The sequence below is a fragment of the Chlorocebus sabaeus genome, chromosome 11 (genome assembly GCF_047675955.1).
Source record: "Chlorocebus sabaeus isolate Y175 chromosome 11, mChlSab1.0.hap1, whole genome shotgun sequence".
Lineage (NCBI taxonomy): Eukaryota > Metazoa > Chordata > Mammalia > Primates > Cercopithecidae > Chlorocebus > Chlorocebus sabaeus.
The window spans coordinates 63,366,059-63,433,933 of record NC_132914.1 but is presented as its reverse complement, the minus strand read 5'-3'; the positions used below and the strand labels follow the sequence as shown (position 1 = coordinate 63,433,933).

General features: G+C 39.4%; 2 protein-coding genes across 3 annotated transcripts; both read left to right on the top strand.

The window, feature by feature from the left end:
• The first annotated feature begins 15,874 nt into the window (after positions 1 to 15,874).
• On the top strand, positions 15,875 to 49,456 carry TMBIM4 (transmembrane BAX inhibitor motif containing 4). 2 transcript variants are annotated; one of them, XM_073020922.1, is made up of 8 exons: positions 15,917 to 16,077; positions 29,744 to 29,885; positions 32,989 to 33,097; positions 34,060 to 34,165; positions 38,502 to 38,535; positions 40,425 to 40,542; positions 47,588 to 47,633; positions 48,191 to 49,456. In XM_073020922.1, the coding sequence occupies exons 2-8, from the start codon at positions 29,798 to 29,800 to the stop codon at positions 48,395 to 48,397; spliced, it is 708 nt and encodes a 235-aa protein (XP_072877023.1). In that variant the 5' UTR covers positions 15,917 to 16,077; positions 29,744 to 29,797; the 3' UTR covers positions 48,398 to 49,456. The 2 variants fall into 2 exon arrangements, with proteins under 2 accessions (XP_008002117.1, XP_072877023.1); XM_008003926.3 differs by lacking the exon at positions 29,744 to 29,885 and having other exon boundaries at positions 15,875 to 16,077.
• A 3,921-nt stretch (positions 49,457 to 53,377) lies between these two features.
• Positions 53,378 to 60,410, top strand: LLPH (LLP homolog, long-term synaptic facilitation factor). The gene is made up of 3 exons (XM_008003925.3): positions 53,378 to 53,467; positions 54,822 to 55,039; positions 60,031 to 60,410. Exons 2-3 carry the CDS (start codon positions 54,829 to 54,831, stop codon positions 60,207 to 60,209), a joined length of 390 nt encoding a protein of 129 aa, XP_008002116.1. The 5' UTR covers positions 53,378 to 53,467; positions 54,822 to 54,828; the 3' UTR covers positions 60,210 to 60,410.
• The last annotated feature ends 7,465 nt before the right edge of the window (positions 60,411 to 67,875 follow it).

Sequence of the window (67,875 nt, the reverse complement as noted above, 5' to 3'; positions counted from 1 at the left end):
TCTCCCCGACTCCAAATCCTTCTCCTCATTTTTAGACTCTCTAGCTCCTGGCCCATTGTTGCTCTCTCCAGTACTAATCCTGTCTTAGTTCTCAGTGATTTAAAATATATGTAGAATAACTATTCACAATAGCAAAGATATGGAATCAAGCCAAATGCTCATCAACGACAGACTGGATAAAGAAAACGTGGTACATATACACCATGGAATACTATGCAACCATAAAAAGGAATGAGATCATGTCCTTTCCAGGGACATGAATGGAGCTGGAGGCCGTTATCCTCAGCAAACTAACACAGGAACAGAAAATCAAACACTGCATGTTCTCACTTATAAGTGGGAGCTGAACCATGAGAACACATGGACACATGGCGGGGGAACAATGCACACTGGGGCCCGTCAGGGGAAGGGGTAGGGGAGGCAGTGAATCAGAAGGGATAGCTGATAGATGCTGGGCTTAATACCTAGGTGGTGGGATCATCTGTGGAGCAAACCACAATGGCACATGTTTACCTATGTAACAAACTGCACATCCTGCACATGTACCCCGGAACTTAAAAGCTGATGAAACAAAATTAAATACTCACACACACACACACACAGAGATATATGTAGAATAGATGGTGATCTTTCCAATGCCTGGCCTCTCATTTCCTTGACTCCTCTCCTCTAGTGACATTATACTCAACCCAATGCTCCATTTCAGCCACTCAATCCCATGAGCTACCCTAGAATTTGTCATTATCAATAGCTGCATCCCATCTATACTTTCTTTCATGAATCCACTCTCTGATCATACCTCCTGTCCTTCTAGCACATTCCCTCTAGTACTCTGACCCCAACAATCCTTTCCCTTCACCAGGTATCCAATCCAAAATATTGCTGCCTCTTTTCTGGCTCCACCCTCTTGACGTCCTCACTTTTCTGCTTCTCCATTAGGTCTGTGGTCAATTAATATATTCACTCCTTTGCATATGCTCTACATTCCCTTGTTCCTCTCCCACTTTGTTGAGCTCTCTTGGCAAGTCTAAAATCCTGATTAAATCCAATTTTCTAAGTTGGCTCTGCACCCATGCACCTGAGTGTTTTCCACCCTGTTGGGAAAACCAAATCCAGGTTGGAAAACCAAAACAGGGTGGAAAACCAAAATCCTGTTAATTGAACTCAATTTAAAATCAAGGCCAAGACTCTCAAGTGGGTCCTTTATGTCACTGGGCAAGCATACTATGCACCTTTAGCCAATGCAGTCTTCTGGTCTCCTTGAAAGCTATGCTATGCTTTCTTTTTTCTAAACTCCCATCATCCTGTCCTCCACAAATGATCTTGAGGATATTTATTGAGAATACCGATGCATCAGGAAAAAAAACTTCCATGGAATTTCACCACAACATCGAACTATCTACTAGCATCTGTGCCAACATACTCTTTCTTCTTGTTTTCCATGGATGAATTATCTAGGTTCCTATGTAAATCATTAGACTTCATTTGTGCACTGGATCTTATCTCTAGTACCAATTCAAAGGCATCAAGGGCACCTGCTTTCCCTGGTCCCTGTTACATTATGAGTTTTTCACTCTTTACCACCTCAATTCCATCAGCATACAAATATGGTGTTGTTTCTTTCAACTTAAACCAAAATTTTTGATGCCACTTCCCCCTTCTGTCTTTGGTCCCAATTCTTTGCTCCCCTTTGCAGTGTAGAGCCGAATATTCTCATTGTGTCCGATGTCCTCTTCCTATCTTCTCTTAAACCAACTCTAATTAGAGGCACCCCTCCCACCTTACTCCACTAAGACTACTGTCTTCAGGGTCACACATGTCCACATCATTGCTAAGTAAAATAATTAATTTTCAGTCCTCACTTACTTGACCTATCGGTATTTTTGATACAGTTGATCACCCCCTCCTTCTTGGAAACTTTATTCATTTGATTTTTAGGATACCACATTCTCTTATATTTTTCATATTTTTCACTTACCTCATTGGTCACCCCTCAGCTTCCTTTGCTGTTCCTCCTCTTCTCCCTAAATTCTAAATGTTGGAGCAACCCATGACTCAATCCATGGCTCTTCTCTATCTACACCCACTGCCTTGCTGATCTTAATCAGTTTCAAGGCTTTAGGTACCATCCATATACCACAGACTACCAAATTTATTTTTAGTCCAGACCTCTCTCTTAAATTCTAGAGTCATGTCCAAAATTGAATTCTTGATGAATTCTTAAACCTACTCTTCCTGAATTCCTCCATGTCTAGGTTAACAGCAACTCCACCAGCTGGGCACAATGGCTCAGGCCTGTAATACCAGTACTTTGGGAGACTGAGGCAGGCAAGCTGCTTGAGCCCAGGGGCTCAAGACCAGCCTGGGCAACATGGCAAAACCCTGTCTCTACAAAATAATAATAATAATAATAATAAATTAGTAGTAGTTGGGTGTGGTGGCGCACACCCGTCGTCCCAGCTACCTGAGAAGCTGAGGTGGGAGGATCACTTGATCCCAGGAAGCCAAAGCTTCAGTGAACCATGATTGTGCTGCTGCACTCCAGCCTAAGTGACAGAGTAAGACCCTGTCTCAAAACACACACACACACACACACACACACACACCCCCCAAACAACGCTCCCCCGGCAACTCCATCCTTCCAGTTGCTTAAACTAAAATCTGTAGAGTCATCCTTGACTCCTCTACCAGTTCCCAGCTACCAGTGTAATCCCATGTTCAATCTACCAGCAAATCCAGTCAAGGCTATTCAAAATCTAGAATCTAATCAATTTTCCTCACCTCCACTGCTGCCATTCTGGTTTGAGCCACCATCACATATTGTCTGGATTGTTATAGTAGCCTCTGAACTAAGGATAGCTTCCACTGTTGCTTCCAACACTGCAGTGAGATTGATTCTTTTAAATCCTATCTAACGGTGTCTCCCCTTTGTTCAGAAGCCAGCAATGGCTCCTAATTTCAGTCAATAAAAGTCAAACTCTTTATATAATCTGCATTCTTTCTCCCCTTCCCATTCTGCTGCTTTGCCCTCTGATTTTGTTTCCTTGTTCATTGTTCATTCTGCTTTAGCCACAATATCTTGTTGCTGGTCTTTGAACACAAATGGGAGAGCCCCACATTGGAGGCTTTGCACTTGCCACTCCCTTGCCTGGTATGCTCTTCCCAAATGGCTAAGGTCTACTCAGACCCCCATAATTAAAATTGCCATGGTTCGTGCACTCAGATTGGGGCTAAGATATGACTGAAATTGGTCCAATAATGTATGACTTGGGGAATCATATTTCATTCAGCTATATCTCTTCTGGATCAGAATAAGAACATGTAGCAGCTCTGGTCATGGCCGGGAACCATCTTGCAACCACATAGACCTCAATATTAGAATGAAACAAGTCCTGGGAATCATGAGAGGAAAAACCTAGTGAGAGGAAAAACCAAGTCCTTGCTAATGTCATTGAACAGTTCATTCATTCTAGGCCTGGAGTGTGTCCTACTTGTGGTCTTATAACTATATGAGATAAATTTCCTTTTTAAGCCAGGAATCTTGTTATTTGAAGCCAAATGCATCCTAGCTGACGCACTAAGCAGGCACTTGGTAATACTCTCTGGTTTGTTGAGCGCCTATAAAACCTATGGGAAGAAAACTAATCCCTGTCTAAACCTGGAGTTCAAATGTGTACACTGTATCTGGTGGGATGTGAGATGTGTATGAAAACCAGATTGCAGAGAGAGGCAGCTGAGACCCTGAGATAAAATAAACGTTGGGAAAGAATGATTCTGGCAGCATGGGCAGAAGCAGTCTGAAGTTCTAGAAGTGCATGAAACTGGACTAGAACCCATGTAGACCCAGACACTTCAATCCCATCCTACCTTCCCACTGCCAGCATACATATTATCTGGAAAGAGGACTATGGTTAAGTCACAAAACTGTGTGACATAGCTCTTTGCTGTGGGATCCTCTCCAACATCCCCCTGCCCCCAAGTTTTGGATACCAGAAGAATAAAGTATTTTTATCCCAACTGGAAAGAAGATAACAGTGAACTGCAAAGACTAACAAATGGAGATGCCAAGGAAACCCTGAAGGCCATGGTGACAATGGCACAGATACAGAGTAATATCAGTGACCAAGCCCTAGCTAAGCACAGGCACAAATCCTCAGAAATCTAGAAACAGGTGAGGGAGAAAAGAGGTGAGGCAGACAACAGCTCTTAATATAGATGAGACAAGTATCTTGGTAGTAGCTATTTATACAGCCACCCCTAGAGATGGATGTTCAAAAGACTCTCAAGCTTGTGGGACCGATGATATTTTGTGGTTTGGGAAGTAATTTCAAAACAAAGATCAAGAACCTATCCCATATTTGAGCTTCATCCTTTACCTATAACCTACGACCTTACCCTAGAGAGTTATATATACATTGGGGTTCAGGGATAGAGTAAAGATTAGGAATGGGGTGAAGACATTTGTGGTACGTTGCTTGGTTATTTTATTTTATTTAAAAACTGTTTTGGTAGAGATGGGGGTCTTGCTATGTTGCTCAAGCTAGTCTCAAACTCCTGGGCTCAAGCGATCCTTCTACCATAGCCTCACAAAGTTCTGGGATCATAGGCATAAACCACTGCACCTGGCTACTTAGTAATTTAAAAAAATGAAGATTGAATGTTTCTTAGGTTTTCATCAAAATGACCTCATGAAAATAACATGTAGCCAGGAACCATGGCTCACATCTCTAATCCCAGCAATTTGGGAGGCTGAGGTGGGAGGATCATTTGAACACAGGAGTTCGTGACCAGCCTGGGCCACATGGCGAAACCCCGCCTCTACAAAAAAAACACAAAAATTGGCCAGGCATGATGATGTGTGTCTGCAGTCCCAACTACCTCAGAGGTTAAGGTGGGAGGATTGCTTGAGCCCAGGACTTTGAGGCTGCAGTGAGCCGTGATCATGCCACTGCACTCCAGCTTGGGTAACAGAGAGAGACCTTGTTTTAAAAAAAAGGAAGAAAACAAAAGAACATGTGCTCGTTATTCCTCCAGTTCTATATGCGTGTGTGTATATATGTATTTACATAGTATATCACAGAAAATATATAATATTTTAAAATAACATTAGGTTTGTGTTCGCTTATAACTCAATTTTTTCCTATATAATAAGTGAAAAACATTTTTTCTAAAAATCAATTATGTCACAACATGATATATACTAGGATTTTAACAATTATCCTCTTAGGATTGATGGCGGAAAGGAGTATTCAGTACTTCATTTTCTTACTTGAGATTTTTGTGTTTTCAAAACTTTCTGGCCAGGCGCGGTGGCTCAAGCCTGTAATCCCAGCACTTTGGGAGGCCGAGACGGGCGGATCAAGAGGACAGGAGATCGAGACCATCCGGGAGAACACAGTGAAACCCCATCTCTACTAAAAAAATACAAAAAACTAGCCGGGCGAGGTGGTGGGCGCCTGTAGTCCCAGCTACTTGGGAGGCTGAGGCAGGAGAATGGCATAAACCCAGGAAGCGGAGCTTGCAGTGAGCTGAGATCCAGCCACTGCACTCCAGCCTGGGCGACAGAGCAAGACTCCGTCTCAAAAAAAAAGAAAAAAAAAAATTTCTACAGTTATTATGTATCATCTCTGTGATTAGAAAATCCTCAACTCTAAAAAATAATTTCTTCCAACACTTTGTGATTAATCCCATTTGATTGTTTTCTTTCTAAACCATTTTCATGGCATTTTTCAGTTTAGGTATGTTGCTGTGATAACTTTTGCCTAGTCACCACTGACTTTTAAAAGTCTGATTTTTATGTTTGAATAACTTTCAGCCAAGGGCTTTTTATGATAATTTCAATATTAACTAAAGTTTTGTTTTTGAAGCAAACATTTATTTACCCCTAGAAGAACCCCAGACATGTGGGAAAAAAAATCTGAGATTATGGCTAAACATTTTCTCTTTCATTAAGATATTTACTCGGATTGCTTACAATTTGAGACTGGAAAAGGACTTAGAGGCCCTTGTCCAACTACTACAGTTTACAAATGACACAACTGCTGCTGGCTATAAGAACTCTGGGTGCAATATTTATTGGAAAAATACTTACAAAAATGTTTACACAATAAAAATATTATTTAAGATATCCAACATTTCTTTGGCATATAATGAACATAAATCTTGTGTATTTTTCCTCTGAAGGATCCAACTTTCTGTCCAGGCATGGTGGCTCACACCTGTAATCCCAGCACTTTGGGAGGTTGAGGCAGGTGGATCACCTGAGGTCAGGAGTTTGAGACCAGCCTGACCAATATGGTGAAACCCTGTCCCTACTAAAAATATAAAAATTGGCCAGGCATGATGGCATGCACCTGTAATCCCAGATACTTGGGAGACTGAGACAGGAGAATCTCTTGAACCTGGGAGGTGGAGGTTGCAGTGAGCCAAGTTCGTGCCACTGCACTCCAGCATGGGGAACAAAGCCAGACTCCCTCTGAAAAAACAAAAACAAAAACAAAAACAAACAAACAACAACAGCAACAACAACAACAACAAAAAACAGTATTTGACTTTCTTTTCCTTGTCACTGAATAAATCCGCCAAATAAACCCTATCTTAGTCTCAGGCTGCCATAACAAAATCCCACAGACTGCATGGCCTAAAAAATACAAATTTATTTTCTCACAGTTCTGGAGACTCAAAGTCTACAATCAAGGTGTTGGCAGGGTCCAATTTCTGGGGAGGGCTCTCCTTCTGGTTTGTAGATGGCCCCCTTCTTGCTACACCCTCACAAGGTCTTTCCTTGACGCATGCATGTGGCAAGTGTGAACTAACTCTAATGTCTCTTCTTATGAAGACATTTCATATAAAGACCCTAATTCTATAGGATCAGGGCCCTACCCTCATGACCTTATTTAACCTTAATTACTTCCATAGGTGTCCCATCTCCAAACACAGCCACTCTAGGGGTTTGGCCTTCCACATAAGAATTTGGGTCAGGTGATAGGGCTTGCAGGGTGTCAGAAACATTCAGTTTGTAACAAACTGTACGTAATTTCAAGAAATAATGTTACATCATCAAGTTTCAAAGTATACATCCTAACGACACTTGGTCATTCATTATCCACATCTTCCGGTCTTTCACAGCAGTTATGGTTCCTCTTGTTCTTCTTGTACAGAATTTATTACATTGTTCTGAAATTTTATAGCAGAGTAAAGCTTGGTTGTAATCTGGTGCCTTTATAAAGAAGACAGTAACAAAGGTCTGTATGTGCAAATACTCGGCATATTTAGGTTTAAAAATCTTAGTAATTGTTCAGATCAAATGTCCTTAAGACTCCTTCTGACAATTCCATAGCATTTACCCTCTCATTACATACCATCTTTCTTGAATTTTTGCCTTTTTTGTCCTCCGTGATTACACTCAGTATTTTTTTTTCCTACACACTGTTTCTTCTGTTTCCTTAACTAGCTCTTCTTCTGACCTGTATAATGTACCCATAGGCTGAATTCATTGATCCTCTTATTCTGGGTCTTAGAGGTTTCATATAATCTCATTCTTCATCTATCAATCTGTAAGTCATCTACTTTGATATTTGTGTCATCAGCCCTAACCTGCCCTGAAGATTCTCGTCTCACCTCCTGTATTTATTGAACAATTCCATTTGGATTTCTTGCCTCTATCAAATCAGTATGTCCCAAACTGATTATTTCCTAGAAAATAAACTTCCTTGTTTCTGATCACATGGGCCAAGGCACTTCTGAGTAATTTTGACTGACTGATTTATACTATATTCAGAAGGATTTACTGGGCACCTTGTGCTAGGTACCTATATCTAATAAGTCACCAAATCTTGTTCTTCTATAGTATTTCTGATATGTGTCTGGGTCTTTTCCAATTTGTCTATTACTTGATGTTTGAGATTTTGCAATGTCTCTTACTTGGTGAACCCCTACTTATTCTTTAATACTCAATTGAAAAGTCACCATTTCTGTGTTGCAGGTTGAATTGTGTACCCCCAAAATGTATCTTTAAGTCCTAACCCTGACTACCTCTGAATGTGACCTTAATTGGAAATAGGGATGTTACAAATGCAATCAAGTTAAGACAAGCTCATATTGGATTAGGGTAGCCCCTAATTCAATGACTAGTGACTTTATAAGAAGAGAGAAATTTGGGCTTGGAGACACAGAGGAGGAAAAGGCCATGTAACAACTGAGGCAGAGATGGCAATGATGCAGCCACAGCCAAGGAATTCCAAAGATTGCTGGCAACCACCAGAAGCTGGGAGAGGCATGGAATGGATTCTTCCTCAGAGCCTTTAGAAGGAACAAACCATACACAGACATCTTGATTTCAAACTCTGCCTTCCAGAACTGTGAGAGAAGAAACTTCTGTTGTTTCAAGTCACTCTTTGTGGTAACTGGTTACAGCAACCCTAGGAAACTGAAACGCTTTATAATCTCCATGAAACCATTTATAATCTCCCCAGAGTTAACCATTTCTTTCTAGGTTCCATAACATTCAGTACTCCTTTCCATCGGAACTCATTTTTGGGTATTGTTTTCCTATGGGCTTGTGAAGGATTGGTGTGTAGCAGAGGAGTCAGTCATCTTTGTGTACCTGGTATGCTGCTTGGCAGAGAGTAACTTCCCAATAAATGTCTAATCAATGAAAGAAGTGATGACCTTGCCTTCAGACAATAATAATTACAACTACCATTCAGTGAGCACTCACCGTTTGCTAGGCACAGTGTTATTACTTCACACGCTATGTTCTGACAACAATTCTCCAACACCAACTGGGTGTCCTGCAATTCATCCCAATTCTAACACTAACTACTGACTTAGTACAGATTCCACAAGTTAAGGATAAGGTCCATAATTTCTAACACTAACTACCCAGAGTTAATGCAGACCCCACAAGGTCTCAGTTCCATGAAACAGCCCCCACTTCAGATGCCAGCTGCCAGACTCAGGTACCTCCAAGCTATCTGCATCTCTGCCTAGCTAAATACAAATTTGAGAGTCCCCATGATTCCCTCCAAGTTGGATAACTCACCAGAACAACTCACGGGATTCCGGAAAGTGCTATGCTTATTATTACCATTTTATTATAAAGGACACCAATGAACAGCAAGGTAAAGAGATACATAGGGCAGCAAGGTCTGAAAGGGCACCCAGGACACAGCTTCCATTCCCTCTCCAGATGCTCCACCCTCCCAGAATATCAATGTGTTCAACAACCACGAAGCTCCCAGAGCCTCATTATTTCAGTTTTTATCTGGGGTTTCATTACATAAGCATGATTGAATAAATTGTTGACCATTGTGATTAAACTCAATCTCCAGGATGGGGTGGCTGTTACTCCAATCCACTGGTCATGTGCTTGGTCTTTCTGATATGGCCATCCCCTTCCTTGAAATTATGTAAGGGCCCACCATGGGTCACCTCCTGAGTTAGCTATATATTCAAATATGAAAGGGGCTTATTATGAATAATAGAAGACATTCTTGTGGCTCTAGAAATTCCAAAGGTTTTTGAAGTTCTGTGCCAGGAAATGTATTTGATCTTTGTGCCAGAAAAATAGCCAGATAGATTTTTTATTATACCACCTACACACCACACACACACCAGCTGGAAGTAGGTATCAATGCTATCTGCATTTTACAGATAAGAAAACTGAGGCCTACCTAACCACAAAATAATGCTATCTCACTAGCCCAGCTTTCTCTCAATTCATTTTATCTTCAAATTCGTCTACATTAAACAGAGTTTTCAACACACTACTTCCTCAAAAAAATCTTTGGTGGCTCTCCATTACACAATCGAGTCCTATCATTGAAGGCTCTCTAAAGTCCAGGTCAAGGTGGTTGTGTTCATTCCTACCTCTGGCCATTCCCATTCCATTGTTTTCCTCCCTTCTTCTAAGGGAGGAACATATTTATTTCATTCTTATAAGCACTGTGGGAGGCTGGGCATGGTGGCTCATGCCTGTAATCCCAGCACACTCTGGGAGGCTGAGACAGGAGGATTGCTTGAGCCCAGGAGTTTGAGACCAGCCTGGGCAATATAGACAGATCCTATCTCAAAAAAAAAAAAAAAAAAAAAACAGAAAAGAAAAGAAAAGAAAAACAAAAGAAAGAAAAAAGAAAAGAAAAGAAAAAGGGAAAAGTCACGGAAAACTAAATCATTCCTCATTCCTTAATAGCTGTCAAATCTTGCCTATCCTTTAAGGTTCAGTGAAAGAGAAAAGTAAACTTTATTGAGCACTTACTATCAGTATGTGCTTTACATACTGACTCATTTAATATTCCAACAACCCTGCAGTTTAGGTATTCCAATTTTAAGTTTACAGTAGAGAAAACCTAGGCCTGGAGATATTACTTAGATGCCCAAAAATGGGTGAGTGAGCTAAGATTCAGATTCTAGTTTATTTGGCTGTAAAAGCCCTTGCTCTTTTTAAGTAACCTATGAGCCTTATAAATCTCCACTATTCTGGCCACTAAAGTTGAGCTGTAAATAAAATTTTAAAGATAAAACAATTTTAAAGATAATTGCAACTTATATCTCCACGACCTTTAATGTTGAATGTAGGTTATTATCCAAAAGCCAAAACCAAAAATGTTTTGTGTTTTCTAGGCAATCCAGAAATAAGGACAGAATTGTAGTTTGAGAATAGTCCAGATGATGTTTTAGCTTGGGGTTTGTAGAGCAAACACAGGTGAAAAGGAGGTGAGAATGATGAAGAGATGGTTAGAGGGAAGAGGAAGCATGCAGATAGGTCTTTAAAAATCAATAAAATTTCCTTTAGATTAGTGATTTTATTTACAAAGCACTTTCCTTGAAATTGTAGCTTTAAAATAAATAGAGAAGCATTAGATTACTGAGTTATTGGATTTCATGTCTATAAGTAAATGTTTTATTGTCATAAGATAGCTTTCTTATCTAAACCGAGAGGGAGCAAATAATTTTTCACTTTTCTACGACAATTTTTAAAATTTAAGTATAATATACAGATTTAAGTATAAAATACACACAAATCCTAAGTATAAATAGCTTGCCTCATTATCAAGAAGTGAACATATGTAATCAACCAGGAGACAGAACATTACTGGAATCCTGGAATTCCTTCTAAGTACCTCCTCCCTATGATTATCCCTTCCTCCTCCCCAAAGATAAACAATTTCCTGATGTGTAAGACCACAGATTACTTTTGTTTGCTTTTCAGCTTTACATTATTCTTTATGTTATTCTACATATTCTTTACTTTTGATTTCTTTTGCTTAGCACTATGTTTGTAAGCTACATCCCATGAACATGCCAATTTGTTCATTTTAATTATATAGGGTATGTGATTATATGAATATACTATAATTTATTCATTTTTTCCAATAGTGGACAATTTGAGTTGTTTCTAGTTTTTGGCTATTAAGAATAACTTGGCTATGTATATTCTTGGTTATGTCTTTCGTAAACATGTGCATGCATTTCTGTTGAACATATACTTTATTTAGGAGTAGAACTGCCAAGTCATAGAACTTGCAGTGTATGTTCAACTTTGGTAGATACTGCCAATTTTCCAAAGGAATTGCTTCATCTGCATAATTTGTGGGGCTCAGCAAGAAGTAAAAATGTGGGACCTCTTGTTTAAAAAGCAGGAAAAAACCCTATTAAAGATACTTAAATATAAAGCTTTTTCATTTCTTTTGCAATCTCTTGACTTGCCATGATGCTTTTTACTTTCTATTTAATGTAGTAAATAAAAAATCATTTAAAATTATTAGCACAAATTTTGCCATTGCTCTTTATATTTTGCAATGCTAGTTTTAAATACAAATTTAAAAGGGGGGTTAATGCATATGTGGAATCACCAAAATGACACAATTTGTGTTTCATGGCTTGTACGTATTTATTTCATTCTTATAAGAACTGTGGAAAAGTCACACAAAACTAAATCAATTATTTTTATTTCACTTCTTGATACATGCAAACTATAGCAACACTCTAACTTCAGCTTATTGCAAAGGATAGCCTGAAAAGAAAAGGAACTATGATTGTCATATTTTTCCTTTTCCTTCTGTGTCTTCATTTTGAGTGTAAGTGGTTGACATTTACAGGGAAAGCACACAAATAAAAAGTGATGTGGGCCGGGCGCGGTGGCTCACGCCTGTAATCCCAGCACTTTGGGAGCCGAGGTGGGCGGATAACGAGGTCAGGAGATCCAGACCATCCTGGCCAATATGGTGAAACCCTGTCTCTACTAAAATACAAAAAAATTAGCCGGGTATGGTAGCGGGTGCCTGTAGTCCCAGCTATTCGGGAGGCTGAGTCAGAGGAATCGCTTGAACCCACGAGGCGGAGGTTGCAGTGAGCTGAGATCGCCTGGCAACAGAGTGAGATTCTGTCTCAAAAAAAAAAAAAAAGATAAAAAAAAGAATGTGACAGCCTGTAATCCCAGCGCTTTGGGAGGCCAAGGCTGGAGGATTGCTTGAGGCCAGGAGCTCAAGACCAGCCTGGGAAACACAGAAAGACACTGTCTCAAAAAATTTAAAAACTTAGGGCTGGGCACGGTCGCTCACGTCTATAATCCCAGCACTTGGGAGGCCGAGGTGGGCGGATCACCTGTGGTGAGGAACTTGAGACCAGCCTGGCCAACATGGTGAAACCCCGTCTCTACAAAAAATACAAAAAAGTTAGCTGGGCGTAGTGGTTGATGCCTGTAATCCCAGCTACTCGGGAGGCAGAGGCAGGAGAATCACCTGAACCCAGGAGGTAGAGGTCGCAGTGAGCTGAGACCTGTGCCATTCCACTCCAGTCTGGGCAACAAGAGGGAAACTCCGTTTCAAAAAAAAAAAAAAAAAAAGAGTTGGGCATGGTGGTATCATCTGTAGTAGGAGGCTAAGATAGGGGGAGCCATTGAGCCCAGGAGTTTGAGGCTGCAGTGAGCTATGATTGCACCACTGCCCTCCACCTTGGGTGACAGAACAAGATCCTATTACAAAAAAAAAAAAAAAAAAAAAAAAAGATGTGCAAAGATTCCTTGGTCATTCACGTTTCTTAAAACGTCATTGCTGGCTGGGCACGGTGGCTCAAGCCTGTAATCACAGCATTTTGGGAGGCTGAGATGGGTGGATCATGAGGCCAGGATATCGAGACCATCCTGGCTAACGGGGTGAAACCCCGTCTCTACTAAAAAATACAAAAAACTAGCCGGGCGCGGTGGCGGGCGCCTGTAGTCCCAGCTACTCCGGAGGCTGAGGCAGGAGAATGGCAACCCGGGAGGCGGAGCTTTTAGTGAGCTGAGATCTGGCCACTGCACTCCAGCCTGGGCGACAGAGCAAGACTCCGTCTCAAAAAAAAAAAAAAAAAAAAAACCCCCCAAAAAAAAGTCATTGCCTTCTTTCTGCATTCAAAGTAAGTTCTCGTCGGTAAGGAAAGCTAGGCCTCTTGGGGCTCTCAGTGTCTTCTCTTCTCTTCCCTTTACTAAGTTGCAGGTGTGACATGCTTATCTTTCACTAGCTTTGAGTCTAGCTTAAATCCCATGCATTGCAGGTCTAACAGAATTCTGTGCTCAGGGGGCATGCTAAATGATTAAATGCAAATGATTGGCAGGAAACAGTGGACATCCACATTGTGCATACCTCTATTCATGTTCATATTCCATTGTACTTTCAGACTTCACTTACAAAACACATGTTCGAAGGCAAAATTATTAAGTATTTCAAAATGGTGACAGCTGTGCATTAAACCAAGTGCGGGGTCCTTCTGAGTCCAGGGCTCTGTGCAATAGCATAGGTTGCACACCTTTTAAGTCAGCTCTTATTTGAGTTCTACATAATCCAGTCTTGCCAACACTTGATATTATCAACCTCTTAATTTTAATCATGTGGTGGGTACTTAGAGATATCTCATTTTGGCATTTATTTACATTTCTCTGGTCAACTTTTCATATATTTATTAGCCACTTGGCTATGTGTGTCTGTGCATGTGTGTGTGTGTGTTAGGTTCCTGTTCCAATCTTTTGTCTATTTTTCTATTGACTCTTCTTTTGGTCTGGATTTGTAACAATTGTTTTCATATTCTGAAAAGAAGCCTTATGTAGGTTATATGTATAGCAGATATCTTTCACTACTCTATGGCTTCCTTTTCACTCTCTTATGGTATATTTTGATTACTAGAAATTCCTAATTTTAATATAATTTAATTTGTCAATCTTTTCCTTTGAAGTTAATGCGATTTTGTATTTGGTTTCAGAAACCTTTGCCTTCCTCCAAATTATATTCTCCTGTATCATTTTCTTTAAGTTTTATTGTTTTGCCTTTCACATTTAGATCCACAATCTATCTGGAATTTATTTTTTTTGTAATTGGTAAGAGGTAGAGGATCAAACTTTGCTGATGCTGTTTTTAGTCAATACAAAAGTGGGTTCCCAATGTAGCTCCAGTTTGTCTTCTATAAAAAATTTCCATTATTATGGCAGGGCAGAGAAAGAGGGGATGGCTTCAGGTTAGGATGGGAGAGAAAACGGATTACATTCCCAGTGTCATCTGAAGTGAAACTTATCTCAGATTTTTCTCAACAAGCGTTTTAAGTCCTCTCACCTGGAGAGTGACTAAAGTGATAGAGGCCATATCCCACTCACCTATCCATTCAACAAACTAAAATGAGGGGCTGGACGCAGTGGCTCATACCTGTAATCTCAGCACTTTGGGAGGCCGAGGTGGGGGGATCACCTGAGCCCAAGTTCGAGACCAGTATGGGCAACATGGTGAAATTCTGTCACTACAAAAAACACAAAAAATTACCCGGGTGTGGTCACCTGACCTCAGGAGGTCCAGGCTGCTGTGAGCCTAGATAGCACCACTGCACTCCAGCCTGGGTGACAGACTGAAACTCTATCTCAAAACAAACCAACAAAAACAAATTAAAATGATGTGCTTGTAAAATGTAAAATCATAAAAGATAAAGTTTTATTTTTGTTTTGTTTTTCTTGTCATTATGGAAGTGAGGTTAGTTATTTTGGCAAAGGCTTCTGAGGACGTCAAGTTTAAGGATTTAGTTTCAGAATAGACTGTTCCACAACTGTTCTGAATTCCACTTGCTAAGTGTTCGGGTGTTGTGGTTAAGGTGAGGACTGGGCAATGTGGGTAGCTCAAAGTAAACTCACCAAAACAATTCCAAGGGACCTAGGATGACACTACTCTGGGTATGTCTACACCTCTTTATATTGGAATGACAACAATATCATGAATACTCACTCTAATTCATTGTATTTGCCACCATCATCTCTCTCTTAAGAGTAATAAAACTTTATCCCCTTTTCTCTGCCTTTGGTCACGGCCCTCTTCAATGTATTCTACTTCTGGCATAGGATGATCTGGCCTTTGCTTATCTCTATCTCTCCAGCCTCATTCTTTGCCACCTGTCCCCTACACCAGCTGAGCTTCACCGTCTCCCTCTTTGCAGAGGTTGGTCACTTGAGGACCAGCCTACATTACTGCTCTTTCTCTGGTTGGCCCCTACTTGCCTTTCAGGATTAAATATTACTTCATTCAGAAAGCCTAGTTTATAGAAAGTGCCCAATAAATATATATTATTATTATTTTAAAATAATAGTAAAAACGCATCCTCGGTGTGATTATTGAAAGAGTGGATGAATGAGATGGGTATTTGTTGAGTGGATGGGTGACTGGGACATGGGTTCTATCACTAGCAACTCTCCAGGTGAGAGGACTTAAAAAGTTTGTTGAGAACAATCTGAGAAAAGTTTCACTTCAGATGACGCCGGGAATGTAAACCATTTTCTCTTCCATCCTAACTCGGAGCCATCCCCGCTTTCTCCGCCCAGCTGGAATTTTTGAGGCGAGAAAATCGACTCGCTCGGGATTCGCCCGCCGACGCCGCTCGACTTGTTGGGGCTGGGCTCTTCTTCGCGGAAGAGGATAGAAGGCGGTTGCGGTTGCTCGTCCAGGGCGGGTAGGGGTGCTGTTGCCGTCATGGCTGACCCTGACCCCCGGTACCCTTGCTCCTCGATCGAGGACGACTTCAACTATGGCAGCAGCGTGGCCTCCGCCAGCGTGCACATCCGAATGGGTACGTTGTCCCCTCTCCAGTGCCTCCCAGCCGCTTGTCCGCAATGCTCGGCCTTTAAAGCCGACTTCCGGCTTCAGAGGGACAGCGGCCATCTCCCGGGACTCAGGAGAAAGAGGGCTGAGCTCCCTGCCCTCTTTCTCCGGGGACCGGAGGACTGGCGCCCTCCTCCGGGAGTCGGGAGAGGCGCTCCCTCCCCTCTTAGCGGGTGTAGGAGGGCCCAGGCTCAGAAGACTTGCAGCTCCCCTCTGTGCGCCTCGGATCTCCAGCGGGCGCCGCGGTGTAGGAAGGGACGGATGGAAACCGCCGCAGCCTTAATTTGGCATCTTCAAGTGAAAAGAAACGTGGTGGAAATGAGTCAGTTGATCACTGTGACGTACACACGAGTGAAATCAGCGGCCTAATGCTTTTGTTCTGTGGGGTGCCGCGTTACATGTTTATATTTACCGTCCTATGCTAGGCTGTAAGCTCCCTGACGGCACTGTTTCCTGTCCGCAGGGCCCAGAATGCAACAGGTCTGAGTATTATTGAGGAAGTTGCTGAACACAGAAGCTTCCTAAGTCAGTATGAATGTTTTAAGTTATTACGTAGTAGCCAATGGGCAGAAACTTTTGAATTTAAAATCCTTAGCTTCATCTACGTGGAAGCCATTGTCTGCTCTAGTTTGGTCATTTGATCACCGAAACTGCCCCGGACTTTCAGCCTGTCTAGGCAGCTGGAACTTGTTCTGGAAAAGGAAGGATGAAGATAGTTCTGATGTGCTGAGAATCTTGGTGCCTAGAACTTGTTCTGGAAAAGGAAGGCTGAAGATAGTTCTGATGCACCAAGAATCTTGGTGCCTAGCATTTATATTTTTGGAATTGAATTTTGAAATTATTTTGGCAAGTGAATTCAGCTTTAAAAAAAAAAAAAATTGTGGTAAAATACAGGTAACATAAAATTTACCATCTTAACTATTTTTAAGTGTACAGTTCAGTAGTGTTAAGTTATTCACATGGTTGTGCACTGTTAAAAGAAAAGCTTTAGACACATTAAATCTAACGGAGTTTAAGCACAGAATGATTTGTGAATTGGGCAGGTCCCGGAACCAGAATAGGTTCAGAGTGACGAATGCTGCCCCTTGGTGGGAGAAAATTTATGGAGAGAAAAAGTAAAGTGATGTACAGAAAATGGAAGTGAGGTACAGAAACAGTTGATTGGTTACAGCCTGGCTTTTGCCCTGTTTGAACATGGTTTGAACACTTGGCCGTCTTTGGTTGGCTGAAACTCAGTGATTGGTTCAAGCATAGGTTACAGCTTGTTTACACATTCAGTTAGGTTATAGTTCACTATATACCGAGAACCCCTAGGCCGAACTTAAAATATCTAAAGGGATAACTTTAGACTAAACTTACACACCATCGAATATCCAAAACTTTTTAATCTTGCAAAACTGAAACTCTGTACCTATTAACTCTTCATTGCTTCCTTCCCCCAGTCCCTGGAACCACCATTTCACTTTCTCTCTTTATAAATTTGGCTTCTCTGATACGATCAGTATTCGTTTTTTTGTAGTTGGCTTATTTCAATTATCATAATGTCTTCAAATACATCCATGTTGTGGCATATGTTAGAATTTCCTTTTTTTTTTGAGACAGGGTCTCACTTTGCCACCCAGGCTGGAGTGCAGTGGCGAGATCACTGCTCACTGCAGCCTCTACCTTCTGGGCTCAGGTGATCCTCCCACCTCAACCTCCCAAGTAGTTGGCATTACAAACGCAGGTCACCATGCGTGGCTAATTGTTTTGTATTTTTGGTAGAGGCAGGTTTCTCCATGTTGCCCCTGCCAATCTTGAACTCCTGGACTCATGTGATCCTCCCACCTCAGCCTCACAAAGTGCTGGGATTACAGGCATGAGCCACTGCACCTGGCTGCAGAATTTCCTTTTTAAGACAATAATATTACTTTGTATGTATATACCAAAGTTTGTTTATTCATCCATTGATGGATATTTGTGTTGCTTCTACCTCTTGACTTCTACCTCTTGACTGTTTTGAATAGTGTTGTCATGAATATAGGTGAGCACATACCTCTTCAAGACCCTGCTTTAATTCTTTTGAATATATACCCAGAAGTGGAATCACTGGATTGTGTGATAGTTCTATTTTTAATTATTTAAGGAACTGCCATACTGTTTTTGATGGGGGCTACATCATTTTACATTCTCAGCAACAGTGCACAACAGTTCACCTTTTTCTACCTCTTTGCCAACACATTCTGTTCTTTTCTTTCTTTTTTAAAATGAAAGTAGCCATCAGATGAGTGTGAGGTGATACGTCCCTTTGGTTTTGATTTGCATTTCTCTAATGATTTAATGATGTTGCACATTTTAAAAATATGCTTGTGGGGCATTTATGCATTTTCCTTAGAGAAATGTTATTCAAGTCCTTTGCCCAATTAATTTTTTTAAAGCAATTTTAGGTTCATAGCAAAATTTAGCAGAAAGAACAGAGTTCTTATGTACCCTTTCTGCTTTTCCCCAAGCCTCTTGCACTAATAACATTCTGTACCAGAGTGGTACATTTGAAATTTAAGACTTCTGTTTATCAAAGAACACAACAGAGTGAAAAGGCCTATAAAATAGGTGAAAATATTTGCAAATCATATATCCTATAAGGGGCCAATATCCAGAATACATAAGGAAATCCTACCATTCAATAACAAAAAACAACCTGATTTTAAAGTGAAAAAAGTCAAGAGAATAAGATAGACTACATACTGGGAGAAAATATTTGCAAAAGAAATATCTAATAAAGGACTGTTACCCAAAATATACAAAATAACTCTTAAAACTCAACAATAAGAAGACAAATAGCCTGATTAAAATGCAGGCAAAAGACTTGAACACATACCCTACTAAAGAAGATTCAGAAGGTTGAGTGCAGTGGCTCACACTTGTAATCCTAACACCTTGGGAGGCCAAGATGGGAGAATTACCTGAGCCTGGGAAGTTGAGGCTGCAGCAAGCTGTGAATGTTTGTGCCACTGCACTCCAGCCTAGGCAACAGAGTGAGACTGTATCTCAAAAAAAAAAAAAAAGGATCATATATACCAGGATTTATTATTGGAGCTCTGTTGTATTCCATTGGTCTATATGTCTCTGTCTTTATGCTATTACCACACTGTTTTGATTACTGTGGCTTATGTAATAATAAGTTTTGAAATCAGGAATGTGAGATCTCCAACTTTGTTGTTCTTTTTAAATATTGTTTTGGCAATTTGGGGTCCCTTGACATTCCTTATAAATTTTAGAATGGACTTTCTATTTCTGTGAAAGATGCCATTGGGATTTTGATAAGGATTGCATTAGATCTACCCAAAGTAGGTTACTTTGGGTAGTATGACCATCAGTTTTCCAATGTACAATGATGGATGTATTTCCATTTATTTGTGTCTTCTTTAATTTCTTTCATCAGTGTTTTGTAGTTTTCAAATTTGTCTTCTTAGTTTATTCCTAAGCATTTTCTTCCTTTTGATGCTGTTGTAAATGGAATTGTTTTCTTAACGTCTTTTCCAACCTTCTCATTATTAGTGTATAAAAATGTAACTCATTTTGCACGTTACTTTTGTATCTTGCATCTTTGCTGAATTCATTTATTCTAACAGTTTATGGAATCTTTAGGGTTTTCTATATGTAAGGTCATGTTGTTTGTGAACAGAGATAATTTTACTCCTTTCTTTCCAATATGGATGTCTTTTCTTTTTCTTGCCCAATTGTTCTGGTGAGGACTTCCAGTACTATGTTGAATAGAAATGGCAAAAGCAAATATACTTGTCTTATTCCTGATCTTAGAGGAAAAGTTTTCAGCTTTTCACCACTTAGTAAGACATTAGCGCTGGGCTTTTCAGATGCGGCTCTGGAGGCCAAAATAACTCCATCTGGGTTGCTAATCTGCCTTGTTGACTTCTGACTAACCCCAGTTCCAAGAAACCTTCTAAGATTTCCAATTTATCTGTGGTTCCTTGTATAAGAGTATGTACTTACTATAAATCCTGCCCTTAGGTCAAAACAACTTTGATGTTATCTTCCTTCAGTTGTCCTACAATCCCTTCTGAATCACCCTTTCACTCTGGTGTATAAACCTCTAGGTTGGGGGATTTATGGCCCATAGATCCACCATCTTTTCTCTGCCCAAGACAGAGACACAGAGATGGCTTCTGTTCTTATGTCCCTATTAAATGTTTTTTTCTAAAAAAATGGATTTGCCAGCCTCTCAGCTTTCTTGGAATTTGGGGGTAGATTTGCATAGAACTGCTACCATGGAACAATGGCCTTTAATATGTTGAGGTAGTTTATTTCAATTCCTACTTTATTGTTTTTATTATGAAGGGTTGTGGAATTTTGTCAAAAGCTTTTTCTGCATCAGTTGAGATGATCATGTTTCTTTTCCCCCCAACATTCTGTAAATGTGCTGATTACACTGATTAATTTTCATGTATTGAACCATCCTCACAGTCCAGGAATAAATCCTAGTTGGTCATGATCTGTAATCCTTTTAATATGCTATTGAATTCTGTTTGCTAGTATTTTGTTGAGGATTTTTGCATCAGTATTCATCAGGGACATTGCTCTGTAGTTTTCTTGTAGTGTCTTTGGCTTTGGTATCAGGGTAATGCAGGCTCGGTAAAATGAGTTTGAAGGGTTCCCTCCTCTTCAGTTTTTTGGAAGAGTTTGAGGATTTGTGTTGAAGCTCAGCCTTCTAAAGTATATGTCTCTTAAACCAATAAGGCATTCTTAGATTCTGTCTGATAGGATGTGGCTCTGTGTCCCTACCCAAATCTCACCTTGAATTGTCATTCCCATCATCCCCATGTGTTGTGGGAGGGACCAGGTGGGAGGTAATTTAAGCACAGGGGCAGTTACTCTCATGCTGTTCTTGTGATAGTGAGTAAGTTCTCACAAGATCTGATGGTTTTATAAGGGACCTTTCCCCCTTTTGCTTGGCATTTCCCCTTTCTGCTGCCATGAGGAGGACATGTTTGTTTACCCTTCCGCCATGATTGTAAGTTCCCGAGGCCTCCCCCTGCTGTGGAAATGTGAGTCAATTAAACCTCTTTCCTTTATAATTACCCAGTCTCGGGGAGTTCTTTATAGCAGCATGAGAACGGACTAATACACCATCCAACTGTAAAATGAACAGTGACAATGTGATACATTAGAGTAATTAACAACTGGTACTGCAAGAAATAGGAATGCATGAGAACTGTCTAACTCATAGATACCCCAAGGAGAAAGAGAGTCCCTGCTAGTCCCAGAAATAAGGAAGAGAGAGAATGGGTCACTTCAGGAAAGGACAGGGATAGAATATGGCAGCCACTGCAGCAAATTAAATGACTAGAGGTGGTATCTGGTGTGTGAATAGAAGGCATTCATTAGAGAGGCCTTGGTGACTCAAGGTACTGCCATTAAGGAAACATTTGAACCATTAACATAACATTTAATAAATAAAAATATTTTTTGGACAACCCCTTTCTAATGTATGTAAAGACAGTGAGGTAAATAAAAGTTTTGGAAGTCACAGTTACTGTTCTTAAGGCATTAGTTAGGTTGGCCACTAGCCAAACTAATCTATGCTAGCAGCTTAATTAAATTCTAAAGTGCCAAGTTTGGAGGGTGTTTGGGGAAGGAATCAAGGGTGTGTTGTTGAAGACACAATAAAATAAAGAGACAAAGCTGTAAATTAAACATTTTGTTTGGGAATAACAAAATTGCAACTTGGGGTATACATACAGATGGTGGTGGTCTGAGGAACAAAGAGAAGGTTGAGGATTTTATTAGAAAGAACAATGTTACGTGTTGCTTTGCAAGAACCTTCATTGGCACTAGAGAAGCATTCGGGAACTGGCAAACAACTATTTTGATAGTCACAGCAGGTTGTTTCAGCAGCTGCTAGGTAAAACTGTGCTATTCACCCCGAATGAGTTTTCCCTCAGCTCCTTGACTCTGATTTAGTTGGGTATGACATATAATCACTTTTACAGTGTGAACTGGAATAATCTGAGAGAGCTGTAAGAGGAAGTGAAATCCCAGTGGAGGACTGAGTTTGCATACAGTAGTCCCTCTTTATCTGTGGCAGATACATTCCATATTGTGTTAATACAATAGCTATTAATTTAATAAGATAGAACAAATATAACAATATACTATAATAAAAGTTATATTAAGTGGTCTCTCTCTCTCTCTCAAGATATCTTATTGTAGGTGATATTTCCAGACTGTAGTTGACCATGGGTAACTGAAACCTTGAAAAGCAAAACTGCAGATGAGAGAGATCTACTGTTTGTGAAGGGAATTCACGGGGTGGAGATAGGGGAGACAGAATTTGTGATGAGGCATGGAAAGGTGAGAATGACATGCCATACGTCATAGTGAGAAGAATGGCCTTTTTTTAGTGATGTTGGGGAATAGTACAGTGTAGTAGAAAGAGCCCTGGATTTAAGGGTCTGAAAATTAAACACAGTCCTGGTTGACAGCAATGTAGAGAGGCAGGTTACTTTGCCTTTCTGATTCTTAGATTCCTTATCTGTAAAAGAGGCATAATTGCTGCTCTTCCAACTATACCAAGTGGTTTTAAGGGTCAGGCAATTATTTCATTTTAAATACTCCTCCAGTGTTGGCCTCCCAAAGTGCTGTGATTACAGGCATGAGCTAATGCGCCTGGCCTATAGACTGTTTTAAGGAAAGAATTAATTTTATTCTTGATTTGCTTCTACATCCCTCACGTCACTATAACAGAGCTGATTGCAATACCAGATACTCAGCATTTGTTCACCATAAATATTTAAATTATGCAGGAGCATTTTACTTAGGAGTTCTTATCACTAGGTTGGTAACTTAAGCTGACTACACCGGTACTAAATAAGTGGTTCACATTTGTCTTTGGTGCGTTACTACTGAAAAGGTTAAAAATGCTCTACATAAATAAATAAATAAATAAATAAAGCGGCTGGGTGCAGTGGCTCACGCCTGTAATTCTAGCACTTTGGGAGGCTAAGGCTAGCAGATTGCCCGAGCTCAGGAGTTCGAGAGTAGCCTATGCAACACGGTGAAACCTTGTCTCTACTAAAATACAAAAAATTAGCCAGGCGTGGTGGCGTGTGCCTGTAATCCCAGCTACTCAGAAGGCTGAGACAGGAGAATCACTTGAACCCGGGAGGTGGAGGTTGCAGTGAGCCCAGATCGCGCCACTGCACTCCACCCTGGGCGACAGTCCCCGACTCAAAAAAAACAAAAAACCAACAAACAGAAACTAGCTGCTTGTAATGTGGATATTTTCTGAAAGATACTTTTTGAATAATATACATCTAAAATGTCAAGGTTCACTGGTGGAAAACAACAAATCATGAAGCTACAAAAGAATTTTGTGAGAAGGCCCCTCTGGGAAGTGAGGAGGCCTCTGCCTGGCTGCCGACCTCTCTGGGAAGTGAGGCGCCCATCTGCCTGGCTGCTGCCCTGTCTGGGAAGTGAAGAGTTCCTCTGCCTGGCCGCCCAGCTGACTGGGATGTGAGGATGCCCGGTCGCCGCCCTGTCTGGGAAGTGAGCGCCTTTGCCCGGCCCCCGCATCATCTGGGAAGTGATGAGCACCTCTGCCCGGCCGCCGCCTTGTCTGGGAAGTGAGGAGTCCCTCCCTCCGGCGGCGGCCCTGTCTGGGAAGTGAGGAGTTCCTCTGCCTGGCCGCCCAGCTGACTGGGATGTGAGGAGCGCCTCTGCCTAGCTGCTGCCCCCTCTGCCCGGCCACCGCCCTGTCTGGGAAGCAAGGAGCGCCTCTACCCGGCTGGCTGCCACCAGTCTGGGAAGTGATGAGCGCCTCTGCCCGGCCGCCGCCCCGTCTGGAAAGTGATGAGTGCCTCTGCCCGGCCACCGCCCTGCCTGGGAAGTGATGAGCGCCTCTGCCCGGCCGCCGCCCCGTCTGGAAAGTGATGAGTGCCTCTGCCCGGCCACTGCCCCGTCTGGAAAGTGATGAGTGCCTCTGCCCGGCCACCGCCCTGCCTGGGAAGTGATGAGCGCCTCTGCCCGGCCGCCGCCCCGTCTGGGAAGTGATGAGCGCCTCTGCCCGGCCGCCGCCCCGTCTGGGAAGTGATGAGCGCCTCTGCCCGGCCGCCGCCCCGTCTGGGAAGTGATGAGCGCCTCTGCCCGGCCGCCGCCCCGTCTGGGAAGTGATGAGCGCCTCTGCCCGGCCGCCGCCCCGTCTGGAAAGTGATGAGCGCCTCTGCCCCAGCCACCGCCCTGTCTGGAAAGTGATAAGCGCCTCTGCCCCAGCCACCGCCCTGTCTGGAAAGTGATGAGCGCCTCTGCCCGGCCGCTGCCCTGTCTGGAAAATGATGAGTGCCTGTGCCCGGCCACCGCCCTGTCTGGGAAGTGATGAGCGTCTCTGCCCGGCCGCTGCCCTGCCTGGGAAGTGATGAGCGCCTCTGCCCGGCCGGCCGCCGACCTGTCTGGGAAGTGATGAGCGCCTCTGCCCGGCCGCCGCCCTGTCTGGAAAGTGATAAGCGCCTCTGCCCCAGCCACCGCCCCGTCTGGAAAATGATGAGCGCCTCTGCCCCAGCCACCGCCCTGTCTGGAAAGTGATAAGCGCCTCTGCCCCAGCCACCGCCCTGTCTGGAAAGTGATAAGCGCCTCTGCCCCAGCCACCGCCCTGTCTGGAAAGTGATGAGCGCCTCTGCCCGGCCGCTGCCCTGTCTGGAAAATGATGAGTGCCTGTGCCCGGCCACCGCCCTGTCTGGGAAGTGATGAGCGTCTCTGCCCGGCCGCTGCCCTGCCTGGGAAGTGATGAGCGCCTCTGCCCGGCCGGCCGCCGCCCTGTCTGGGAAGTGATGAGCGCCTCTGCCCGGCCGCCGCCCTGTCTGGAAAGTGATAAGCGCCTCTGCCCCAGCCACCGCCCCGTCTGGAAAATGATGAGCGCCTCTGCCCGGCCACCGCCCGTCTGGGAAGTGATGAGCACCTCTGCCCCAGCCACCGCCCTGTCTGGGAAGTGAGGTGCTGCCTCTGCTTGACTGCTGCCCGGTGATGAGCGCCTCTGCCCGGCCACCGCCCGTCTGGGAAGTGAGGAGTTCCTCTGCCTGGCCGCCCAATTGACTGGGATGTGAGGTGGGCCTCTGCCCGGCTGTCACCCTGTCTGGGAAGTGATGAGCACCTCTGCCCGGCTGCTGTGCAACCCAAGTGTGAGGTGACAGCCTTGTGTGTGATCTTTCTGCCTCCCCAAGTTTGCATTTTCGACATTAAAGTTTACTTTTTAATTAAAAAAAAATGATGTGAGAGTGAATTTCTGAGTATAGTCTCTTGAGCACTTTTACAGTGCTGATTAAACTAGTATATATAGTGTATTGTAATATATATATGATATAGTCTGTTAAGCTAGTTTATACTGCAGTATTTCATAGTTTCATAGTATGTATATACCATACTTTATGTAACCATCCCCACTTGATGGTTGTTACCCTTTTTTTTATTCCTTCAAATAGTGCCTCAGGGAACATCCTTCTATATCTTTGTAAATTTCTCCATTATGACTTTACTATAAATTTTTGGAAGTGAAATGAGTCAAAAGAGTATGTGCATTTTAAATGTAATTGATCAGTTCTCTAGAGAGATTGTACCTTCAGCAAACAATATATGAGGATACCTTCTGCACCCTCACCCACACTGAATATCATCAGACTTTCTCATCTCTGGCAATCTCGTAGATCAGGGATGGTGAACATTTTCTACAAAGGGCCAAATAAGAAATATATTCAGCTTTCTGGGCCATAAGATCTCTGTTCCAGCTCCTCAACTCTGCCATTGTGCAAAAGCAGTTGTAGAGGATACATAAGTGAGTGCGATTGTGTCCCAATAAAACTTCAGTTACAAACTCAGGTAATGGGCTGGCTTTGGCCCATGGGCCATACTTTGCTGACTCTTCTGGTAGGTAAAAATGTAATCATGTGTTAATTTCCATTTCTTTTAGCTATATGAGTGAAGGTGGGCATTTTCCTTTGTTTACAAAACTTGACTAGGCTTTGCCTTAGATGTTAGGGATCTAGTGGTGACCAGACAGACAGTGTCTCAGACCTCCAGAGTTGTCATTTGGATGAGGCAGTAGGAAAGACAGACCCTAAAGAGGTAAGCAAATAACCCCCTAGCACTGAAGGAAAGAAACAAGTGTGAGTAGAAACTAGAGTTTAGGGTGGCAGCTATTTTAGTTAAGGAATGGCCAGAGGAAGAACGCTTAAGGGAGATGGCAGGTGGATTGTATGAGAAGGAGCTAGCCAGGCAGATTAGCTATCTATTGCTTTGTAACAAATTGCCCCCAAATTTAGTAGCTTAACAGAGCAAGTATTTATTACACAATTTCTGAGTGTCCGGAATTTGGGAGGGTCTTACCCAGGTAGTTCTGACCAAGGGTCTCTCATGAGGCTCCAGTCAAGATGATTGGCCAGGACTGCAGTCACATGAAGACTTGACTGGGCTAGAGGATCGGCTTTTGGGAAATTTCATTCCCATGGCTATTGACTGGAGGCCTCAGTTCCTTGCCACATGAACCTCTCCTACAGGGCTGCCTGAGTGTCCTCATGACATGGCAGCTGACTTCCTCCGGAGCAAGCAATCCAGGGTAGAGCAAGGAGGAAGCCTCAGTGACTTTTATGACCTAGTCATGGAATCATACAAATCATTACATCTTTCTTATTCTATTAATCAGAAGCAAGTCACTAAGTCCAGTCCATTCTCAAGGGGAGGATTTAGGTTTCACCTTTTGAAGCTAGTGCCAAATAATCTGTAGCCATATTTTAAACCACCACAGTCTTCCCTCTGGTCACAAATTACTTATCTGTCTTCCATATGCAAATTAAGATCCTGCATAATACCCCAGTATAGCATCATCTCAAAGTCCAGAATCTCATCATCTAAATCAACGCCAGGTGTTGATGAAGCTCACTAGGTGTAGCTCCCTAGGTGTAGTTCCTTAAGTACAGCTCCCCTCAAAGATTTTTAAACTAAAAAGACAAATGATCTGTACTGCCATACTCAACATCCAGCGGTGGATAATATGAGGTGGTATTTTTGCCAATGTAATTCTTCAGAAAACTTTGTAGGTGTCTTGTGATTCTTAACTGAGTTTCATTCCATTCAATAATAAAAGCCAAACCCCAAAATGTCTTAGCATGAACTTGGGCTGAGATTGCTCAGTGAAAACTTCCTTAAGCTTCTCGAAAGTCCTATTGTTTGAAGGTTTTTTTTTTTTTTTTTTTTTTTTTTTGAGACAGTCTTGCTGTGTCACCAGGCTGCAGTGCAGTGGTGTGATCTCAGCTCACTGCAACCTCCGACTCCTTCCGTCTCCCTGGTTCAAGCCATTCTCCTGCGTCAGCCTCCCGAGTAGCTGGGATTACAGGCACATGCCACCATGCCCAGCTAATTTTTGTATTTTTAGTAGAGACAGGGTTCCAGCATGTTGACCAGGATGGTCTTGTACTCCTGACCTTGTGATCCACCTGCCTTGGCCTCCCAAAGTGCTGGGATTACAGGCGTGAGCCACCGCACCCGGCCTGAATGTTTTTTTTGTTTTTTGGTTTTTTTTGAGGCACAGTTTTGGATATTTGTGAGGTCTTAACTAAGGATTTTACAATTATGCTCTTTATGTATTTTTTTGATGTCCCTGAGTCAGAAGGCCTTCATCTTTTTTTTTGAGACGGAGTCTTGCTCTGTCGCCCAGGCTGGAGTGCAGAGTGCAGTGGTGCAATCTCCTTGGCTCACTGCAAGCTCTGCCTCCCAGGTTGACGCCATTCTCCTGCCTCAGCCTCCTGAGTAGCTGGGACTACAGGCACCCACCACCACGCTTGGCTAATTTTTGTATTTTTAGTAGAGACGGGGTTTCACTGTGTTAGCCAGGATGGTCTTGATCTCCTGACCTCATGTTGCGCCCGCCTTGGCCTCCCACAGTGCTGGGATTAGAGGCGTGAGCCACTGCGCCTGGCCCATCTTTTTGTTTTAACAGTTCTTCCTTTAGTTGTGTATCTCTTCTCTTACATTTTAGTATAAGCAACAAGAAGCCAGCAGGTACCTTCAGCACTCTGGAAGTCTCCTTAGTTTGGTCACCCACTTGATTAAGCACATTTTCTACTTTTGATGTTACCATAGCTAACACTGTTGCTCAGCTTTTCCTGAGTATATAATAAGCATTCTCTTTCCTCCAGTTTGCACAAAATTTTACCCACTTTCCTTTAAGCCGTCACCTGCAGCATTAACTTTCTACAAACAGTTTCTTCAAGGCTCTTTTAGCCTTCATCTCACCGATCTGCCAGCTTCCATCTATTACCTGATTCCAAAGGCTGTCTCCCATATTTTAGGTGTTTGGTATGGCAGCACCCCACTTCCAAGTACTAAGATATATATTAATTCTGTTTGTGTCACAAATTACCCTAAACCTTAGTGGTTTAAAAGAATAAACATCATCTCAGTTTCTGAGAGTTAATAATCTGGGTGGTTTTAGTTTAGAGTTTGTCCTAGGTTGTGGTCAAGATACTGGCTAGTGCTGGTTGTCTAGAGGCTTGACTGGGGATTAAGGATGTGCTTCCAGACAGGCTACTCACAGGGCTATTTATAGGAGTCCCTGGTTTCTCACTGGCTGTTGGCAGGAGACCTTACTTTCCTCTCACATGTGTTTTTCCATAGGGCTCCATGAGTTTCCTCATAACATAGCTGGCCTTCCCTGAGTATGGATTCTTAATGGGGTGCTATTAACCCCATTAGGTGACAGTTGGTTCTTTAGAGGGATCTGAAGATCTAAAAAAACTTAAGATTTTATAATGGCATATATCCTTCCAAAGGGTGATGGTACAACAGATATATAATAAATTTCTGGCATTAAAATTTTATTGAGGGGGCTATTAGGAAAAAATACCTGGAAGGCTACTTACGTGGGGAATAATGAAAACAAGGTTGAGAAACACTGTCCCAGAGGTAATGATCTAAGAAAGAGCAGGAGGAAGCCGTAATGCCTTTTATGACTTGGTCTTAGAAGTAGCACCCTGCCACTTTCGCATCATTCTTTTTGTTAGGACTCACTTGAAGGGAGTGTCAGAGAACTGTGACTTATCTTAAACCACCACTTCATGTAAAGAAGGATAAGGGCATTCTGAGTAGAGGAAATAGCAAGTGCAAAGGCCCTGAAGCAGGAAGGTAACTAATGTGGGTAAAGCATGGTGAGGAAGAGAGAGAGTGCTGAGATGAGATTGGAAAGGTTCTACATCATGTAGGACCTTGTAGGTCCTATAAAATCTTTTGTATTTTATTTTAAGTGAAACGATTATTTAAGTATTTAAGCAGAGAGTCACATGATATGGTTTACTTTACAAAGAGATCACTTTGACAGAGTGTGTGGAGAAATAGGTGGGACAAGAGTGAAAGCATGGGGACCAATTAGAAGGTTCTTCCAGTGGTCCAGGTGAGAGATTAGGCACACTTTGACTAGGGAGGTAACAGAGGAGACCAAAAGAGGCAGATACATTGCACTTTCAAAGGTAGAACTGCGGTAGTTGATGATAGATTGGGAACAGGGAGGGGGTAATCAAAGATGACTTCTATGTTTTTGGCTTCAGACTGGGAACAGGGAGGGGGTAATCAAAGATGACTTCTATGTTTTTGGCTTCAAGGATGTTGGTGCTGGTTGTTGATGAGAAGACTGGGTGAACAGCAAATTTGGATAAATGAAGAGCTCCAATTTTGGCCATGTTAAGTTTGAGATGTCAAATAGAAGGGAAGAAATCAGGACTCAACAAAAATTGGAAAATTTGAGTAATATTCTTTTCATGTTGAATCTTTTATATTTTCCTCAAAGCTGTATATGCATGTCCTTTGCTGCTACTTATATTATTCACAATGGGTGTCAATACTGCTTTTGCCTGGGATTTGGCTTATGATACTAGAGTATAAAAAAAGTTGTGGTCTGCAATATCTGCATAAGGATAATTTTTTAGTATGAACTTAAAAGCTTAGCACAAGTTTCTTTAAAATGTTTTGAATTGCAATAGTAATACATATTGCTGGTATCTAAAAAACACAGATTAGTAAAGAACTGAATATGCAAATTATCCTTAGTAATACTGCACAGGGTATATGAACACCTGGATGTATATTATTCTAGTCTTTTATTATATATGCACTTGAGTACATACACAGATATACAAGTAAACATTAGATCTTAATGTGCACATTGTTTTGAACTGTAAAACAGTTTTACAAAATGGTAAGAAATAACACTGATTTTCACTGCTTGAGAATACATATCATATGGATTGGCTTTGAGTTACATGAGGTACATAATAGGGTATGAGAAGTAAAGAATACATTCCAGGGCCAGTCATGGTGGCTCATGCCTATAATCCCAACACTTTGGGAGGCCAAAGTGGGTGGATCACTTGAGCCCAGGGGTTCAAGACCAGCCTGGGAACGTGGTGAAACCCCATCTCTACAAAAAATACAAAAAAATTAGCTGGGCATGGTGGCATGCGCCTGTAGTACTAGCTACTGGGCAGGCTGAGTTTAGGAGAATTGCTTGAGCCCTGGAGACTGGAGCTGCAGTGAATCATCACGCCACTGCACTTAAGCCTGGGCGACAGAGTGAGACCCCGTCTCTCTCTCTCTCTCTCTAAAGAGTGAGACACTGTCTCTCTCTCTCTCTCTCTCACACACACACACCCCCCATCCTGGTGTGGTGGTGTGGGCCTGTATTCCCAGCTACTTGGGAGGCTGAGGCTAGAGGATGGTTTGAGTCCAGGACATGGAGGCTATAGTGTAAAGAATACAATTTTTTTTTTTCTCGTAGTCCAGAAAAATCCCTTGCAGGTGTAATGGCTTGACCTTTGGTTTAATAATTAAATTTGAAGAAAGATAGCCCAAATAATATTGTCCATGCCAGTAGTATATTCTTTACCCTGCTTTTATGAAAAAGATAGAAATGACTTCCCAAAGCATTCAGACATGAGGGCCTTTTTAAGAAAGTAAGTCGTAGATCTGTTGTGGAGTTCAGAACTGTTTATCTCTAAGCCAAAATATAATGGACACTCAGTGTTCTTATGAATCATTGGTTAAATTATATGCCCAGTAAAATTTGTTTAAGACGTTAGGAAAAACTCATTCTAGATTTTGGAAAGAGTGCCAGAGGGAAAAATTAAGATTTAATATTTGGGCATTTTGATGATTAAATACTTAGTATTCATGAAAATTCCCTTATTCTTGTGAAAGATTCATTTTTATTTATTTATTTTTAACTTGATATTTGGCTGACATGCCATCGAAGGACTTCACCCTTCCTTGGAAAGCCAGGTCTTTAGTAGGAATGTATTTCAAAAGGAACATCCACCATATAATGCTCATCTACCCTGAGCATTGCCATGATAGGCAAGAGACAACATCACATTTTCTTTTGTTGGGTAAAAGTCATTCAACATGATTTTTATTGCCTGCCTAATCATAGTCCTCTAAGTAGTGGTGCCATTATTTGTTTCATTTCAGAATAATACTTTTTCTCTTCCCTGACTAATAAAATTCACCCTTCATTAATTTAGTAAAAAATTATTTAAAAGCAAATAAAATGTAATGACTGTTCATTCAGTGCCATCCACTAGGCTGAGTGGTGGGAGTAAGGAAATGAATTAGGCTTGTTCCCGATTATTAGGGAGCTTTCGGTCTTTACAGTGTAAGGGGTGTGAAGGACAAGTAGACTTATCAATTATAAAGTGATTAGTGGTATGTTTAGGGTTCCCCAGGAACATGAAGGAGAAACATCTAATTCAGAATGGGGAACTGAGAAAGGCTGGATCTTGAAAGATGATTTGTAGTTAGCCAGAACTGTGAAGAGAGAAGGTGGGAACTGTTATTAATGTTTTATTTCTGAAGATAGTAGTGAGTTCTTGGAAATTCATTGTATTATTTGTTTCACTGTGTATCAGAAGACTTTAATAATAAGCATTTAATCATTAAGACTTAGAGGTGATTTCTGGGTATTGATAACAAAATACTATGAAAGTAAGGATTTTCTATTGTATAGAAACTAGAGGCAGGGGTGCTATAAATGAGAAATAATAATAGATGAGTGAAAGTAAGTTTATATATTACTTGCCTTTTCAGGATAAGTTTCATTTGGGGGAAACATTTTTACTATTTTTGAAATTAAGACATAAAATAACTTAGGTTTATATGCTTTCTATTTCTCCTTTTTAGAATCAAAATATAATCATTCTTTTAAAATGTTCTGCTTTTAGTCTTTTGCTATGTTGTATCCTGCTGTGTACAACTAGGCATTTAATACATTTTTCATTTTTTTTTTTTTTTTTTTTGAGACGGAGTCTTGCTCTGTCGCCCGGGCTGGAGTGCAGTGGCCGGATCTCAGCTCACTGCAAGTTCCGCCTCCCGGGTTCATGCCATTCTCCTGCCTCAGCCTCCCGAGTAGCTGGGACTACAGGCGCCCGCCACCTTGCCCGGCTAGTTTTTTTTTTTGTATTTTTTAGTAGAGACGGGGTTTCACAGTGTTAGCCAGGATGGTCTCGATCTCCTGACCTCGTGATCCACCCGTCTCGGCCTCCCAAAGTGCTGCGATTACAGGCTTGAGCCACCGCGCCCGGCCTACATTTTTCATTTTGATGAAATCATTTACATTTTGGCCCACTAATTTTTTTAGGCTCATGCTTTTTGTAGGGAGCTTTAGATATATCATACAATTTTTAAATTATTTTGGAAGCTTTGTATTTTTGTCTAGTTTTAGTTATATATTACATTATTAGGATGAAAATTAGGAAAGAATACATGTAAAAAACAATTTTTTAAAGAGGAAATTTGATTTTACTGTTCTATGATAAATGCTTAAGAAAATAGTAATGTATTTTGTTTTCTCTTTTAGCCTTTCTAAGAAAAGTCTACAGCATTCTTTCTCTGCAAGTTCTCTTAACTACAGTGACTTCAACAGTTTTTTTATACTTTGAGTCTATACGGACATTTGTACATGAGAGGTAATGTAATGAGATGATAATGAATCATTTTCAGACATTGCATATGATCAAAAAGGCATATTATAAACAAAATCCACTTTTTTTTTGTATTAACTTTTGAGGTTAAAATGTAAAAAAGGTTCATTAACTCTTATAAGCCTGATTAGTTTTTTTTTTGATGAAGAAAAATATTCCACAACATGGTATTTACCTCTGAACTTTTTAGCTTCAGTTTCTTAGGGTTAAACCCTCATCCCCTGGAATAGTATTAAGAATTTTTTCTGCATGCCATTTTTAAAAATCTTAATTTTAAAAAACTTTATTAGACTATATTCCCTGTGCTCAAAGCCTGAGACAGTATTTGAAAAATAAATGTGCATTCATTTTCCTTTTGGCTCAAGACTAGGATAATTTCACCAAGAAGTTTTCAAAAGAGCTCCGCATGATTCATCTCTAATCTTTAATCAGGGATGAATCATAATTATTTCCATGATACAGTTTCGTTATATTAAAGGAAAGGAGAACTAATGAAAATTTTCATAGAAGTAGAGAATTTCTGTCATCCCTTCTTCCCACCAAAGGGGAATCTTGAACTATTAGTTTACTATTTGAGGTATAATTCTTAAATTTAAATTATAGCCATATGGCAAATACCCTAAAAAAGTAGTTATTTAATTTCTTTATTGTATAATATTAGTGTACTAATTGCAAACATTATTCAAATATTATAGAAGTTTATACGATAAAAAGGAAAAGTTTCCCTCATTCATTTTGGGCTCTTTCTTTGTCCTGAGGCTCCTTTCTATCTTGTACTCCTCAAATTTTCCAGATATAAAATAATTTGATAGATTGGTATGGATCATTCCAGATTTTTTTTACCTGTACTTTCACAAACATATACAATAGATAAATTTTATTAAATTGGATAATACTGCTCATGCTATTTTTTTTTAACTTGAAACACTTAATATTATGTCTTTCAGTCCTGCCTTAATTTTGCTGTTTGCCCTCGGATCTCTGGGTTTGATTTTTGCATTGACTTTAAACAGACATAAGTATCCCCTTAACCTGTACCTACTTTTTGGATTTGTGAGTACTTTGACTTTCTCTATTCCCTTAACAATTATTCCTGAGTTTTAAATAAATGCATTTATAATGCATATATAACAATGGCAGAACAAAATTAATGAGTTTTTTTGGAGTACTTTAGGAAATTACTTGTAATTTTATAGTCTTTTAAAACCTTTAACAGTTTATTAGTTTCAAAGGTTTTTCTATTAATATTACTATGTAGTGGAAAAAATGCTGAATCGGAATCAGATGACCTGGCTTTGCTGCTATCTGATTATGTGACACTTGGCAAGGCATTTAGCCTTTCTGTGCCTAACTTTTTTCATATGTAAAATGAGAATATTAAAGTAGATAAATCCCTGTGATACCTTCTACCTCTAATATTCTGTTATTTTCTTGGGAAAAAATTATGTTGTGGTTTTAATTTAATAAAATTTAAGTTCTTTATTATTAACTCTTCTGTGTTATTATCTTACCACTCTGGTCTTTTAAGGAACCATTTTTCTCAAATGATGTGCTTTAGTAACTTCTTTCAAAATTATAGTTGGGAGAACCCAACTTTAAGTCATGTGTGTTGAGATATTTGTGAAAATTAAAACCCAAACTACCACTTATGAAAATTCAGTTTAGAATATGACCAGAATAAGGGGATAAGCCTCAAGTTATGTGTTTAAAAAATTATTTTGCCTCTTCTCATCCAGTATGACTAGATTCATTAACCTTAAAAATTTACTTCAAAGCATTCCAAACTAATACTAAGAATACTTGGGTGGGTGCAGTGGCTCATGCCTGTAATCCCAGCACTCTGGAAGGCTGAGGTGGGCAGATTGCTGGAGTCCAGGAGTCTTTGAGACCAGCCTGGACAATGTAGTGAGACCCCATGTCTACAAAAAAATACAAAAATTAGCTGGGCATGATGGTGTACACCTGTAGTCCCAGCTACTCAGGAGGCTGAGGTGGGAGGATCACTTGAACAGGGTGGGGGAGGTGGAGGCTGCAGTGAGCTGAGATCATGTGACTGAACTCCAGCCTGGGTGACAGAGTGAGACCCCATCTCAAACAAACAAAGAATACTTGTAGTCAGATAGGAGTGGGAAAAGCTATTGATTAGATTAAAATGCTTTAAACTAAAAACGTTTGTGAATTCTGGTGAGTTTGTGTTAAAATGATAAAGAAAAGCTGATGACTTTGAAAGTTTCAGTAATAGGAAAGATTATTCTTTTAAATCTTAAGCTCTTTTGTTTGCAAGATTATCAATCCTAACTCAAGTTATCGCAAGTAAATAGGAGTTTAAGGATGTAAGAACTTGAGAACCCACCAACCCAAATCCTCTTCAAGAAGATTAACTGGAGAACTGGAGGAAGGTTCCAGAAATGATGATATCATAGGAAATTCAGTGACAAGTTTGTGTTCTCCTCTCCCTTGTTTTATTACATCTCTTCTCTACCTCAGTTGTCCTTATACATTGTTTTCCCTTTTTCTGTCTGTAATTTTTATATGACCCATTGTTTGCCCCCATAGAGTCATTTAACTTTAGCTCCCACTGCCATTGCTTTAATCTCTGAGTTTAGATTCCTGGGTCAGAAAGAATCTGGTCCAGGCGTGGTGGCTCACGCCTGTGTGATCCCCACACTTTGGGAGGCCGGGGCAGGCATATTGCTTGAGTCCAGTAGTTCAAGACCAGCCCGGGCAACATAGTGAGACCTTGTCTCTGCAAAAAATAGAAAAATAAGCCAGATGTTATGGCACGTACTTGTAGTCCCACTACTCGGGAGGCTGAGGCAGGAGGATCACTTAAACCAGGAGGTGGAGGTTGCAGTGTGCTGAGATTGCGCCACTGCCCTCCATCCTCAGTGACAGAGTGAGACCCTGTCTTAAAAAGAAAGAAGGGGGGCAGGAGGGAGGGAAGAAGAAAGGAAAAGGAAGAAAGGAGAGAGAAAGAATCTGATTGGTACACTTTGTTGTTGGCACAGGTCACACTGTAGGCTGTTAGTCAGTATATGGGTTGCCAGGCCTTGGGTCAGAGCCAACTCCTGGCCTAGTCAGCTATGTCTCAAGAGAGAGGAAGTATTAAAAAAAAAAGGCCATATAGAATTCCTCTTCACATCTACATGTAGCCTCCTCTCAGAAAGACTGATTTCTATGTGGGAAGAGGGTATGGGTCAACTTTTGCCCAGCAGGGAGAGGTCCCACTAGAAAAGCATCAACCAAATGCTTATAGGCAAGATAGTCACTGATTGTTAAATCTGTTCATCATGCCCATAGCTAAAAATGGTTTAACAAATAAGTGTGTAAAATACATTTCCTCAAATTACTCAGGGACCTTTAACATTAGGGGTTTTTTTGGTCCTGATCCACCGAGGTAAGAAAGTAGGTGAAGCTTATCTTTCCCTAGTAGGAGTGCGTGTGTGTGTATGCATGCACATAGATAGATAGATAGACAGGCAGACAGACAGACAGATAGTCAGTCCTTGACTTAGAATCATTCAGCTTAAGATTTTTCAGTTTTATGATGGTGTCAAAGCAATATGCAACCACGAGGTTTCAGACTTTAAGCATTGATGATTCTTTAACCAAAGACACTCTGAGCTACATTTTTGACTTAACGATATTTTCAACTTAAGTAGGGTGTATTGGCATGTAACCCCATTGTAACTTGAGGAGCATGTGTGTATATGTTTTAAAGGGGCATTATCATGTTTTCCTAGGTCTTATCTTTACTCCTATTTATACCATCCTGTTTCCTTCAGATACTTGAATGTGTATGAGATGATTTCTTTCCTAAAATCTTGTCACAAATAGTAAGAATATAGTATAATCATGTTGCCCCCCTCCCCAATATTTCTTTTCTTTTTTTTGTTTTTGAGACAAGGTCTCTCTCTGTCACCCAGGCTGGAGTGCAGTGACGCAGACTTGGCTCACTGCAACCTCAGCCTCCTGGGGTTAAGCGATCCTCCCACCTCCCAGCCTCCTAAGTAGCTGGGACTACAGGCACATGTCACCATCCTTGGCTAATTTTTTTTTTTGTACTTTTAGTAGAGACGGGGTTTTGCTGTGTCACCCAGGCTGGTCTCAAACTCCTGGACTCAAGCAATCCACCTGCCTCGGCCTTCCACAGTACTGGGATTACAGGTGTGAGCCAGCATGCCCAGCCCAGAAAAAAATTTCTATCATCTTTTGCTACCATTTTGCTGGCACTACTAAAAGCATTAAAATGTAACAACAGTTCCATTACCTCCGCGTCTATGTACAATTTCTAATACCATTTTTGCTTGAGTGCTGATGGTTTCTTGATATCAGGTAGGGTGGATGCTTCTACCAGGAGTATGATTATATAGCCACTGCCTTTATTTCTAGCTTTGCCTTTGTAATATGGTCTATCAGATGGTTGATAAAATCTATCTAGAGTAAGGATATAAGACAAAATAAAGATACTGTAATTAAGGGAAAACAGAGGCTAGAGGACAAGGCTCAGAATCCCCAAGTATTGTATTTAGGATATTAGTTCAGCTACTTCTGACATGGCTTAAACAGTGACAAAATAACAATGGCTTAAACAGGATAGTTTATTTCTCTTCATGTAAAAATTTGAATGACAATTTAGTGAAGGTGACAAGGGCCCACGCTTCTGCTACGGTCCAGGCATTCCTAGAGTGGTATAAGACAGATCACATGGTATAAGATAGATCACTCCTACAGCCACAAAGCATCCAGTTATTAATACAAGCACATGAGAAGAGGAAGGGGAGAGCAAGTCTTTCTTTGCTTTTAGAGCACAATCCAGAAGTTGTATACCTATCTTAGTCACATTAAATTGGCTAGAGTAGCCTTATGTAGTCAGACCTAGCTGCAAAGGAGACTGAAAAAATGCAGTTTAATCTGAACAGCCATGTGTCCAGGTAAAAATTCTGTTATTAGGGAAGAAAGAATGAATATTGGGACACACTTTCAAGACTCCCACACTAAAGTACTATCTAAATATTTTATTCTTCCTATGTTTGTGTGAGGTATTGAGGTTTTATAAATGTGCACATAATTTGCAATTGTATTTTTATTTATATTACACAGTAAGAAAAATAGAATGTTCTATATTTACAGTCTTCCTTTTACAAATATGCGATTAGAGCTTAAAGAGTCATAGTATCACAATTAGAATGTAAATGTTCTCACTCAATATATTGAGGTCTCATTTTCATTATGGTGGGTTTACTAACTGTCCCGTATACTTCACAGGGCTGCTTTGAAGCTAAAATGAGATCATTCATATGGGATCACATTAAGCTGCTAGAAATTAGAAAGTGTACATGAGATAGTATACCTTTTACTGTCATTAATTTAAGTTTCTTTTCATTAGACGCTGTTGGAAGCTCTGACTGTGGCAGTTGTTGGTAAGCTGTAATTGCATTTCTATATGTTATAATAACTTTTTAGTGTAGATAAATCTTTCAGGTAAGAAGTTATTTGGGGCTAAAGTTTAACATGGAATGTCATATTTCAGAAATACAGCACAGGATGAAGAATTCCTAAAGTATAAGCAAAAGTCAGATATTTATCCTTTACATATTTCAGCTGAGCTTAGAAGAAGTGGAAAAGAAAAATAAAAGGAATGGAGAACAGTATTTCATTTGTTTACCCATTTAGAAAAATAAGACAACTATAGCTAATTTTTTCCGTAATTTAAAGGTATCCTCAAGTAACCGAGAACGTGTGTTTTGAGCCACATACTTTGATCATATATATGAGCTTAACTCCTTTAACTGGCCTGTGCCGAACTGTGCTTTAACATTATATCCTCATATTTTATCCAAGTGGCACTACAAGAAACAGTGGTAATTTCTGCTCTGTATTTCATATTAAATATGTGTTTGAAGGCCGTGTCTGTTATAATTACTTGATGTACCCTATATAATGCCTCAAGGAAAAAATTTCAATAAATTAAGAATAGAAATTCTGATTGTCTCAAAATGGTTAACCTTGAGTACCAAAAAGGTCAGAGTTAATTATTACTCTCCATAACAGCAAGTTGTTTATCCTTATAGTTAATGTATTTCACTCTTCCTATTTTGTCATTAGTTTTTTAACCTTTCTATGCCAGTTTTGTTTAATCTATATGTTTCTGTAATCTCTTGTTAAAAGAATCTATATAAATAGTAATAAATAATAAATAGGATTGAAGCTTCTTAACAGACATAAAGTATTCAAATCCATCTCTCCCTTCTCCAGCCCCTATTATGTATAAAGAATGTAGGAGAGAGATTCATTTCAGGATTATTGGAACTGGGGGTAGAAAAACATAGATGAGGTAATCTGAGAACATTATTTTCCTCAGTAATTGCAATATCTTTTCAACCTAATCGTATACTTAAGTTACTGACAAGAAGCAAAATGGATTTCATGTCTTATCTTTTCCATGTTCACCTTCCTAATCCTGTAATGGCATAAACAGAGAAATTCCAATCGTGTAGCATTTAAGGATGGAAAGAACATGAATAACTACTCTCTGAAAATTAAAAATTACTTAAATGGCTTTGGGTTCAAAGCAGTTAACCTCCAATAGGTTATAACCGCAATTTATTAAAATGTTAAGGAGCTTTATTACAATAGCCATAATTGACTGGATGGTTATTCTAAAATTACAGAAAGGAATTTGGCATATATTCAGTAAACCTCAAAATAATGTACTCCAAGATAATACATATTTGGATATGCAGTTAGTGGTTGGTTTCTGTCCTTTACAGGGTAAGTGAATGGTAGGCAACCCCAGCCAGCCCCAGTATTTTTCTTTCCCAGTTTCCTTGATTTGGGCTGATAAACCAAGTATAACTAACCAGATGATTGCTGGAATTGCTGCTACTGTCTAGGAATTCCCAGCCAGGCAGGAGACCCAGAATATCTCCCTGTTGATATTTAAACTATAATGGACAATCACCACAGATGGTGGTAAACTGCGACTGAGACAGAGATGGGTGAGAATCACTCTGCCATACCCCTAAAACTCCAAACTGGCTACAGGCGTAATAGCTCTCCAGTCATTTCATTAACTTGGTAACAATGTGACTTCCAATTTTGTGTGAATGAATTTTTTGGAGACTGTTAATTGCATTATGGGTGTGGTTTCACTGTACCTTGTAGTCAAGGATGGATAAGAAATCTTTTCTAATTGTTTTTATTGGCATAAAGTACATGAGAAAATGAAGCATTTCTGTAAAATGCCAGAAAAAGCTGTTTTGTATTGAGCATTTTTATATGCATGTTAATCAGTGTTTTAATTTTACAGTTACTTTCTATGATGTATATATTATTCTGCAAGCTTTCATACTGACTACTACAGTATTTTTTGGTTTGACTGTGTATACTCTACAATCTAAGAGGGATTTCAGCAAATTTGGAGCTGGGTAAGTTGTATATATTCTTGGATATAATAGATAAATGTCTTTAAGTATTATAGGTGGTTTTGAGGAATGTGCTACACTGTTATCTTTGGGTACTGTCTTTTAAAATGGAGGGTAATAAGAGATCATCTCTTTGAGTACTAGGGCCAGGCCCTACTCTAAGAACATACACAGAAATGGAAAGTTGCTTTGACTTATTTGCTTCTCTCCTATAGTGAAAGGGAAGTGAATTAAAAAAAAAAAAAATATATCAGCTTTCCAGAGAGTTTAAGCTTGTTTGCTTTATTAACATTATGGAATTTACTGAAATTATTTTGGTCTTTGTCTTAGCATAAATGTTACCAAGACCATCCACGTCTTTGTGGAAAAAGCACTGTAATTAGTACAAGTATTGAAAGGGTCTGCATGAACTTTAAAACCTTTTGATCCATCTAGATTAACTTGTATCGTTCCTCAAATATACGGAATGATCCTTTTTATATGAGGATTATGGTACTGCATTGCCCTCACCTGGTAGGAATGCATAGACTCTTTTCTAAGCTCACAGTGGCTTCCTGTTGGCACATAGTTACCCACCCATTTTCTTTTTCCTGTTACAACACTATTTACAAAAGTCTGCTCTTGCTAAACTTTCTTTCCTCCCCCACCCCTTTTATTCTGGTAATCCAGAACACCAGAAGTCTCTATTGAGATAAAATATGGTTGGTCAGCCAACACTGACAGTTGCGCAAGCTGCTTAAATAGTTTTATTGGAATGGAGTTTGATTTAGGGAGAGGTGACATTTTTTATTTTCTTTTCCTTCTTTGAAAGGATATTTCATATGTATTTGTGTGGCATATATCATGAAAGATTTGTTCTACTTCCTCTTCCCAACCCAGTCTCTAACTGTTCCCTCCCTTTCATTCATTCTAGTATCATCTCTCTAAATCCTTTTCTGGTAAACCTGACTTATATTTCAGCCTCTTCATAATAAATTTACACTGATTGATAAAAATGATATTACAATGATCATATATAGATCTAAGACCAGATATTTCTGAAGTGCATCTGTCTGCGTCTGCTGTTTCTGATAATTCTTACGATATTTTCTTTCTTTGTGTGTTCAGTTATTTTTGACTATGTAATTGTCCTTGAAAAATTATTTGTTGAATTTCTTTGAGGCCTTGGTTGAAGGTGCATTTTTCCATACAGTATTTGGGTTTTCACCTGGCATCTGGGAAAACTATTGGATTGGGTCCACTTGAAACTAAATTCATGGCTTACAATGTTTTCCCAACCACACGGGTGTTATTCAGTTAGACTATAAATCAGCAAAGGGATAGCTTGTGGTGACAATTTCCCAGGGATGGTTCTTCTCTGCCCCCACCCCCCAATTTACCCCTGCTTAGTGCATTGATGACTTTTCTTGTAGTTGGGCAAAGTCAGCTACGGTACTATGATTACTTCTTTGGGTTTCCACTTTTACCTAGATTTTGACTTGATAATTCCATTCTACCTTGACAGTTATTTGATGTTTTTAAGAAGGTGTTCTTTGTTTTCTCTTTTATGCATCATTTTAGTAGTTTTTTGGGGTGGGACAGGGGCAGTAATTAGTCTGAAAAGTTCTTGTTTGCTGTAATACTGGAAACAAAACCCTTTCAAAATTGCCTCTTACCTATATTACTACAACCAGCTTCTCTATTCTCTAGTCTTACCAGTTTCCAGCCTTTTTTCCACCAAGCAGCTGGGTGATAGGAAAATGGAAACTTGATCACAGTATACCTATTTAAAACTTTTAACACTTCACTACTGCTCTTGTATGCAGCCCTGTTCTCCATTGAATCACATCTACTGCTATCAGTTACTGGATACTGCCATGTAATGACTCTCTAGCAAAATCCTAATAATAATTATACTTTGGTCAGTATGCCATAGGTTCAGCTACTTAAGAGTAGCACTTTATTGCATTTTAAGTAAAACTTAATGGCACTACTTACTGTGACGCCTCAAAGCCAAAGTGGTTGTGGAAGCTAAGTGCCAAAATGGATATAAAGACTTAGGGAAAAGATTTTCTGTGAAAATATGTTCTTCGAAAAGTTTATAGGCTGTTCCTTCTGACCTGTTTACGGGACACAGTAGGAACTGAAGAAATGTGTTAAATGTATGGATGTATGGTAATATCAAGCAATGGTGGCAGTGCTTCATAGATTGACTTAAAGCAGTGATGTTTTTACACCATCATTTTCCTGTGGTAATTCTGCCACAAAAGGAATTAAATCTCAGAACTATATATGATAACTATGGCAACTGGTCATTGGTATGCTAGACTTGCCTTGTGCCAGCTTGTAAGAGGCATCTTGCAAGTCAGTTGTTAAACTGCTGGAAGCTTAAAATAGGCCATGAAGGATGCACGTACACCACAGAAATTAAGAAGCACTGCAAATCAGGGCCCATTTTCTTTCCTAGAAAGTAAGTTTACTGGCACGTCACTGTTTGTAAGTTATTTTTTATTCTGTGCTTCTTGTTGAGAGGGAAGAGGGTAGGATTCGTCAGTCCTCTAGATGGAGTTGTTAGAATAGCAACATCAGCACTATATCCATGGCATATCTTATCTATATTCTCAGAAAATTTGTTCTCTTTGATGTTTAAATATTTAATGAGATGTGAGTCAAAGTAGAATGAAGTAACAACTTAGGCAGAATATTTGTAGGACATGACTTTCAAATCTTTACCTGTTACAGTATCTACAGAGAATGCTGTCATAAACTGACAAGTCTTAGGCTGAATCTCTTACCAGAAACTTAATGGAGCCTGTGACCCTAAATAACCCTTTTAGTGTGTGTACATTTAGGTTGCTGGGTGGGGCATGCTGCTTAACCAGGGAGCCTAAGTGTGTCAGATTTCAACTTGGATGTTGTAGTGGATAAAATATATCTGTTTTAATATGCATTGTCAGTAGTGTCTGATGAGGCGTAAATGTAGGATCTTGTCCAGTTAGTGAATAAGAGTAAATTAATGTCCAAAGACCTCTGGCAGCCTTATCCTAATGTCTTATTAGAAGCCTACAAGAATGGGAGAGGATTTTTCATGGGTCTCTTGTGTTTCTGAATATCTTGGGAATGATGTGCTCCCTGCCCTTTGTTCCAGACAATCTTTTCAAGGGTTTTTTTGTTCCAATAGTGAACAGCCTAGGAAGATGGTGCTCGCTAGAGCGGAGGGCAAGCATGTTCACTTTCCATTATAAAAAAGACTTGCTTCCCTAAATTCAAGGTTCCTGTCTTGTAACACAACCCACTGTGTGTGTAGGTGTCATGTGGCCCTCTTAGCATCACCTGGGCCCTGTCATTAAAATGATGATACTACTGTTATTACTGTAAACTGTCCTTTATCTCAGACCTAGGAGCTTGATGCATCCATGAAACTGTGCCAGGCTAACTTGTTAGCCTGCAAGTAGGGTAATATCTTGGATGCTTCAAGTTCTTAATATCACCTTCCCCATGCCCCATGGTACAGGAGCTTTGGAGTTTCCCTAGGGTTTAAGAATGAAAAAGCAAATCCTAAGTCCCTTTCAGTCCTGAAGGATCTATATTGTGAGGTAGCATGATACCTCATTCTCACTTAGGTATGCCAGATATATCTTGAGAAATTTTAGGGCCATTTCAGAGAGACAGCTGAGGACTAGATTCTCATCATGCCTTCAGTTCACCAAATAGCATTACAATAAATAACTCTGTTACTGTGAGAGAACTTATTTTGTATGAGTTCAGTCCTTTTGCATTTATTATTATTATTTTTTAATGGTATCTTGGTAAATGTTCTTTGTGCACTAGACAAGAATGTGTGTTTTGCTGCTGCTGCTGTTGGATGATTTGATAAATGTCAATTAGGTAAAGTTGGTTAATAATGTTAAGTCTTCTATTTGCTTACTAATTTTCTGCCTACTTGTTTTATCAATTAATGTGAGAGGGGTATTGAAATTTCCAATGACAAGTAAGGATTGGTCTTTTTCTTATGTAAATTCTATAATTTTGCATCATATTATTTACATTTAGGATTGTTACGCACTCTTGGTGAACTGACCCCTTTATCATTATGAAGTGACCTTCTTTAGGTCTAGTAATATCATTGCCCTAAAGTCTACTTTGTTATTAATATAGCAACCCCAGCTTTCTTCTTAATTTGTGTTAGCATGTTAGCATCATATATCTTTTTCTATCCTGTTATTTTTAATGTATGTGTGTCTTTGTATTTAAAAGGTTTTTTTTTAGAAGTCATAGTTGGATCTTGGTTTTTAAAAATCCAATCTGACCATCTCTGCTTTTAGTTAGTGTATTTAGTCCATTTACATTTATTGTGATTATTAAGGTGGTTGTGTTTATCTTCTTTATTGGCTTATTAGCTATAGTTCTTTTAATTAGAGGTTGCTCTAGGTTTTATAATATATGACTTTAAATTATTATTCTATCTTCAAATAATATACCATTTCATGTATACTTGTATCTCCTTTTCCCTACCTTTGTGCCATTGTTGCCATAACTTTTAGTTCTACATGTTATAAACTCCATAATATATTATTATTTTTGCACTAAAAATTATATTATCTTTTAAAGGGATTTTAAAAATAGAAGTCCTTTTATGTTCACCAATGTATTTGCCCTTTCTACTCTTCTTCATCTCTTCATGTATCTAAATTTCCACCTAATATCATTAGACTGAGGGACTTCTTTTTAAAATTTCTTATCGTCTGTTGGTCATCTTTTGTGTCTGAAGAAAACCTTTGTCTTTATTTTTGAAAGTTATTTTTGCTGGGTATAAGATTCTAGATTTTGGGTTTTTTTTTTCTTCCTTTCAGTATTTTAAAGATGTCATTCCACTGTCCTCTGACTTATGTAGTTTCTGACAAAAAGTCTACCATCTTTCTTATATTTATTCCTCTGTATATGTTTCCCCCACACATACATAGCTACTTTGACCATTTTTTCTTTATCACTGGTTTGCAGTAATTTGATTACAATATTCCTTGGTGTGGTTCCCTCCCCCTCCACTTTTCTTCTGTTTCTTGGATCTGACAATGTAAAGTTTTCATCAAATTTGGAAAAACAAAATTGTTTAAGAGATGGGGTCTTGCTGTTGCCTAGGCTGGACTTGAACTCCTGGGCTCAAGTGTTCCCTCCACCTCCTGAGTAGCTGGGATTACAGGCACACACCACTGTGCCCAGCTCAAATCTGGGAAATTTTTGGCAGTTATTTCTTCAAACATTTATCTGTCTCCCCTTCTTTCTCCTTTGCTTGAGATTCCAGTTACATCTATGCTAGACTTCTTGATGTTGTCCCCTAATTCACTGTTTTCCTGTTTTTTGTTTTTGTTTTTTTCTCTCTGTGATTCATTTTGGTTAGTTTCTAGTGCTGTTTTCAAATTTAATAACTTCTTCAGTGTCTAATCTGCTATGAATTCCAATCAGAGTATTTTTATTTCATATATTGTATTTTTAATCAGTTAAAGTTCAGTTCAATTTGTGTCTTTTGAAAAATATAGTATCTTCCATTTCTCTCCTCCTCATGATCATTCTTTCCTCGATCTCCTTGAACGAGGGAGTATATTTTTAATATCATTGTCTACTCATTCTATCATTGTGTCATTTCTGGATTTGTTTCTATTGATTGTTTCTTCTCCGTGTTATTGGTCATATTTCCTTCACTCTTTTACATGCCTTTATAATTTTTTATTGGATGTTGGTCACTATAAATTTTACATGGTTGGGTGCTGAATTTTGTTGTATTAACTTTAAATATATTTGGCTTTGTTTTCCTAGGACTAGGATGCAGTTAAGTTCCTTGGAAAGTAAACCTTTTGAGGCTCCATTAGGGAGGTCCAGAACAGCTTTTAGCTTAGGGGCTTATTTGGCCCTAAGGGTACTGCCGAGACAGTACCCTTCAGCACTACTCAGTGCGTGTCTTAAGAGGTCTTTCTACTCCGGCTGGTGTGAATGCAAACTGTTCCCAGTCCTGTGTGAACTATGAGGACTGTTCTCCCTGCTTCTCTATGGTAGTTCTTTCTCCAGCCTTGGTTACCTCCTCACATGCATGTATTAATCAGAACGTAGCTACAGACTCTAGGGAAACCCTGTGCATACACCAGAGTGCTCACTTTCAGTGGATAGTTCTCTTCTTTTTGGTATTCTGCCCTGCAAATTCTAGCTACCTTGGCTTCCCTGACCTCTGAATTCTTTTCTACTCAACTCAAGGAGACCACAAGTGTCTGTATGGGTTGTTATCCCTACACGGTGGCCTGGAAACCCTCTGTAGCTGGGGCAAATATAGACTTCACTTTCTTTGTATCCTTTATCTCAGGAATCCTTGTCCTGTGCTGTTTGCTGTCCAGTTCCAAGAACTGTTGTTTCATATATTTTGTCTGGTTTTATTTAAGGAAGGAGGATAAATTTGGTCTCTGTAATTCCCTGTGACCTGAAGCAGCTGATATGTCCCATATTTTATAACAAGTGACTGACTTCTTAGATGTCCTTCCTCATATATTTTATACTCTCTATATATAACAATTGAATTGTAACTCATAAAATTATAGCAGTGTCAGATGTGTCCATCAATTAAGTTCTATAATACATAAGAATAAAATGGAAAGTACACTGTGAACTCCAATAGATAGACATGTTCACAGAATAAGTTATTACTTGGTTTAGAAGTGCAATCATATTTTATTTGTTTATATATTTTCTAAAACTTTTTGTAGATCTCTGAATTAAAATACTTGTAATGATATTTCTGCTTTTATCTATATTTTATGTTCCAAAACTTCCCAAATTATACTGTTAACTAGGTTTCTATACCATAAAGACAAATGTTGAATAAGTAGCTGTTCTTTCAATTTCTTTTAAAAAAAGATCCAAAATGGGCATTATATTCATTGTATGTTTACAAATTCTTACATTTTAGTTATTCTTTGGCAAAAAATCCACATAGATATGTTTTTCTTCAGAAAGTGTTGAATGGATTTACAAAGTTTTTTTGTAAGGAACAATATTGTAAATTACTAAAATTGTATTTTTATAGGCTCTTTGCTCTTTTGTGGATATTGTGCCTGTCAGGATTCTTGAAGGTAAGTTATGTTATAATGGTTAAGTTGAAATATAATTCTGGCTATGTCAATATAAATAACCTTAAAAAGCTATAAGAGATACTCTTATGATAGGACACTTAGTTATAATTATCCAGAACATTTGTATAGAGAATGATTATAGAATTTTCCCTTTAGAAAATCAGGGTCTTGTGTTGGTCCTTATTATTGACTGAAAGAAAGATGAATGAATAAATAAATTAAATTACATAGAAAGAGGCCCTTGCTTACAACTGCCAAGTTCCAGTGGCACATTTAATTGTGAAAAAAGAAATATATTTTTAAATAATTTATATTTGGAATGCTATTTTTCAAAGTGGGTAATTTAGTTTAATGGAATATATCCCCTCATTCATCCTTCCATCCAACAGAGGCAACTTTGGACCTGCCTTGCCTTTTTCTGCTTTTAACATTTGTATTCAAAGTTGTACACCTTTGTCAAATGTGTAATGTAGCAGTAAATCATTAGAGGAAGTAAGTTAAGTCCTGTTAATACTATTCTCAAATATCAACATATTTCTTTAATCTCTTCCCTATAGTTATTTTTTTATAGTGAGACAATGGAGTTGGTCTTAGCTGCTGCAGGAGCCCTTCTTTTCTGTGGATTCATCATCTATGACACACACTCACTGATGCATAAACTGTCACCTGAAGAGTACGTATTAGCTGCCATCAGCCTCTACTTGGATATCATCAATCTATTCCTGCACCTGTTACGGTTTCTGGAAGCAGTTAATAAAAAGTAATTAAAAGTATCTCAGCTCAACTGAAGAACAACAACAACAAAATTAATGAGAAAAAAAGGATTAAAAAAGTAATCAGAAGCAGTATATAGAAACTGTTTCATTAAGTAATAAAGTTTGAAACAATGTTTAAATACTGTTACAATCTTTATTTGTATCATATGTAATTTTGAGAGCTTTAAAATCTTACTGTTCTTTATGATACCTCATTTCTAAATCCTTGATTTAGGAGCTCAGTTAAGAGCTATCAAAAATTCTATTAAAAATGCTTTTCTGGCTGTGCACAGTGGCTCACGCCTTTAATCCCACCACTTTGTGAGACGAAGGCAGGTGGATCACGAGGTCAAGAGGTCGAGACCATCCTGGCCAACATGATGAAACCCCATCTCTACTAAAAATACAAAAATTAGCTGAGTGTGGCGGCACGTGCCTGTAGTCCCAGCTACTCAAGAGGCTGAGGCCGGAGAATCGCTTGAACCTCGGAGGTGGAGGTTGCATTGAGCCAAGATCACGCCACTGCACTCCAGCCTGGCGATAAAGTGAGACTCGGTCTCAAAAAAAAAAAAAAAAAAGTTTTTCTTCCTAAATTAGCCATGCATAGCTGTTTGTTTGCAGTTCAAAAGCAATTTTATGAGTATATAAGAATATCAGTTTACCTTTGTCTAGTGATTTTATCTAAATTTTCCCTGAATTATTAAGTAATATTGATTTGGCTTTGATTCTAGGGTAGTAGTCTTTACCATTATAAACTGTAAATCTCTTTTTGCTTGGCAATTTTCATCTAATTTAAAAGGAAAAAAATATTAAAGATAAATTCCACAGAGAATTATTCAGTATTATATTAAAATTGTATTAAAATGTTAATGACTTTTTATTTTAAATTGTACTAAAATTAAAAGTCTGCCTGAAAGTCAGATATTATGACAAAATTTGACATTAATTGTTTTTTAAAGTATAGATTTAATTTGAAATTATACAATGCTAATGTGGTTAGAGGACACCAAAGTTACTGGGTCATCAGCCATTAAGTATATCTATTTCAAAATAAAAATACTTGGGAAATATTGTCTTATGGTTTCATTTGTGTTGGTCCACACAGCGTGTCAGGTCCGTGTACCAGTAACCAATGAAATTTTGTCAAATTCCGTCACTGTACTATTTTGTTAGGCTGCCATAACAAAGTACTACAGCTTGGGTGGCTTCAGCAAGAAATTTATTTTCCCACAGTTCTGGAGGCTAAAAGTCCAAGATCAAGGTGTTAGAAGGCTTGGTTTCCTTTGAGGCCTTTCTCTTGGATTTGTAGATGGCCATCTTCTCCCTGTGTCTTTAAATGGCCTTCCCTCTGTACTTGTCTGTGCCCAAATTTCTTCTTCTTATGAGGATACCAGTCATACTGGATTAGGACCCACACTTAGGACCACATTTTTCCTTAATTATCTCTTTAAAAACCTATCTCCAAATACAGTCACATTCTGAAGTGCTGGGATTAGGATTTCTTCATGTGAATTTTGGGGGGACTACAACTCAGCCCATAACACCCCCTAAGTATTTCCCAGCTATTAAGGTTGAAATAAACTTGGAGTATCAATTTAACCTTGCATGATTTGTAGATGTAAATTTGACTTTATTATCATTAATTGTTGAATTATCAAGTGCATGATGCAGTGCAATCAAGTTTAACATAGCGTGGTGGGTAAAAGCATCTACATTAGAATCCTTGCAATCCGACCAGATGCTTAAGTGACATTTGGCAAATTATTTATCCTTTCTTAGGTCTTTTGCCTCATCTTCATAATGGGAATAATAATAATGTCTAGCTTATTGGGCTGTTACAAGGATTAAATGAGATAGATGTATAAACTAAACTAAGTGCTTAATTAATGTCAGCTGATCATATTAATACTATTTTCAGTTCAAAGGTGGAATGGACTGATTTGTGACTAAAGATTCTGTATAAGCAAAAGCAGATCTGATATTTTAAAAATGTAAAACAATGCCATTATTTTCACGAAATTATTTTTATTTAGAAAATATAGTTTCCATAAAAATGTTAACAATAAATTTATTCTTTCTAAATGACTTAAATTTTCAAAAAAAATTGTTTTAATTTCTGATATAATCAATATAATAAGCGTGTAAAGGAATCCCAAGACCAAGAAGTTTATAATCCTTTGGTATAAAAATACTACATTGTATAAATTAACCATTGGTTTATTCCTGTGTTCTGTCAATGAATTTTATGTGGTATGTAAGTCTGTGTATGTGTCCCACTGTGTACAGGTATGAGTTCTTCTAGGTAGGGAATATACCTAGACCATTTTAAAGCATTGCATTAAGTAAAGGTGAAAATACGCAGACTCCAGAAATATTAATAGTAAGAAAGTGGAATTAGGGCTGGGCATGGTGGCTCACACTTGTAATCTCAGCACTTTGGGAGACCAAGGCGGGCAGATCACCTGAGGTTGGGAGTTCAAGATCAGCCTGGCTAACATGGCGAAACCCCATCTCTACTAAATATACAAAATTAGCTGGGCCTAGTGGCGCACACCTGTAATCCCAGCTACTCAGGAGGCTGAGCCAGAAGAATCGCTTGAACCCGGGAGGCAGAGGTTGCAGTGAGCCAAGATTGTACCACTGCACTCCAGCCTGGTGACAGAGTGAGACTCTGTCTCAAAAAAAATAAAAAATAAAAAATAAATGAAGTGGAATTAGCAGGACTTGGACAGAGCAACAGGTAACTCAAGTGTGCAAGGGCCAAAGGAAGAACAGATAAGAGGAAAAAAATGAGGAAACAGCAGTATCTGAGAACTTTTGTATTTCTTGAATGTAATTTGGGAAAAGAGATGCAGTAGGCCGTATACACCTGCCTTGATTTCTTCTCAGACCTAGCTTCAGTCTACTTGATGCGTTTCTAGGGATTAGTGGTCAACAGCCAGCTGCAGGCCTTTTTTTTGGAGCAGCTAGGAACTTAGATACTTTTTACTTTTTCCTTTCATCTTTCTAGAGCTTTGTCTTGAAGTCCCCATCATCTAGGGAATGGGCAACATGGGGTCACTATCTGAATCCCAGAAGTCTTCCTGTTCCTTACTAAGTGATTGTGCAGATCAGAGATTCCATGGGAGAGGCCTGACTGCAGGGGCCCCACTGACTGTTCTGCATCATGTAGCATGCCTTTTGGATGAGAAAATCAGTCTGCTTCCTGTAAGGTATTCAGGGCCACCTACTGTGCCTCTAGTTCTATATATAGGCTTCTTCTAGCTCTGTGATGAGCCATTGCAACGTTTAGTTGGACCCTTAAGCCTTGTTTGTCCATTAAGGGATAAAGTTTCCTAAAAACAGTAGTTTCCTTCATCTTTGCAAATTCAGCATAGTGCCTATCGAGTGCATATTCAAAGGCATGAATGAAGGAATGAATTAGACTTTTAAATATACTAAGGCCACTTAACTCTTCTAGAACTGGTTTTATATAACTGGTGAGGGGACATAAGTAAAAAGGAGTAAAAGGGTGTTTTACTTAGCTGTTTAAAGCACTTGTAATGCTAAATCATGGCATGGTATTTTAACAACATGACATTTTCATAATAGGTAAATTATTTTTTCTGGTGCCAAGTGCCTATTCAAAAGTCTTGTCCTGGTATGTTAAACAAGATACAGTAAATATGGACTATCAGAATGTGAGCTTTCTCTAAAATGCAATGTGCACATATATTTTTGGGTGAGGTAGCTAACTTCTCATTTGAAAGATGAGGTACAGTATATGGTTAACTTGTAAAATAGAAATTCACTTGCTTTATAAGGACGAAATCTCATTTAAAGAAACTAGGTTTCTTAGGCATGCTTCCTTTTTTTTGTATCAAATGTTTTAAGTTTTTTTCAGCCTCTTTAACCTTGCTATATTCTGAATTCAGTATTTTCCATACTATGCATGGTTTCATAAAGGACACAAAATTAAAGAAAAAAGGTACCCATAGATTGCCTCAGAACCCTCTTTTCTAGCAACCAGCAGGAATTTACCAGGACATCATCAAAGACATGTTTTTTGGGTATATGTCGTAAATCTCTAGAAACATTGCTTACAAATAGTACTGTCAGCTATACGTTTGAAAGTATAATGTAAAAAGGGTACCATCTGTTGAACTCTTACAGTATCAATTAGGTTGTATTATGTTCACTTTAGGGACAAGGAAATTCAGGCCCTTATGACATTAGTTACTCACCCATATCGTTCACAAGTATTGAAAGCAAGAATACAACACAGACCTATATAGTTCCAAAGCCTATGCCATTAGAAATAGTTGCAAAGTAAGTGTTCTTCGTGAGCTAAGACAATCGTCCTAGGTTTAGCATTCTGTCTTGATATGTAAGTGATCAGACAGGTAAACATTGGTAGAACTGAAATCCTTTGATCATTTTACCCTTTAAATTCTTCTCTGGGGTGGGAAAAGCTTGTTTTCTGTTTTTGGTAACAGCTTTGAGTATAACTGACATGCAATAAGTTGCACATATTTAAAGTGTGCAGTTTGATACGGTTTGACATGTGTGTACAACTGTGAGGCCATCACCCGAGATGAGAAAATTCACAGGCTGCAAATAAAAATGATCTCAATACGGCCTCTGGAAGAACACCTGATCTAGGCTGAGTTGATCTAAGGAAATATATGAGTATCCTGTAAACGGTGAGGTCAGATCTAAAGGTCGGCTCGGAGCTCGCTATCTGACCAGCAGGGTCCCCTGGTCAGGTTCACTTCATTGGTTAGTTTCGGGGTTACCCTGCCCACGTCCGGAAAGCGGACCTACCTGGAGCCTAACCTTGACTGGCACACGCTTCCGCATTCTCCAAATCCGACTTCTACTTACACCTGTATGGGACGGACCAAGTTTCTAGGTCCGCGATCACACCAAAGAAGGAAGCTCGTCAGCGCCCGGCTTCCAAAATCCCGCCTCTCAAGGCTTCTTGTGACATTTTGTCTCCCGGCATGCACTGCGTCCGGCCCGGGTGTCCTCTGCCCGGAAGACGGAAGTGCAAAGACTTCCGGTCGGCGTGATCCTGAGGCGTGTGTGTTGGTTTTTCAGGTGAGTTCGGTGCGTCACGGGTGCAGTGAGACAGGGCACTTGGGACTTGATTCCGTCACCCCTGGAGAATTTCGTTTCTTGACACTTCGTGGGCTATACTTGAGCTCCGGTCCGGCGATGCAGGCCTTGGTTGAGGGCGAAGGTTCGCCGTGCTCTTCTTGGTGGGGGCCCTCCGGCTTCCGAGTGCACTGGGTAAAGTGGAGCCCTCTCCCCTGTTGTTTACTCCCGCTGAAGTTAACTTCGGCCCTCAAGGTTGTTTACCGCCCGCTTTCCTAGCCCCTCGCAAGGGTTGAGTTATGTAGACAAGGGAGCGGAATGAGTTGGTGATTGCCGGCGTTCAAAAAATGTTAGTCATTCGTTCAACAAGTATGCAAAATTCTGTGCACTGGGCCATCCAGCAGTGAAAAAGACCTTTCCCTCTACCTTCGTGGAGTCTGCAGTCTGGGGAGAGGGTGGGGAGTGTGACAGAAAACAGTAGTTTCAGGTTGTAACACCTATTAAGCAGGGAAGGGAGCTTACGGAGATCAGAGGAGTCCTTTCTGAGGTATCGAATGAAGGAGCAAGCCTTGAGAAGAGCAGTTGCCAGGCATAGGGACAGCAAACGTGAAGGCACTGACTTAGAGATAGTTTGGACTCTTTTCAGACGTAGTTGGAGCCTGCGGGGATGGGGATAGAGAATGAAATGAAATAGAGTTGAAGGAGGCAGGGGACAGATAACATGACCTTGTAGGTCAAGATCTACCTTGTAGGTCAAGATGTAGATTCAAGATCTACATCTAACAATGACCTTGTAGATCTTGAATATATATGAGGGAGGTCTTTAAATAACTTGAAGAAAGGCAGTGAATGCTCTTTTAAAAGATCACACTGAGCACCTTGTGGAGGATTTAGGGCCCAACTGAGTGGAAAGAAAACAAGAGTAGGAATAGGTAAGTTTAGAGTCGTTAAGTTGGCTTAAGAGGATGGATAATGAAGATGAGGTGAAGTGTTAAAAAAATCGTTTTGTAATTTGTAAGCTGTTGCGTAAATGTAAGGTGATGACGCTCTTGCATTCTGGGGAAATTAAATTTCTGTATTTTGTAAAGAAATTCAAGGTGCTTTCAGAATTGGTTTGATTTGTAGTTTGCTTATGACTACAAGTTTGATTTGATATCTTAATTGTTATTTAGTGACTGTATGTACCATGTTGATCTTCATATAAGTTGCATGTTGTCATAAAAAGTGAACAGATTGAAGAGTTTTACTTTTCACTTGTTTTGTAGAGATACCTGTTGGCCTGGTTTTCTAAGGATTTGCCTTTTTTCTTTTTTATATTAAAGATTTGCTTTTGAATGTATTTTTTTGCTAACTTCAGGTAAAACATGGCTAAAAGCTTACGGAGTAAGTGGAAAAGAAAGATGCGTGCTGAAAAGAGAAAAAAGAATGCCCCAAAGGAGCTCAGCAGGCTTAAAAGTATTCTCAAACTAGAAGGTGATGTTTTAATGAAAGATGTTCAAGAGATAGCAACTGTGGTGGTACCCAAACGCAAACATTGCCAAGAGAAAATGCAATGTGAGGTAAAAGATGAAAAAGGTGAGTGTGCTGCTGCTTCTTTTTCTTTCTTTCTCTAATTTTTTTTTTTTTTTTTTTTTTTTTTTTTTTTGAGGCAGGGTCTCCTCCCTCTGTCACCTAGGCTAGAGTGCAGTGGTGTCATTATAGCTTCCTGCAGCCTTGAATTCCTGAGCTGAAGCGGATTCTTCCCACCTCAGCCTTCCAAAGCACTGGGTTACAGGCATGAGCCACAGTGCCCAGCCCCTCTGCTTCATTAAAAAAAAAAAAAAAATCTGTCAAGTCCGTTCGTGTATATAGGTATATTTTGGATTATTTAGAGTGGGTCTTTGGTGCTTATACAGTAGCCTCCATGTCTCAGGAATAAATAGTTCTACAGGAGTAGACAAATCTAGACACACTCTGGTTGGAAGGGTACACAGTTCACTCAGGGCCTAGGCAGCATAGGTCTTCATTTTACTCTTTGTAAGATCTAATTCCCATTCTATGAGTCCTATGCCCTTATACTATTTTCCTGAAAATCACTGGGTTTCAGTATTTCATTTTGACAGATTCTAGGAACCTTTGTGTCTTAATCATGAAGTGATTAAGACTTAATGCTGCTTTTTGCACATTTAATGCACCAATTTGGCAGCAAACTAAATTAAGCATTTGCAATACCCAGACTTTAAAATAGAAATACATTTATTTGATGTCTTATGCCCAAGGAAGAGAGCAGTATTCTCAATCTTGCAACCTTAGGGATTTTTTTTCCCTTTAAAAATGACTGTTTTTAACTTTTTCTTCTTCCCATTTCATCCTTCTCCCACTCCATATGAATAAAAGTTACAAAAAGCATTTAACTTCAACTTCTGTGAGAAAAAGGGGCCAACCAACAGAAATATCCTCATCTTTCCACTACCCAAGTCTATAAGAATTCAGATGTATAGTCTGTTTTCCCTTTTTTATTAATGTTCTCTCCAAAGCCAGTTTCTCCACTTGTGTTCTGAATCCTCTCCCCCATTACATTCTCAGGGGTTGTACTCATGGCATCTGCCTTATCAGTCTCCTCCACTGGGTCATTGCCAACAGCATAGATGTGTTCTGGGATGTTCAATGTCAAAAGACAGAAAGAAAAATTTCTCCCTTGACCTCAAGTTCTCTCAATCTGCTGCTTTATTTCAGCTGTCCTTGAAACTTTTTGAAACACTTGCCATAACTTGCTGTTTTCATTTCCTCACACACACGTCACCCCTCCCTATTGGTTCTTTTTGGTTGTTAAGACAAAATCCACATAACATAAAATTATGCATTTTAAAGTGTACAGTTCAGTGGTATTTAGTACATTCATGTTGTGCAACCATCACCTCTAGTTCCAAAACACGTTCCTCACCCCAAAATAAAACTTAATACCCATTAAGGAGTCTGTCTCTCCTCCTCCTACCCCCAGCCTCTGGCAACCACTAATGTGCTTTTTTCGTGTGTGGATTTACCTGTTTTGAATATTTCTTACAAATGGAATCGTATAATACCTTTGTGCCTGGCTTATTTCCCTTAGTGTGGTGCTTTTGAAGGTCACCCACATTGTAGCGTATATCAGTACTTCCTTTCTTTTTAAGGCTAAATAATAGTCCATTGCATGTACCACGTTTCATATCTGTTCAACAGTTGCTGGACATTTAGATTTATTTCCCTTTATGGGTGTTGTGAATATGCTGCTGTGAACATTCAGGTGCACAAGGTTTTGTTTGATAAGTGGAATTGCTGGGTCATATGGTAATTCTTTTTGATGTTTTCCACATCAGCCACACTATATTACATTCCCACCTGCAGTGTTTGAGTATTTGAGTTTCTTCACATCCTCACTAATACTTGTTTTCCATTTTTGGATTATAGTCATCTTAGTGGGTATGAAATAGATTCTCATTGTGATTTTGATTTGAAGTTTCCTAATGACTAATGACGTTGAATAAACTGTTTTTTTTTTGTTGTTTTGTTTTGTTTTGTTTTTGTTTTGTTTTGTTTTGTTTTTTGAGATGGAGTCTCACTGTTGCCCAGGCTGGAGTGCAGTGGCATGATCTCAGCTCACCACAACCTCTGCCTCCCGGGTTCAAGCAATTCTCCTGCCTCAGACTCCCAAGTAGCTGGGATTATAGGCATGTGCCACCATGCCCAGCTGAATTTTGCATTTTTAGTAGAGATGGAGTTTCACCATATTGGCCAGGCTGGTCTTGAACTCCTGACCTCAAGTGATCCACCTGCCTCAGCCTCCCAAAGTGCTGGGATTACAGGTGTGAGCCACTGTGTCTGGCTGAACATTTTTTCATATGCTTATTGACCATTTGTGTATCTTTTTGAAGAAAGGTCTACTCAAGTCTTTTGCCTCGTTTTTCAGTTACGTTGTTTGTCTTTTTTTATCGGGTTAAGAGTTTTTTATATGTTCTAGATACCAGATGCCCATCCACTCTTGATTCTTTTGGATTGATCCTGTTTTCTTTTCTCTCCTGTTCTCCTGTTCTCTGTTTCTTTTGTTATACCCTCTAATTTCCTTGACCTTGTATTCTGGTTCTTATTATTTGGTTTACTCTTATATTTTTAATTTCTAAAAGTTTTTCTTTTTTTTTTTAATGTTCCTTTTTCTTTTTCTTTTTTTTCCTTTTATTCTTTTTTTTTTGTTTTTTTGTTTTTTGAGACAGAGTCTCGCCTGTCTCCCAGGCTGGAGTGCAGCAGCGTAATCTCAGCTCACTGCAAGCTCCACCTCCCGGGTTCACACCATTCTTCTGCCTCAGCTTCCCAAGTAGCTGGGACTACAAGCGCCCGCCACCTCGCCTGGCTAACTTTTTGTATTTTTAGTAGAGGCAGGGTTTCACCGTGTTAGCCAGGATGGTCTCGATCTCCTGACCTCATGATCCACCCACCTTGACCTCCCAAAGTGCTGGGATTACAGGCATGAGCCACCTTGCCTGGCCTATTGTTCTTTTTTCATAGCTTTGTGTTCTTTGTGTTTTGTAAATGCCCCTTGAGTCATGAATTCTGTGTTCTAAATGGGCTTATATCTTCTCTGATTTTCCTAAGGGTATTAATTACAGTTTCCTTTTGAAATTTTTATCTGTGGTATGTATTGTGTGTCTTTCCTCTTGGAATTCCCTCCCAAGCCATTCCATTCCTTTACTTTTGTCTCTTTCTTTCATATTAGAAGCATTTCTCAAATATCTGGTGATCAGTGGTCGTTGTTTGTATTTAAAAGTGCGGCACTACAATGATAATTGGAAGCTGGAGGGAGACAAGGTGTGGGAGAGGTTATATCAACTACTAGATGTATAGAAGAACTGGAATGGCTCCAGGAGGTTTTATTCGGAGACCTCTTATATCAGAATCTGTTGTCTTTTTTTTTTTTTTTTATCATCATCCCCAGAGAGAAATTCTTTTATGTCCTGCCTGGGGAATGTCTGGATGCCCCTATTCTTAGATATTTTAGGAGCTAAAGGTTGGTGGGATTGAGACTGAGGGAGTCTCCACACTTAGTAATCTATGTGTTATCAATTTGGTTCTCATCTCTACCCTCAAGTTCATGTTTTTCCTTATTTCTACTCTTTCAACTGCCTGCCTAATTTCTTAAGCCATAAACCTAGTAATCATCCTTGATTCCTCTTTCCTTTATTCCCCACATCTAAACCATTAGCAAGTCTTACTGATTGTCCTAAAAATACGTTAGAAATCCGTATCCATTTTTCTCCTGCTTTCACCTTGATTCATATGGCTGTCATCTCTTGCCTGTACTATTATTGGAGCCTTTTTACTTCTCATTTCTGCTCTTGTTCCCTTCTCATTTATCTTCTACATATCCACCAGTGTGATCTTTTCAGAAGGTAAATCAGATTATATCACTGTCATGCCTAAAAACCTCATTATCTTAATGTGTTCGTACCAGCACCTACCAGTTCTTTTTTTTTTTTTTTGGAGACAGGATCTCATTTTGTTGCCCAGGTTGGAGTATAGTGGCTATTCACAGGCGTGACCAAGCCCACAACAGCCTTGAACTCCTGGCCTCAAATGATCCTCCCACCCCAGTCTCCCGAATAGCTGAGACTACAGATGCCTGTAGATACTATACCTGGCTGAGGTTTTCTTTCTGTTTGCTTAGTTATTCTCCCCTCAACAGAACATCGTAAACTCTGTGAGAGCTAGGAGCTCATATGGACCACTATATCCCCATAAACTAGAGCAGCACCTAAAATAATCATTCAACACCTAGTTATTGATTGGCTGTTATATACCAGACACTATTCTAGATACTGTGGAAACAATGATGAGTATCTAATATAATGCCAGGTAGTCAAGATAAAAGAAGACCTTGTGTATCCTGGTAAAGAGGTCCCAGTGAAGGACTCTGGACGTGTCCTTCACAGTGGAGAAGGTTCTAGGTGTACCGCAGCATGCTTGCGCTGAGCTTCCTGCCAAGTCTCCTATCAGTAGAGTTGGATCTCTGAGTGTTACCTAGCTAGGAAAAGTATGCCAGCCCCAGGATGTGTCCAGGTCTTTCTTCTCTGTTGAGTGCCTGTCTCTCCCATTACAACCCTGCTGCTGACTACTCCATCGAGTTCATTAGAAGTTCGTTCTCAGTTCATTTTAATTTAGTTCAAGTTCATAAGAAATGGCCAGACATTCCTAATCAGTTCATTACATCTAAGGTCTATCCCTTAGAAGTGTAGGTGGGCTTACTGGCTTAACTCAAGGAATCACTTAGTATGAGAAATGTTCTTGTAACTCACATGTGCTCAGAACCATATATCTACTAATGTACTAACTCAGAAGCATGCATCCTAAATGTTTCCTATTTAACATTATTATTCTAAGGAAGATCATGCCAACATTCTTTAGAAAGTTTTTTCTTCTCTATTTTCGGTCTACCTTCAGTTCTAGTGTTCTGATGTTCTCAGTGCATTAATATGCTCAGTGCATTAATATGTATGCTAATACACAGGGTGGTTTTTTTTCATACATGATGTTAACAGTTCTTCCATCTTTTTATGCAGATGACATGAAAATGGAGACTGATATTAAGAGAAACAAAAAGACTCTTCTAGACCAGCATGGACAGTACCCAATATGGATGAACCAAAGGCAAAGAAAAAGGCTGAAGGCAAAGCGAGAGAAAGGAAAGGGGAAAAGCAAAGCAAAAGCAGTGAAAGTGGCAAAGGGTTTGGCCTGGTAGACTCTTAAAACCTTGGAAAATGCCACACGGGATAGATGATGGATTAGAATGTATACACATGTATACTTTGATTTCAGCTGCCACCAAATGAAAACTATTTGTTTTCCTATTTTAACTTGGCCTTTTTTCTGCAGTTCAAACCCAGCATAACTCCTCAAGTTTGTTTTGGGAACTTAAATAAAATATTTTCTTTGATACAAACAAGCTCTACTGATACTTTAATTGGATGCTACCCAATATCCAGTTATAATCAGGCCTCAAAGTTCTGTCAGGTATTAATGTGGTTAGACGTTCTTACAAGTGGTAATTATAGTCAGTAGAGATAAAACAGATGATGTACTGACAAATTTTTGTGAACTCAGATTTAAAGAAAGCTGTTGTATAATCATATCGTTTAAAAATACAACATTAGGGCCCGGGCACGGTGGCTCACACCTGTAATCCCAGCACTTCGGGAGGCCGAGGCAGGTGGATCACCAGGTCATTTCAAGACCAGCCTGGCTAATATGGTGAAACCCCATCTCTACTAAAAATACGAAATCAGTTGAGCATGGTGGCGCGCACCTGTAGTCCCAGCTACTCAGGAGGCTGAGGCAGGAGAATCGCTTGAACCCAGGAGGTGGAGGTTGCAATGAGCCGAGATTGCCCCACTGCACTCCACCCTGGGCAACGGAGCAGGACTCTGTCTCAAAAAAAAAAAAAATACATTAATGGATCTTATAAAGTACTTGTGTGGAGCTTTGATTCCACAGAATAAAAGATATTTTGTGTGTAGATCTTCAAGTTTGATTTTTTTTTCTTTCATATATGCTTAAGGTTTTTTAGCCCTAGAGAAGACCAGATTCTTCAATTAAATGTTTTCTTGTTTTAATTTTAGGTAGAATATTAACATATACAAGTCAGTATGATTTTTAGGAAATTAGAACATTTCAGGTTTTTCATGGAAACTGATTTAATGTTCTTTAGTGTTCATGTGTAGCGTAATATAGTATCATGCAGCATTTCCAGAGTGTGTTCTTCAGAATCAGTTTCTCTGGATGCTTGGTTAAAAAATAAATAAATTGTGTTCATATCAATTTGGGAAATGCTACATACTTGATGATTTACAAAAGATTTTAATTTAAGATTAGAATAATCCTACAGGGTTCCAGCGGTAAAGAAACCTGTTTAACTTCTACTCTTTGAAACTAGTTTTCTGAGAAATGATTTTTAGTTAAATCTATCTTACTACAGTTTGCTAAATTCACTTTTATTTAAATTTACTTTTAGTTAAGCAATCTAAACTTAGCATTCCCTCTGAATTTCACTATAATCAGATTAACCATCTCATATGTTTACTGGAACAACCAAATACTGAGTGCCTAGTATGTGCCAGGGACTTTCCAGATGCTTGGGACAGATTGAATAAGATAAGATTTCTGCTCTCATAGGGCTGGGAGCTGTGTATCTGTTTAGAAGAGGATGTTAACTTCCCAGGAGAACTCAAGTAAAATGTGCGATATATTAGAATAAGGCCACTTGGTCATGAGGTCACAAACTTTGTGTCAGGCACACTGCTAAATTGGGCACAATACAGAGATAAAGAGGACATGACCCAAATGTTTCAGAAAATTTAAACTTATAAAATTTGATGCCAGTAAACTCTTGGAATTATTTAAATATAGTAGGCTTTTCTCATTTTTCTCAATAGTTTACTGAAAAGTTGGTAGATAACTTTAAATGCTTAAAATTTCTTAACAGCTAAGATATGAATTGAAAGACAGATGTCATTCATGACTTTTGTTGCCTTTTGGTGTAGGTATGAATTACAGTAGCATTTGTGAGGGAAAAGTGGATATGTATATTTTTATTCATAAAATAAAAAAATTGCAAACATCCAGTTAAGCCACTGACAATATCAGTCTATAAATACACTAGCTGAATTATTTACGTTTTTTTTTTTTTTGAGTTGGGGTCTCACTCTGTCACTCAGGCTGGAGTGATTGGCACAAGCGTGGCTCCGCTGCAACCTCCACCTCCCAGGCTGAAGTGATTTTCCCACCTCAGCCTCACCAGTAGCTGGGACTACAGGTGGGTGCCACCACGCCCAGCTAATTTTTGTATTTTTGTAGACACAGGGTTTTACCATGTTGCCCAGGCTGGTCTCAAACTCTTGGACTCAAGTAATCCACTGGCCCCAGCCTCCCAAAGTGCTGGAATTACACATGTGAGCCACCACACCCAGCCTAATGTAGACATTTTTTATGATTTTTAAAAAAGGGGGGCCGGCACCAAATTCCAGCACTTTGGGAGGCCGAGGCAGGTGGATCACCTGAGGTCAGGAGTTTGAGACCAGAGGTGAAACCCTGTCTCTACTAAAAATACAAAGTTAACTGGGCATGGTGGCAGGTGCCTATAATCCCAGCTACTTGGGAGGCTGAGGCAGGAGAATCACTTGAATCTGGGAGACGGGGGTTGCAGTGAGTCAAGACCACACCATTGCTCTCCAGCCTGGGCAAGAGAGCGAAACTCCATCTCAAAAATAAAGTCTACATCAGTGATATTACACACGTGGCACTTATTTACATTTTGGCAGCATTGTCAGAGACCAGGGCTAGGGTTATGTTCATGGTTTCTGTGACTGATAATCTCTAATTTGATTCTACTGATAGTAGCTTTGAGCTTTCATCCAGAGCCTCTCTGATGTTAGGATTTTCACTTCAGTGTGTCCATTCATGAAGTTTGTCCATTCAGAATTTAACTTAAAAGTTAACAAAATGAAAAATCAAAGTACCATTACCAAAAAACATGCTTGGGAATCATGTTCTCAAGTGTCATATGGCCTCTGGAAAGGTGACTGCTGAAGAGAAGTTTACTGACACAGTGTTGTGAGTAGCCTCTAAGGCACTGAGTTCCTGAAGATTGCCAGCAAGATTCTCCCCACCTCCAAATATTGGCAGGAAATTTAGACTAGCATTTCAAAATTAGTGCAGGGGTATGGTCACATCTTTGTCACTTTATTTTTAAAGATTACAAATCGAGAAGTATAGCATAGTCCTTTTATCTTTTAAATAATTAGCTTATCTTTTTGAAATTTGTCATCTTTTTGCCTGACATTTTCCAGAGAATTGCTGCAAAGCCACAAGATGGAGCTCAAGGTAAGCACCAAATCATTTTGGAATTAGATTGAGTGAGGTAAATCACATTAGGAATTGAATGTAACACTTTTTGTGTTTTAAGAAATTAAGTCTGAAATCAAAATATTATTTAAAGATGATCAAACCTGCTTCAAGTATTAACTCATTTAATCTGCCCAGCAATCTAATGAGTTTGGTACTAATGTTATCTGAGTTTGGTACTAATGTAATCTCTGTTTACACATGGGGAAACTGAGGCACACAGGCCATACAACTAAAACTGAAATCTGGGATTGAAATTTAGGCAGTGTGGCTCCAGAGCCTATACTCTTACAATGCCATTCTGCCTCTCAAGGATGTGCAAATTCTTGCTAAGAGAGAAAGGTGATTTTAGGATAGAATACCTATTTTTGGGTCAACCTATGATAGACTGGGTTCATGTGGGCTCAGGATCAGATAAAGAGCACGTTTAAGTAGAATAATGATGTACAGAACCTCCTCAAGTCTCTGGACCTAAGACAGACTGGATATCCCCAGGTGACGCTTCATTAGGAATGGGCTGACCAGTCCAAAAGGGGAAGGTGTAGGCCATGATCATTAGTTGCCTAAGGTACTAATCAGAGAAGAAACGCAAACTGCAGTTGAACCTCTAAGGTAGAATCAAGTAATGGTTTTGACCACATCCTGTTTTCTACGTCACATTAGTGTAGATATCTCTTCCCACTATGTAATTCATATGCTACATCAAATAAAGATTCTGCAGTATATATTTGCTTATTAGGAAATTTGGATATTTTCAAAATTTGGATCCATGTTTCTAGGATATGGCTTAAGAGCTGGAGAAGAAAAATAGCTATAAATGACTTGAATCAAGTATCTGAAATGGACTGGTGGTGATGGTGAGGGGCAGCAATGTGTAGTTTAGGGAAGTGCTGATCACAACATAAAATTGGGAGGAATCTAAGGTATTGCCAAATTTATAAATACTACAATAGAAATGCAGATGCTAAGCTGTTGGCTAACCTTACTAGTTAAGTGACTAACTTCTGATGCCATCTGGCAGAGTGATTCAAGTTTGTGCTAAACACAAAATATATGTCTTTTTCCCTCTATTTGCCTGCATATATTAATAGAAACACGGTTGCAGTAGACACATACCAATTTTACAAGGAAATGTTTAGGGGTGAGGTGGGACTGTTAAGTACTTACATCAGGTCAAAGGTCACTCTCCTGTCCCCAGAGGACTGTCAGGTAGCCAGGAGGCCCAGGGCCATTCTTGGGCCTGCTTACAAAAAGAACCCTAAATTTTCCACAGTTGAATGCCAAGGTTCTTTTGCGGTTATTTTAGAGCAGGGGAAAAAATATAATGTGTTGCCAAATAAGGTTAATTTGGTAGGCAAGCAGTAAAAATAACCCAACAGCCAGCATTTAGAGAATGCGTACTCTCTTAAATGCTTTACGTATATTATTTAATCCTTAAAACACTGTGGGATCAATACTCTAATTATCCCTATTTTCAGATGAGAAAACAGTTTGAAAGGTTAACAAATTTACCAAAAGTCATGCAGCTGTTAAGTAGTGAGCAAGGCCGCTTGTCCCAGAGTATAGAATGAATACCTATGATGGAAAGCTACAGAGAGACAGACTTTTATTTGATTTAAGGAAGCACCTTCTAACCAAGATTTTGGGAGCTGAAATGGGAGCCTTGGGGTGTCAGCCTAAGGTGGACAGGCATTTGGTTGGAATGTAGCAAGACGGATTCAAACATCGTTCAGTTATCCCTCAGAATCTATTGGGGATTGGTGCCAGGACCTTTGCAGATACCAAAATCCACAGATGCTTGAATCGCTTACATAAACTGGTGAAATATTTGCATATAACCCATGCCCATCCTCCCATATACAGTCATATGTCACTTAATGACTGGGATGTGTTCTGAGAAGTGTGTCATTAGGTAATATCGTTAATCATTGTGTGAACCTCATAGACTGTACTTACACAAATCTAAATGGTATAGCCTACTACACTTAGGCTATGTGATATTACCTATTGCTCCTAGGCTACAAATCTGTCAGTTACTATACTGAGTACTGTTGGCAGTTGTATCACAATGGGAAGTATTTGTATATCTAAACATAGAAAAGGTACAGTAAAGTACAGTGTAAAAGATAAAAAATGGTACACCTGTATAGGGCACTTAGGAATAGTGCTTGCAGGACTGGTGCTTGGGATGAGTCAGTGAGTGAGCCATGAGTGAATGTGAAGGTCTCAGACATGACTGTATACTGCTGTAGACTTTTTTTTTTTTTTTTGAGACGGAGTTTCGCTCTTGTTGCCTAGGCTGGAGTACAATGGTACAATCTCAGCTCACCTCAACCTCCACCTCCTGGATTCAAGTGATTCTCCTGCCTCAACCTCCCAAGTAGCTGGGATTACAGGCATGTACCACCACGCCCAGCTAATTTTTTATTTTTAGTAGAGATGAGGTTTCACCATGTTGGTCAGGCTAGACTCGAACTCCTGACCTCAGGTGATCCACCTGCCTCAGCCTCCCAAAGTGCTGGGATTACAGGTGTGAGCCACTGCACTTGGCCTGCTGTAGACTTTATACACACTGTGCGCTTAGGCTACACTAAACTTACAAAAAATGTTCTTCAATAATAAATTAGCTTCCTTTAACTTTTTTACTTTATAAACGTTTTAATTTTTTAAACTGTATAACCCTTTTGTCATAACATTAGCTTAAAGCATAAATACATTGTACAGCTGCACACAAATATTTTATATTTTTATAAGCTTTTTTCTATTTCCACAGTTTTAAAGTTTTTAAACTTCTTTTCTTACTTGTTAAGCTTTTTTGTTAAAAACTAAGACACAAACACATTAGCCTCCATCTACACTGTCTCCCACCTCCACAGCTTGTCCCACTGCAAGGTCTTCACGGGCAATAACAGGCATGGAACTGCCATCTCCTATGAGATCAACACCTTCTTGTGCAATACCTCCTGAAGGACCTGCCTGAGGCTGTTTACAGTCAACTTTTTCTTTAAGTAGAAGGAGTACACTCTAAAATAAAAAGTATAGTAAAGCCATAAACCATAGTCATTATTATCAAGTATTATGAACTATACAATTGTATGTGCTATACCTTTTTATGACTGACAGCACAGTAGGTTTGTTTACACCAGCATCACCACAAATGTGAGTAATGCGTTGCACTGTGATGTTAAGATGGCTACAGTGTCACTGGGCCATAGGAATTTTTCAGCTCCACTGTAATCTTAATGGGGCCACTGTCTATATTGACTGAAATGTCATCATGCAATGCATGACTGTACTTTAAATCATCTCTAGATTACTTATAGTAATACAATGAAAATGCTATGTAAATAGTTGTTATACTGTATTATTTAGGGAATAATGATAAGAAAAAAATCTGTACATGTTCAGTATAGATGCAACTGTAGTTTTCTTTTGAATATTTTTAAACTCAGGACAAAGCCACAAATGCAGAATTCACAGATACAGAGGGCCAACTGTTCTTGGAATTTCGGTTGAAAGCTGTTAAAGTTCTTTTCAGCCAAAAAAAAAAAAATGCCTCATAATAAATTGTCATCTTTGAAATGTACCATGCTTGTTTTGCTCTACATAGTTTTTTGGCACTACATAACTGTAGACTTAAGTATCTTTTGGTGGAAATAAAATATGAAATCTCTTTAATTTTGTTAATGTTAGGTCTGGTATTCATTCCATTAAATTCCACTTTAAAGTATGGAAAAATGTTATAAACATCTGCTTTAAACAATGAATGGTACTGCAATAGTCCTGTAAAAAAAAAAAATGAATGGAGTAAAGTCCTTCGAATTTTCATTTAAAGAATGGCATAGCTTTATAATACATTGAGTTTTTAATATGCAGAATGTATTTAATATCCTAAAACGATGAATTGTCTTGGCATTATGCTATCTTATGAAACACTTTCTTACTCTCACATTGTGTCTTTATAGTTTTCAATATCAGCAAAACCTTTAAATAGTCTTAGTTGGGTGTTGTGTATCATTGTACAGTAACTGCTAGTACATATGGTATTTCTGATCCATGTAATAAAGTACATTTGTCATGTATCTTGTGATCTGCATACCTTTCAGCTGTTACTTCATAAATCTGTTCCATCAGAGAACTGCTTTGTACTGCAATGGTTGAAGCTGCTTTTAATAAACTAGTATTTTGTGTCTTTTATATGTAATCAACAGGGAGTATTACAGACTTGTGCCTCTGTGGAGAAACATTCCACTAAACTAGTTTTCTCTTGACAATAATGGAAAAAAAATTGCATGGGAAAAGCACAGATGTTCAAGAACATATGTTGTTTGCTCCTAAAAGTCAGCTGAAGATCTTTTGTATTATTCCGGATATATTTTTTTAATGCTTTAGAGAAGAAACGGTTTGAGATATGTAATTGGGAGAAGACAGTTACAAACTTTATTGAGAGACCAACATTGGGTGCTATTTGTTAAAATTCTAAGATGCCTCTCCTTGCTCACACAAAG

Coding starts and splice junctions, on each gene's coding strand:
- TMBIM4 (XM_008003926.3), top strand. CDS start 15,981: ATGGCTGACCCTGACCCCCGGTACCCTTGCTCCTCGATCGAGGACGAC. Junction 34,166..38,501: donor TGTACCTACTTTTTGGATTT/GTGAGTACTTTG, acceptor TCTTTTCATTAG/ACGCTGTTGGAAGCTCTGAC. Junction 47,634..48,190: donor GCCTGTCAGGATTCTTGAAG/GTAAGTTATGTT, acceptor TCTTCCCTATAG/TTATTTTTTTATAGTGAGAC.
- LLPH (XM_008003925.3), top strand. CDS start 54,829: ATGGCTAAAAGCTTACGGAGTAAGTGGAAAAGAAAGATGCGTGCTGAA. Junction 55,040..60,030: donor TGAGGTAAAAGATGAAAAAG/GTGAGTGTGCTG, acceptor CTTTTTATGCAG/ATGACATGAAAATGGAGACT.